We start from the raw sequence: 72,089 nt of genomic DNA, 5'->3' as shown, positions 1-72,089 counted from the left end.
CTTAATGATTAAAAAGGAATGAAAAGTAATACGAAATTTCCCATTTTGTTTTTAAATTTGGGTTGAACATTGTAGAATCACGATTTTCACTGTGTTCATTTTCTTACACACGCATTTCGAAGAATGTCCATTTTCTTTAGCATACAATTTTAGCTGTGTCCATTTTTTTATCATTTTATTATGTATGCTGTGTCAATTTTCGTTAACACTCATTTTAAGTTGCATCGATTTAACGGCTCTTTGCATTTTCTTAAACATTAATTTTCTGTCATGTCTATTTTCTTAAACAAGCATTTCCAGGTGTGTCCATTTTCTCAAACGTGCATTTCCTGCTGCGTCCATTTTCTTAAACGCGCATTTCCTGCTGCGTCCATTTTCTTAAACGCGCATTTCCAGCTGTGTCCATTTCCTTAAACGAGGATCTCGAGCAAATTCACTGACGAAATTATTCTTTCTTCACAATCAAGACGCTAGCAGGTTTTGCCGCTGACGATTATCTCTAATTTCTAAAACCCAACCGAGTTTGATATAACACTTCATTCTTAACAATATCATATATTCAATTTAAAGATTACTAAGCATTTTATTGTTTAAAAATATTATATTGATTAAGTTGTTTCGGATAAAATCTTATAGGTTAGACAGGAATTCCTGATCCGTTACAAGCCTGTCAGGTATCAGGATGGTCAGGCGACGTCCATCTTGGGTTTGAGCTTCCCAGTACGAACAGACCATTTTCAGAGAGACGAGATGAGACTCAAGTGTACAGCTACTCTCTCAAAAGTGATCAACATGAGCAGCGAAGAGACGCTCGTCGGTAGCAGTCAACAGAGTTCAGGACTTCACATTTCTGAAAATACAGGAGCAGGTAAAGATACTTGCAATGCCAGTGAAGCGTGTTCTGTAATAACCGTCTTTAACATATAATTTTAATTCAATTTTAAAAAAATTTCTGAAACCTACAAGTTGGTTTTAGCATTTAAGTTCAAAAAATATTTTAAAAAATCCATTGTTTTATAATCTAAGTCTACTACAATAATGATTTAAAATCTTCGAAATAAGTTTATTTATACAAATGATAACTTAGAGTAGAACTAAGAATCCGGATATTATTGTCAATAATAAATTTTAAGTTTCAAGACCAATGAACATTGAGTCATTATCGCTTCAGGAATAAGGGTGCTCATTTCCAGATGAAGTGACCAAGATTTGGACTCCGAAGTTTGATGGACAATACGTATACCACTTCTGCTCTGACCACTGTGCGGACCCAAAATACCTCGTTAGCCGTTTCGCCGTCAGGATAGTCGCGTGGGAGGTTTTCATGCTTTTCCTCACCTTCTAATGGGTTAATTTCACTAGAGAAATTTTCCATCAAGTGTAAATATGATCCACGAATTTGCTTTTCTTTTGAGAGTATGAAGTAAGACGACGAATGTATACGAAGTATTTATTCGTCGTATAGTGTGAAGTATATTACTTGGGTATTCTTTACTTCATTACAAGGGTATGAAGTTAAACATCTGCAGTCATGAATCTGATAGATATCGACTGTTAAACACCGGTTATGTAATTAAAATAAAATTAAATTAAAACAAATTTCAGTTCTGAGAATTCATAAATATAGATCAAAATTTCGTATTAATATGTACTAATATGACTCATATTAGGAGGCTATGACTCTCAAAAAATGACAGGACGTTGAGAAATAATGAAAAGAAGAAAGTTCTACTTTTTACGGCAATTATGAAAACAATTAAAAAGAAGCCAAAAAGGAGCTTCTTTATTAAGAAAAATGGAAAAATCGTATAATAAAACAAGGAAACTTCGAACCGTTTCTTTACTTCAAAGTACCGCTTCATAAGTACACATACAAAGCTGTTGGAATAAAGTTGGCTCGTTTTTTCATTTGACAAACACAGATATTCCAACCTATATACAAGGTTTAATTTTTTAAAAATAAATAAAAGAATAAATTATATAACTTATGTTTTCCGACAAACTTGACTTACCAACCTCCGAAGATCCTTAACTTTACTTTCGGTTGGACACTCCTGCTCCAGAATGTCAGTACTCTTTCAATATAAAAGGAAAGGAAACAATGTGAGATAGTCAACGCATAGAGATAGAGCACATTTCATTCCTACGCTAGCAACTAAAGCACGAAAACCCACATCTCGACCCCCCTCACTTCAATACTGACACGATTTCAATGAAAAATTAACTTAAGTCTATCGAAAGAACTCCCCTTACCCCATATTGTAGGATTTACTACTATAGAAACAAGAAATCGCACATTTCAAAGAGGTGAGCTCTCTCTCTCCCCTCACCAACTCAAACTGAAACCTTTCTTAAATATTGAATTAACACCCATACATGAAATGGATAAACCTTGTAACCATAATCACATCCATTGCTCCAAGGAGGGTAATGGCGAGAGAAGTTATTATCTCTAATGGTATTTAAAAATTCTCATCGGTTTAATCTTTAATATGTTTTTGTTTTCTTTTTCTTTACTTTTTCAATTATCGTTATTGGTATTTAAAAATACTTATTAGTTTGATCTTCGTGGTCAGATCTTCAATCATCAAATGATCATCTTCGATGATCAAAGATCTTCAGTATGCTTTTATTTTCACTTTCTTTACTTTTTCAATTATCCTTATTGGTATTTAAAAATGCTTATTAGTTTGATCTTCAGTATGCTTTTACTTTCGTTTCCTTTACTTTTTCAATTATCGTTATTGGTATTTAAAAATACTTATTGGTTTGATCTTTGATATGGTTTTGTTTTCTTTTTCTTTACTTTTTCAACTATCGTTATTAGTATTTCAAAATATTTGCTAGTTTGATCTTCATGGGTTTGCTTTCTTTTTCTTCAATATTTTAATTATCAGTATTAGTATTTAAAAATGCTTATTAGTTTGATCTTCAGTATGATTTTACTTTCGTTTCCTTTACTTTTTCAATTATCGTTATTAGTATTTAAAAATTCTTATTGGTTTGATCTTCAATATGGTTTTGTTTTCGTTTTATTTGCTTTTTCAATTATTATTATTAGTTTTTAAATTTGTTTTTATTATTTTGATCTTTAGTATGGTTTTGGTTTCTTTTCCTTTACTTTTTCAATTATCGTTCTTTGTATTTAAAAATACTTATTGGTTTGATCATTAATATGGTTTTTATTTCTCTGCTCTTTTATGGTTTTTAGTTTTGTAAAAATGCTTGTTGGTGTGATCTGTAGTGTGATTTCACTTTTTCAATTATCTTTTATTTTTCTTTGCTTTTAAAATTATCGTTATTTGTGTTTTAAAAAAAAGTTATTGGTTTGATCATTAATATGGTTTTTGTTTCTCTGCTATGTTATGGTTTTTAATCTTGTAAAAATGCTTGTTGGTGTGATCGGTAGCGTGATTTTACTTTTTGAATTATCGTTATTTGTATTTAAAAATACTTATTGCTTTGATCATTAATATGGTTTTTATTTCTCTGCTCTTTTATGGTTTTTAGTTTTGTAAAAATGCTTGTTAGTGTGATCTGTAGTGAGATTTTACTTTCTCAGATATCTTTTTTTTTCTTTACTTTATCAATTATCGTGATTTGTATACAAAAATACTTATTGGTTTGATCGTTAATATGGTTTTTATTTCTTTGCTATTTCATGGTTTTTAGTTTTGTAAAAATGCTTGTTGGTGTGATCTGTAGAGTGATTTTATTCTTCTTTTTTTTCAGTGATCAACAGAGGAAGTACAGTGGGTTGTCTTCTTCAGACTCTTTTCGTGAGCACATTCCTTGCAGCTCTCCTATAGCGATTCATTTGTGCCTCTTGAACTTTACCCTCTCCCTTGCATGGGGCTAAAATACAGAAAGATGATAGCATGTGCACCCATTGTCTCAANAGTTTAAATTAAATATTATCATGTTTTTAGGGCATAAATCTGAATTGAACAACCTGATAATGCTCACTCTGGTTATTGTTTCCGTTTTTTAAAGCGCTATATGTTGAGCCACCTCATGTGACATTTGCCATGTGACATTTTTAGCAGCAATCATTGGTAGATTTTCTAACGTTGCCATTCGGGGAGTTGTAATGAGGCTTTTTTTTGGTGCCGTGTAAGAGAAATATATATATAGATGGTATTTAAAAATTCTCATTAGTTTAATCTTTAATATGTTTTTGTTTTCTTTTTCTTTACTTTCTTAACTATCGTTATTAGTACTTTAAAATACTTATTAGTTTGATCTTCGTGGTCAGATCTTCAATCATCAAATGATCATCTTCGATGATCGAAGATCTTCCGTATGCTTTTACTTTCGTTTTCTTTACTTTTTCAATTATCGTTATTGGAATTTAAAAATTCTTATTGGTTTGATCTTCAATATGGTTCTGCTTTCGTTTAATTTACTTTTTCAATTATTATTATTAGTTTTTAAATTTGTTTTTATTATTTTGATCTTTAGTAGGGTTTTGGTTGCTTTTCATTTACTTTTTCAATTATCTGTATTAGTATTTAAAAATGCTTATTGGTTTGATCTTCAATTTAGTTTTACTTTTTTTTCTCTTTGCTTTTTCAATTTTCGTTATCTGTATTTAAAAATTCTTATTACAATAGTTTGATATGTGTAATATGGTTTTGTTTTCAGTTTTTCTTACTCCTTTCAATTATTATTATTATTAGTTTTTAATTTTTATTTTATTATTTTCAACTTTAATATGGTTTTACTTTCTTTTTCTTTACTTTTTCAACTATTGTTATTGATATTTAAAACTGCTTACTGGTTTGATCTTTAATATGGCTTTGTTTTCTTTTTGGTTACTTTTGCGGTTATCGTTACTAGTATGTAAAAATGCCTATTGATTTAATATTTAATCTGGTTTCGTTTTCTTTTTCTTTACTTTTTCAACTGTCGTTATTGGTATTTAAAAAATAGTTATTGGTTTGATCATTAATATGGTTTTTGTTTCTCTGCTATGTTATGGTTTTTAATCTTGTAAATATGCTTGTTGGTTTGATCTGTAGTGTAATTTTACTTTTTCAATTATCTTTTTTCTTTGCTTTTTCAATTATCGTTATTTGTATTTTAAAAAAAAGTTATTGGTTTGATCATTAATATGGTTTTTGTTTCTCTACTATGTTATGGTTTTTAATCTTGTAAAAATGCTTGTTGGTGTGATCGGTAGTGTGATTTTACTTTTTGAATTATCGTTATTTGTATTTAAAAATACTTATTGCTTTGATCATTAATATGGTTTTTATTTCTCTGCTCTTTTATGGTTTTTAGTTCTGTAAAAATGCTTGTTAGTGTGATCTGTAGCGAGATTTTACTTTTTCAGTTATCTTTTTTTTTTCTTTGCTTTTTCAATTATCGTTATTTGTATTTAAAAAAAAGTTATTGGTTTGATCATTAATATGGTTTTTGTTTTTCTGCTATGTTATGGTTTTTAATCTTGTAAAAATGCTTGTTGGTGTGATCGGTAGCGTGATTTTACTTTTTGAATTATCGCTATTTGTATTTAAAAATACTTATTGCTTTGATCATTAATATGGTTTTTTTTCTCTGCTCTTTTATGGTTTTTAGTTTTGTAAAAATGCTTGTTAGTGTGATCTGTAGTGATATTTTACTTTTTCAGTTATCTTTTTTTTTTCTTTACTTTTTCAATTATCGTGATTTGTATACAAAAATACTTATTGGCTTGATCGTTAATATGGTTTTTATTTCTCTGCTATTTTATGGTTTTTAGTTTTGTAAAAATGCTTGTTGGTGTGATCTGTAGAGTGATTTTTTCTTCTTTTTTTTTCAGTGATCAACAGAGGAAGTACAGTGGGTTGTCTTCTTCAGACTCTTTTCGTGAGCACATTCCTTGCAGCTCTCCTATAGCGATTCATTTGTGCCTCTTGAACTTTACCCTCTCCCTTGCATGGGGCTAAAATACAGAAAGATGATAGCATGTGCACCCATTGTCTCAACCTGGGATGAATTATTAACATTCACAACAATATATACCAAAGTTCATACTCTATCCTGAGTTCAAATGGGTTGCGCAAACTATTTCGTTTCGGACTATGTCATGCTGTGCACGGACAACGTTAGGCGTTGCGCAGAAGCGATGATCAACGTGAGCACCAGAGAAGTCATCGAAGACAAAGAAATTCTTTTCATTTTTCATACGAGAAACGTTTGTATTTGAACATGAAATTACTTCTATGTACTGGGATTTTTAAAACGAAAGAAGGCACGTTGTTTCTGTGTGAAACATTTAAAATGATACCTCTTTTTTAAAAGTATGTTTTTTAGAAAAGTTACAAAGCCTGTAAGCAACTTAAACCATGCCATCATTAAGATTTTTTTTAGTGGAACTGTTTTGAGAATCGTTTATGTGTGATTATATTTTTTCTGTGTGAAACATTTAAAGTAATACCTCGCTTTTAAAAGTAGGTTTGGAGAAAGCATAACAAAGCCTATAAGCAACTGAAACCTGTCCAATATAATATTGTTTTATTACGTAGAATTCCTTTGAAATTATAGACATTGTTTCTATGTGATTACATTCTTTCTGCGATAATTGTAGAAAATAATACCTCTTTTTTAAAAATATGTTTTTAGAACCTTACAATGCCTGTAAGTAAATGAAACTTGTCCATTATTATGATATTGTTCGATTGAGTAGAATCATTTTTAAACAAACTGATTGACCGGCTCTTTACTACAATTATGAATTTTCAATTAAATTATCATTTACATAAAAATGTGGCAGGAAGTCATGCATCTGAAATTGAAGATTTTTATTTTATTATTGTTTTAAGTATTTATTAATGAATATCTATTTTTCGTTTCAGTTTACTGAAGCCAAATTAAAATGTATATAAATAGAAAATATAAGTATTCTAATTATCCAATATATAAGTAATATATAAGTATATAAGTAACTAATTATCTCTCATGGTTTTTTTAGATAAATTATTTCGAAGTTGAAAAACTTATCATGGAGGGAAAAAAACATTAAATGTTTTAACGTTGCCAGAAGTTAAAAAAGAAAAAAATTTAAAAATTTTTACAATTGTTTTTATTTTATAAAAACAATTTTTTGACCATTTAAAATTTAATTAATGCCATTTTTTTCACAGAGAAAAATTCTCAAAAATTTGAGGTTTCTTGTGCCTGGTTCTCTTTCAAACTAACAAAAAATCGTGTTTTTATATTTCGATCATTTGAGTTCCCAAATGCATCACATGTTTGTTTAGTTTCGTTATCTAGAGCAGCGATCGCCAGTCTTTAGATCCTCACGGACCACCCTACAGAAAATATTTTATCTCACGGACCACCACCTAATTTTTTTTAGAGGAGAGAGAAAGTTCCCCAACTGATTAAAGTGGGTAATTAAAAATCTATCTTCTAAAAAAATTAACGCATTTCAGCGATTTTTGGAAATCAAAGTGGTAAGTTTTTTAAATGAAAACAAACAGTATATATTTTCAATGATATTTGCATTTAACGTCGCAATCTAGAATGAGGGAGAAAATTAAATGATGATTGTGACTAATTAAAGTTAACTTAACAACTACAATAAAAGTAATAATATTCAATTAGTATAAAAATGGAAAATTAGATTAATGCTGCAAAACTCGTTCGTTAACAATTCTTTCGCAAACGTAAACAAACCTTTTACGGATTATTGTTTTACGGCTGCTCATCGTAGTGCACTTGTATTTGAAAGAATTACAGAAAAAAACACATCCTGCTATTTTAGTAATGGTTTCTCAGCAATAAGTAATCAGTAATATTTTAGCAATGATTCATGACTTTCACTTGATTTTTACGAACGAAAATATATATAGATAACGAAATATATAAATAAAATATATAAATAAAATATATAAATAACGAAAATATATACTGCTCTCTAATATATATCACCATGTTAATTCTATAAAAACAACATATCTTCTTTTTGATCAAGCCTGCACAGAGAATTCTATATCCAAATTATTCCCGATGAAACAATTGTGCCATCTATAACAAATATTGATTCTTTTTTCTAATACAGTAATAATACAGTAATTCAAAAATAGCCTATACACTTTAACACCACGATTAGTTTTTTATAAATATTTATGGATCAGTAATGTTCAGCTGATAATAAAATATATTAACTAAAAAAAATAATATCGGCATCAAAAATGAAATATTTTTTTAATTGATGTAATTCATGAAGGAACCCAGCTTTTGAGTTATTTTTCTTAGTTGGCTTAAAATTTGCATGACTGACCACAACTGAATTTCTGAATTTATTTTAAAAATGAGAATGTGGAGCTCTCTTAACATAATCTTAAAGTCGAAATCAAAACAGTTTACAAAAAAAGTTTTTAACAAAATATTTCAGATAACAAAAACGTTGTCAAAATATTGCGACTCTTTAGTGAGGAAAAAGGTGTGCAAAAAAACATTTAAACCAGTGTAAATACGGAAGGAAACAAAAAAGAACGATTATTAAAATCTCCTCCAAATTCAATCGGGTAATCAAACTGGTTTTAATGTTTTTCTTCCCACTTTTGCACTGGAGATTCAACTGATTTCAACAGGATTTTTGTTTCTTTCCTGCTTAAATATTAATATGCAACTTATTCAAAGTATAACTTTTTTCTTTGGCCATGATTCTTAAGTTTCAAATTTATAATTTCGGAATTATTGCCAAAAATACAGACAGAAAAAGGTTATGACTTTTTAAGAACGATATAATTATGGTATACCCTGATCACACACAGAATTTTAGCAGTGAGGAGAATTGAGATTTCCTTGGAGAATCGTAAGAAGTTAAATAATATGTCGTTTTTCCGTTGCAAAATTTATTAGTCGAAACATTTCGAATATTTACAAAAATAAACTGTAATGAAAAGTTGAATTTTTTTCTCTCTATTTTTTTAATGGAAATTCAGGTATTTCTGTAATTTAGAATTTGAAAACTAAGGGGGCAAAACGATTTATGTTCATGAAGGCTGATTCTGAGAATAACGAATTTCAAGATTTCAGAAATATGTATTATATTAAGATTATATATAAGATTATATTATATTATATATCATATTGTATATTATATTATATTTTAAATAAGATTTCAGAAATATATAATGTATACAAGATTTAAAGGAGCAAGCATACAATTAAAATCATAAAAATAAAAATATACGCGATGTCACAAGCATTTATTTACATTTCCTTAAAATTTCAAAACAAAAATGGCAGTTTTTGATGTTGAAAAAAATAAAATTTTAAAATTGTGTTGAACAAAAACCGCTTTTTTCACAAAATTTCTCCCAATCTTGTCGCTTATATTCTTGTCGCTTTTTTCACGAAGCTTTTCTTCATTCTTTTGTTGTCTACGAGAAAAAAGAAACCGTTTTCCCCAGCCCGGCTAACCTTCACTGTGTAATAACTCTCCGAAAGAACCGATTTTCCACTTTATAGATTTGTCAAAACTTAGTAATCCACGAAGTGCAACAGGTGGCGACACAATCGTCATTTTTGTGAAAAATGGACATAACCGATCTTCCTACTTTAGTTTTCATTTCTATTTCATAATCAGAAAGGGAAAAAAATGCAGATTCTACCCTAATGAAGTTTACAACCAAATACCATATGCATAAAATTGATTTTATTAAAAAAAAAATTTAAGCCATTTTTTTTTTCTTCTCCAGGTTATTTATCTTCAATCAGAATACAGCATGATTTGCAATTTACAAATTACAAATATCTCCCACATTTTAACGATGTTGTAATTTCCTGCATGACTTTTTTTTTACCAAATAAAAGAAAATTTTCATGACTTTTTTGTTCTTTTTTGGAACTTTCTGTGCTTTGTGAAGTGATATGAAGTGATTGAAAGACTTATGAAATTGAGGAAGTGATTATTATGTAAATTATATGTATATAAATATGTCCTATGAGTACGGTTGCCAATATACCAAAGATTCTTATTTATGTAAAAAATGAAAGATATATATGCATATATATGAAATTCTTTCTAGTCATAGAGTGTTGAAAATAAATCAACAATACGTCGATTGGATAAGAGAATAACATCAGAGTTTGAGAGGAATAACTTCAATTGCATGAATTGAAACTCCTTGGAAGTAATTAAGAAATAAAGTGTTATTTTAGTGTTTATATTTAATTTGAAATAATGGGAAGAAATTTGATTCTTGTCTGCTTTTTATTCAAATCGGAAAAAAATGGCGCACAAAGACGACACAAGGTACAAAAATGTACTTTCTCTGAATTAACATACTTTCTTTTATGGGGAATTAGGTTGGGTAGTTGCTATATCTGAAAGATGCTGTTCCAACAGTTTATTCAGTAGATCAACACAAAATTTAAGCCCTTACAAACTATATTTACTTTTTACATTTTTCTAGAAATAATTTTCTAGATAATTTCTAAAAATAATGGCGTGAATTTAAGCCCTTAAAAGCTATTTTTACTTTTTACACTTTTCCAGAAATAATTTTCTAGATAGTTTCTAGAAATAATAGCGAGAATCCGATAATCGTTGCACCCATTTTTAAAATTCGTTTAAGCAAAGATAATTTAATAATAATTATCTATTAAAGTTTTTGTTTCCTCTTAGACTGGGTAATTTTAAATGAAATATGATTAAATTCATCTCCGTTTTTGGTCAAATCTCTAATACGGACATTAAAAACGATGTACAAATTTTTAATTCACATTTTTTCAATTATTATTGAAATAAGAAATTTAAAAAAAAAACATATACTTAATAAAAGTATAATTACCTTAGTTTAGCTTAAAACATATTAATTACCTTAGTTAAGGAAAATGCATACTCTAATATGGGGCAATGATATCTAATTCCTGTGGTTATAAACAAAATTGGGTGCAATAATCGTATTTAGCACCAGAAATATAGAGAAACGCGTATAAAATAAAAATAATAATAATCGAGTAGTCCCTAGATTAAATTATTGAGACCATTTCTTCTGAATTGCAATTATCTCACATTACTTAATGGTCAAAAAAGTATGATTATTCATTAAAAGTACGTTTTTGTATCTTATTTCGTAAATTAAATTATGGTTTGTTCGAATTGATTAGCGTATCTTAGTTGAGCTCCTCATATCATGAAGTTAAAAATCCAACCCCCAAGTCAAAAGTTATTAGGGGTGTCGCGTTCTTCGTTTTGTGCAGCAGTATCAATGCACCACCCGGCTCTCCTCTATGTAATATTGTTTTTAGAACTTTATTTAAAAATTAACTGCGTACTTTGTCCTGTTCTTATTCTCTTAGCAGAATAGACGTCTCAAGGTTAAGAGATTTCTCCACTCTTTACAGTTTTTCCCTCTTTGTTACCATGGTTACGGAAAATAGCTTTTTTCAGACGACAATATTTTTCATTTCTTACTCTAAGGTACTGCCGTGTTGGAAAAGCGAAATTTAACGAAAGCAAGGTAACTGAAAGACAAAAAGTGTAGAGTAAGGGAAAATCGCGTAACCTTGGGAAGCCTATTCTGTTTTCAAAGAGTATAACAGTTGTACTCGGATACTATTTTGTTTTAAGTTCTTAAAGTATTTATTTTCAATTGTTTGATCATCTAAATCTGTATTAAAGATTGTGCATTGTTTAAACTAATGTTTTCTAAACATTATGAAAGTCCTGTTTATTTCAGAATAAATGTATATAGTTTTTCAAAACGTTTTGACTCTCTTTCATTCGATGTATTGCTGAAATGTCTGAATTCATCCTCATTATTTGTTTTGTATGAAAACTCATTTGAAAAATTATAATTACTTTAGGCGTTTAATTACTTGCTTATGAAAAATTTTTGTATTGATATGATTGCACAAAATGTATCATTATTTAACATTAGATTTTGTCTTAAAACTTTTTATATGTTTCTGATATTTAACTTTTTTGTAAATTTGGTATGTAAACATTTAATTTTGGTGTTTTAGAATATTTTTTCATTACAAATGTTGCAAATATTTTTAATACGTAGAAAAGTTGTTAATTTTCATTCTCTCAATGCAGTTTTCAAAACGCCTCACTCCCAATTCCTACATTGTGTTTGAAAAAATAAAGTATTATTTTGCAAGCAGTAGTCTTCTTTTTCAAATAGAAATGCGGTATCGTCCAAATACATCAGAAATTTCTTTTATCTTCTAGCATTTCATATTCACCGTATTGAAACTAGCCTAAAAATATCAATCACATAGCATTAACTTAATATCAAACTTATCTACATTTTGTAACATATATGATGATTCAATTTACAGAACCTTATCTGGAAGGAAATTACCACCCCATTCTTCATAAATTCTCGACAACATTTCCTTTCTGCCTTGCGATTTTTTTTTTTTTTTTTAAGTTGTAATGAAAGTAAAATATGTATATATATGATGTTATCAGCAATGGTCGAATGTTCAGGAAGGCACGCACAGTTGGAAGGAAAATGATATTTATTTGAGTCATTTTAAAGAGATGACAGAGCTTCTCTTCGACTATTTAAATCATTTTCAAACATTGGCGGAGCTCAAATCGTGCTCTATGTGCTTTAGTTTTTATACTAGGGAAAGAAGCATAAATTTTTCCCTCTATTTTATTAGATCTCAGAGAAAAAGAGAAACATTAATAATTATAATTAGTTTATTAAATAGGTTGAGGGAAAAATAATTCTTTCTCACGGATCATGAAGGGAAACTTATAGAATGTTAATTCAAGCATAACTTAAAAGCTATAGGTAGATTAAAAGACAGGATGTGAATTTTCAAGTGTAATAAAGAGCGTTTCGTTTTGAATAATAAATTAAAACAAAAGATTTACAGAAAAGAAATAAAATAAAAATATTTTAGCTCACAAATTTTTGAAATTAAATAATGTTTTGAAATTTATGAATTTTATGTATAACGTTTTAACAGTTAACTTCTTTTTCATGTCAAATGTCTGATCGTATAGACAAGGTTCCCAGTAGAACACCGAAGTCAAAAATCTCTGGCTGCGGTCAGTAAGTGGATGGGTCCTCGTAAAATTGCTCTCCAGTAAAGTACTCGACTTCGCACACAGGTCGTCGGGTCACTTATATATTCTTTGGTCGAGCTACCGAAGCGGGGAGCCACCCTCTGGGAATCATCCCCAGGGATGATTCCCAGACCGCAGTCAATAGCCTATTGTGCAGCTATAGTGCGATGTAAATAAAACATTATACCTACCTACCTTCTTCATGAAACACCATCCAAGGTTGCGACTTCCTGAAAATGAGAACAAAAATAGGGTGACAATCTTTTGATGACTTGACTATTGAAAAAGTCATTGAGCGTTTGATGATTCGAATAGTATATTCACTATCTTTTCTTTTAGAACAAGAAATATTCATTTTCTAGCTCAATGAATCGTTTAACATTAAATGGTTTCGATTAAAATGTTTCAGTAGTGGAAAAATGTGCATTGAAATAACCAGAACCTAAGATTAATGTTTATATACTATTTCCAGAAAAATATTTAAATCCTTTGTTTAAATTTTTTGTAGACTCTAATTATCTTGACATCTATGAACTGTTTATTGGGTTGTCCTGCTCTGTAAGAATTTCTGAGAATGTGCGAGAGATTTCGGCAGTTTTTTTTCCTCGACTTATTCCGCCCAAGCCCCAGTCTTTTGGATTTATTAGCCATTAATTACAACAACAACAAAAAACTGTGTTTTGTGATTAGCAATCTAAACAGAGAAATACCTAAATGAGAGAAATTTTTCGACTCATAATATTTTTCCTAAAACGACTGGAGTTGATTTTAAAATCAAACGCATCATATGCGCACGGAGCGATGGAGATCACGAGACCTCTCAAAAAATGTCGCTATTCTGCAAATTTAGTCTGGCCATTCGGCGTCTTTAAGAAATTTCATTTTATCCCCTTTTTTTAGAAACAATAAATAAAATTAGTCAATATTATAACTTTATTAAATTTTAAAATAGCGGTTAAAAAAGTTAAGGGGCTTGATTCCCATTTGGTATTTTATTTTATTTTATAACCGTCGTTGAATAGCCCACCCAATTTTTTGGGTTTATGACAGCTAATGTTCAACGCCGTATTGTAATTTTCAAACCAATCCAGAAGACAAAGGAACTCCTGGATCAAGTATTGGGAGAAATTTGCCTTCGTGGAGGACTTTTTGATCAAACTAACCCGCATTTACGTAACGTGGAGAGGAAGACCACAAGAACCTCCCGCGGTAAGCCTGAAGACAAGGGGACTCTAACCTTTGATCCGTCTACCACTAAGGTTATTTTACGTCAACGCTGCGGTCGGTTCAAGCCGGATGCGGAAATCCTATCGACCAGCCATCACTGGGATTCGAACCCGGTTCACTTCATTGGAACGCGAACACTCTATCCCCTGAGCCATCACGGCGCTCTATTAGGTATTTTATTTTTATTTTATCCGTCGTTGAACAGCCGACCCAATTTTGGGTTTACGACTACTGATGTTCAACTCCGTAGCCTTGTAATTTTGAACCAATCCAAAAGACGAGGAAACTCCTGGATCAATACCTACTGAGTAATGATTTGTTATGGGAACATGGATGACTCTGTGACTCGACAGATTTAACTTGCATCAATCACCATTTACTACCCGGAGAGTCGACCGGCGGGGATCGAACCCACGACCTCTTGGACATGGGGCCATTGCCCTACTAACCAGGCTATCCCGGCCTTCTATTTGGTATTTAACGAGATTTGCAAATCAATTTGTTACTTGGTTTGTGAGATAGCAAAAAATTATTCTTCATGTGAAGAATCAATTATTTTTTTAAGTCTATTTCTCAAACAATACATTGTTTTTTTTTTTACAAGAATAATTAAGTATATAATAGATAAATCAGTAATTTATTGCTGGAAAAATTACCATGTTTTGAAGATATAAGCAACAAAGTAATTTTTTTATTGAATCAAATGAATTACTTCCTTTGATATACTTTATTCTGCTAATATTACGGGTTTTCGTTACTATGGTTATAGAAAATTTATTTCCTTAGCTCTTAGTAAGCTTAATTTTGTTATAGATTAGACTTTTAAAATATAATCGCTTGTTGATATTATATTAGACAAATCATACTTATTTCTTTGCTGTCTAAACTAGCACTTTTCTAAGATGTTTTTTTCTAGTGGTAGGGAAATAAAAATTGATGCTATAACATTAAGCAAAAATTAATTAAATTTCATCATTTCATTTTCAAAAACCACATCAAATGATTATTAGATAGTTTATATTCGTTTAAATTAATTAGGTATAATGATGAGGAAGAATATTTCAACTAGGATTAATTAAATGAAATAACAAATTATATGTGCCGAGATAGCCTGATAGCGCTGGGCCCATGCCTGAGAGCTCATTGGTTCGAACCCCGCCGGCCGAACACTCCCCGTGTAGTAAATGGTGACTGATGCACGTTAAATCTGTCGAGTCGCAAAGTCCTCCATGTTCCCATAACAAATCAAAACCTCTAGGGGTACTGGATTGGAGATTGATCGTTCTCTGATTCAGGTCAAAATTACGATCTGTGAATGAATGAATAGATGTATAAATGGGTCCGCCCTATAAAAAGGGCTGTGATGTGTGTGTGGCTGAAGACGAATTCTTGGCCATGGGATGGCGCCACTGAAAAAACAAGAAACGCACACTCTGCCTTAAATTTGCTCGGTGTCACCCAGCAGGCTTGTCCGTGTGGCAATTAGCATTGGAAACAACAACAACAAAGTATAAATCTTGCTACTACTTAATATATAAAAATGAAATCTCCCGGGAAAAGTTGGCAGCTATATCATTTTTAATATAAACTGCTTTTAACGTTTCTTTATTATATATCAGAATATTTGTAAATGCTCATTTATGATTCGGTCAAAATGGGAATTTCATTCGGCAAAAAAGAAATCCTCCCCTTCCAAAAATATAAGTTAGAAGAGCTCTAACCAAATGCCCAAGCTCGAAAACGTAATTTATTTTTACTTGCATGCCACGTAAAAAAATTTTAAACATGGTCTCTATTTCTTTCCTTTTTTTTCTAAACTATTGTTCATAAAAATAGAATTGTTTCTTAAAAGGTCCTAACTTTAGAAATAAATCCATCCTCAAATGTATAGGGGAGAGTGGGGTCAATTGTAACAGGGTACGATTGTATCAGAGCAAAAATTTCGAGTGTCGGGTTCTAGATTTGGTTCCTAGGTGGCGCACAAGGTGTATTTAATAAATCTACATGTACACCCCTGATGGCAACCATTTTTATGTACTTTTGAAAGAGTTACATCACAAAAGATATTTTCACGCCACGCAAGTACTTTTTTTGGTATTAGAATATTATATTGTAACAAAGTAATTTTGTTTAAACAAATAAAAATTAGTAACCGAATATGNGCTCCCCCCTCGCTACGCCACTGCTTTGAACTGCTGTTGTGATGTCCGCTTCTGTAAGAATTTCTGAGAATGTGCGAGAGATTTCGGCAGTTTTTTTCTCGACATATTCCGCCCAAGCCCCAGTTTTTTGGATTTATTAGCCATTAATTACAACAACAACAAAAAACTGTGTTTTGTGATTAGCAATCTAAACAGAGAAATACCTAAATGAGAGAAATTTTTCGACTCATAATATTTTTTCTAAAACGACTGGAGTTGATTTTAAAATCAAACGCATCATTTGCGCACGGAGCGAAGGAGATCACGGGAGATCGCTGTGACCTCTCAAAAAATTTCGCTACTCGGAAAATTTAGTCTGGCCATTCGGCGTCTTTAAGAAAATTCATTTTATCGCCTTTTTTTTTACAAACAATTAATAAAATTAGTCAATATTATACCTTTATTAAATTTTAAAATAGCGATGAAAAAAGTTAAGAGGCTTGATTTCCATTCGATTCCGATTTGGTATTTTATTTTATTTTATAACCGTCGTTGAATAGCCCACCCAATTGTTTGGGTTTACGACAGCTAATGTTACACGCCGTAGGCTTGTAATTTTCAACCCAATCCAGAAGACAAAGGAACTCCTGGGTCAAGTATTGGGAGAAATTTGCCTTCGTGGAGGACTTTTTGATCAAACTAACTTGCAATTGCGTTACATGCAGAGGAAGACCACGAGAACCTCCCACGGTTAGCCTGATGGGAAGGGGCTCTAACCCTTGATTCGTCTACCACTGAGGATATTTTACGTCAACGTTGTGGTCGGTTCAAGCCGGATGCGGAATTCCTATCGACCAGCCATCACTGGGATTCGAACCCGGTTCACCTCATTGGAAGGTGAACGCTCTATCCCCTGAGCCATCACAGCGCTCTATTAGGTAGTTTATCCGTCGTTAAACAGCCGACCCAATTTTGAGTTTACGACTACTGATGTAGCCTCCGTAGCCTTCTAATTTTGAACCAATCCAAAAGACAAGGAAACTCCTGGATCAGTACCCCCTGAGTTATGATTTGTTATGGGAACATGGATGACTTGATGACTCGACAGATTTAACGTGCATCAGTCACCATTTACTACACGGAGAGTCTTCGGCCGGCGGGGATCGAATCCACGATCTCTTGGACATGGGCCTATTGCCCTACCAACTAGGCTATTCCGGCTCTCTCTTTTATTTTATTTTATAACCGTCGTTGAACAGCCGACCCGATTTCATGGGTTTATGACTACTAATGTTCAACTCCGTAGCCTTGTAATTTGGAACCAATCCAGAAGACAAAGAAACTCCTGGATCAGTACCCAAGAGGTATTGATTTGTTATGGAAACATGGAGGACTTTGAGACTCGACAGGTTTAACTTGCATCAGTCACCATTTACTACACGGGGAGTCTTCGGTCGGCGAGGATCGAACCCACGACCTCTTGGACATGAGCGCAACGCCCTACCGACCAGGCTATCCCGGCCTAACCGGCCCTCTATTTAACGAGATTTGCAAATCAATTTGTTATTTGGTTTGTGACATAGCAAAAAATTATTCTTCATATGAAGAATCAAATATTTTTTTATGTCTATTTTATCAAAAGGTACATTAATTGTTTTTTTTTTTTTTTTTTTTTTTTTTTTTTTTTTTTTTTTTTTTTTTTTNAAATCAGTAATTTATTGCTGGAAAAATTACCATGTTTTGAAGATATAAGCAACAAAATAATTTTTTTATTGAATCAAATGAATTACTTCCTTTGATATACTTTATTCTGCTAAGATTACTGGTTTTCGTTACTATGGTTATAGAAAATTTATTTCCTTAGCTCTTAGTAGACTTAATTTTGTTTTAGATTAGACTTTTAAAATATAATCGCTTGTTGATATTGTATTAGACAAATCATACTTATTTCTTTGGTGTCAAAACTTGCACTTTTCTAAGATGTTTTTTTCTAGTGGAAGGGAAATAAAAATTGAAGCTATAACATTAAGCAAAAATTAATTAAATTTCATCATTTCATTTTCTAAAATCACATCAATGATAATTAGATAATTTATATTCATTTAAATTAATTAGGTATAATGAGGAGGAAGAACATTTTAACAAGGATTTATTAAATAAAATAACAAAGTTTAAATCTTGCTACTTAAAATATAAAATTGAAATCTGCCGGGAAAAGTTAGCACCTATGTCATTTATAAAATAAACTGCTCTTAACGTTTCTTTATTATATATCAGAATATTTGTAAATGCTCATTTACAATTCGGTCGAAACAGGAATTTCATTCGGCAAAAACGAAATTTCCCCCCTCCCAAAAATATAAGATCGCAGTTCTCTAACCAAATGGCCAAGCTCGAAAACGCAATTAATTTTTACATGAAAATTTTACGTAAAAAAAATTTGAACATGATCACTATTTCTTTTTTCTTCTATAAACTATTGTTCATAAAAAATAGAATTGTTTCGGAAAAGGTCCAAGCTTTAAAAATAAATACATCCTCAAATTTATACACTTCTTTGTAAAATCAAAAATCTATTACCAAAACTGATTGTTTGACATTTGACAACCAGGAAATAGTACCCGTACATAACATACAAGGAAAGAGTTTCATTTCGCCTCAAGGTTAGAAAAAAGATAAAGGTGAATTCCCGTTAACAATCCTAATTAAGAAATTACCTGATTCAATAAGGTTTACGTAAGGGGGTAGAGAGGGACAGCTTCATAAATAACTCAAAAATTGGATAATTACTTTGGAGAAGTATACAGTACTAGTCAAGTTATTATTATAATTTGTTTGTTTGTTTTTTTCCAATAACACCCAGCCTTACCCTGTGATGAAAAGTACCCTCCTAAAAGTTACGAGACCTTGCATGCCCGGTTTTGGCGGGGGGGGGGAGCTATCTATTCTAGAAGCAATTCAAAATTATTTTCAGCTACGGAACCCTAAATAATCAACCCTCTTTCGGCAGAACCCCGAATTTATAAATATAGTTCATTAAATTAATTGTGAACGTTAGAAGCTATAGAAGACTATTTTTTAAATTATTTCAATAAATAAATGAAGATTTTTCATTTTTTCATCATTAATAACCTTTAATTAGGTTTTATGTCCGACAGTTAAATTTGCAGCCCTTGTGCTATATCTAGTCTAGTTAAAAATTTGTTTTTGGTGTGGTGTAATAAAAAAATTCGGTCAATATTAATAATAACCGCTTCTTTTGGTACAAGTGAGAAATAAATAGGGGAGATTTCCGGATCATAACTCTTGGCAACTTCCGGGCAGCGCCCCACTTCACACAGAAAGGGACCAACTCGAAGGGACTAACTCTAAGCCACCTCCGGGCAAACATCTACATTTTTTTTAAAATTTCCAGTTTAAAATAAATTTAGCGCCTTGGCGATTGTAGTTGGCGTGGTTGGTATCCCCAATAAAAACGCGAAAGAATGACAATAACCAAACTTCATTGGTTAACAACCGGTTAATGAGGTAAATTCGTTTAGATTATTCACTTTGACCGGCTTATTTAACTATAATTAATAATAACCGACTATTCACATTGACCGTAACATATACATAAATTGAAAATGGTTAAAATAAACCGAATTATGGTTTTTACTTCGAAATGAAAACTTGAAAGAACTGTTATAAGGTATGAAAATGGTTAGTATTTAGTTATTTTACTATGATTTGAAAAACTCGATCAAAATTCTAGTGCAATATTTTATAAATCCTTGATCTTTTCATAATTTATTCAATTTATTGTTATTAAAAATATTATATTTTCCTTTAAAAAATGTCATTTCTATTTCATTTGTATTTTACTTGAAATAATTGCGTAAAGGCAACCGAAAGGTTAAATAAATTGGGAATAGTAGGTTGGATCAAAATATAATTGGAGGTTTCGAAACTGTACATGATTATTAAAAGTAATGCAACTCGCGAAACTCCTTCAAAAGTTTCAGCGGTACTCCCTAGAGTACCGCTGACATAGACAAAAAAAATTTAATTTGTCTCTTATTAACTTATTTGTGCTTAAATCGAATAAGACCAAACGACAGATGATCAGACAAACAGTTTACAAGCTGTAAGAGTTTTATTTCAAAAAATACAATTTTGTACTTACTACCCATTTACGCCTTTAACATTTCTATGTAGATAAATGAGGCATTGAATCTTGTATATTTTTTCAAGGTGAATCGAATGATGCCAAAAACGACTAACAGTTCAGAGAAACTGCAACTTTTCCATTTTTTTTTTTTAATTTGTTCAAAAAAGGTTTTGTTTGTTTGTTTTTGTTCATTTACGTCGCACTAGAGCTGCACAATGGGCTATTGGCGACGGTCTGGGAAACATCCCTGAGGATGATCCGAAGACATGCCATCACAATTTTGATCCTCCGCAGAGGGGATGGCACCCCCGCTTCGATAGCCCGACGACCTGCACGCGAAGTCGAGCACTTTACGGTAGAACAGTTTAACGAGGACCAATACCGCTCACCCTCGGTCCCTACGCAGACTGATCCAAGTGGTCACCCACCCGCACACTGACCGCAGTCAGTGATGCTTGACTTCGGTGATCTGCTGGGAACCATGTCTTAACGATCAGTCCACTGCGGGACTCAAAAAAGGTACTGTTTTTAATTATATTTATTCACACTTATGGCATTCCTATCTTGAGGCTATCTAAAGAATTAAGGTCCATTTTCCTATGTATTTTGATATACTGAATTGAAGGACACCAAACTTAAAACGAGAGGATTAATAGTTTAGAAGTTATAAGGATTTTATGAACAAATAGTACTATTTGTTATTTGTCCCAACTACCAATATATCCACCTAACAATATCTAGACAAACAAAAAAGTACCACTTGTAAGATTAAAACTCTAATAACTTCTAAACTATTCATTTGATCGACTTGGATTTTGCCTCACTTAATTTAGCGTTGAAGTATACCTGAGAAAAGAAACCTTGCTTGAATAAAGCTAAACAACGTGGAAAAAAAGCAAATATTACATACACAAACAAGCATGTTTGCTTATTGTTTGTACTTTTTTGTAACGTTGTACAGATGTAAAATTAACTCTTTTCTCACCTAGATAATTCTTTTCTCACCTTTGTTTAGTCTAGAGGATTTTGTTAACTCTTTCTGTGTAAGATTCCCATTTAATTATAAAAAAGGAACAAATTATAAAAAATCATAGCAAACATTTAAAACATGCATATTTTGCATTACAATAATTATTGATTCAATAACTGATTACTCAATTCAGTTCTCTAAAAAATATTTCCAATTAAAAATAATAATAATAATTTAACATTGATTTTCAATATTTTTTTCCCTGCATCTCACTTCCGAGAGCCAAATTGTACAGTGAATTTGGCGAGAATACGATGGTTGGCGATAGTAGAGGCAACTGAAGATTACAACCCTTTTAAAGGGAAAAGAAACAAACAAACCGGCATCCCACTCCGCGCGATTGACAAAAGGATAAAAATAAGCATAGCGTCATCCAAAGGTAGCGTTTGTTCTCTATAAATATTAAAAGTAAATGGTTATTCTTATTAGAAACTATGTTTTCTTTTGATTTAAACATAGATTTTGGCGTTCCCGATGCTGAGAGAAAGAGGATAAAAATTAACATAGCGTCATCCAAAGGTAGCGTTTGTTCTCAACAAATATCAAAGGTAAATGGTTATTCTTATTAGAAACTATGTTTTCGTTTGATTCAAGCATAAATTTTGATAATCCGGATGCTGAGAGGAAGTGTTTTCTTGAGTTTGACAGTAACAACAAAGGGTATTTAGACGAAAATGATTTTTTTAATTTACTCCAGGCGCTCGTATGCAAGGAAACGAAACCAACCATAGCAGATTCTGCGGAACTTTTCTGCTCGTTTGATAAAAATAAAGATGGTAAGATTGATTCGGTTGAATATATGAATGTATGGCATAACTGGATCAAAAAATTGGTAAGTCCGATAACTGCTTTACTTGTGATAGACGTTCAAAATGATTTTATAGATGGATCATTAGCTCTGAGGTGTTGTCCTGCAAAACAAGATGCCAAAGAAGTAATACCTGTTATAAATAATATTTTACAGACTCAGAAATTCGACGTCATCGTTTATTCTTTAGATTATCATCCAGAAAATCATATATCTTTCATTGATAATGTTAATCTATATGAACTAAGTGGAAACTATGAGAAGGATTCTGCGAAAATTAAATTATTTGATCGTGTTAAATTTTCTAAACCAATAGCAATGGAGCAGGTGCTATGGCCAAAACATTGCATCCAAAAAACATGGGGATCTGAATTTCATCCTGATTTAAAAGTGATTAAAGACTCAATTATGATATACAAAGGAACAAATTCAGATATTGATAGTTATTCTGCGTTTTATGATAACCTAAAATTGTCTGAAACATCTTTACATTCTGAACTACAAAAAAGACATGTAACGCATGTTTTTGTTTGTGGTATTGCATATGATTATTGTGTATCATTTACCGCTATAGATGCCTTAGAACTAGGCTATGCTACTGTTGTTATTCGAGATGCCACTAAAGGGACTGATGAAACAAGCATAAATGTTATGACTGAAAAATTAAAGAATAGTAATTGTGTCATAGAAAATTCTTCTGACTTAGAGAAATTTCTTACAGCAAAAAGTATAAATTTAGAATTCGCTAAAGTTATGGGAAAACACATTAATTAAGTTTTTTAGTTTTTCCTCTTTAGTAAAACAATTTGTTAAATTGTTTTCTTATCAACAAATTGCTTAATAATAAATTTTTCTTTCATTATATTGTATTAGAAACTTATAATTTTTTTTAAATGCATTGTAACTATTAAAATAAGTATTTAAAAGTAAATATTTTGCTGACATGAGACTAAATTAAATAAATACTGTAAGAGCAGGGTGTGGTACTATTTTTATGAATATTTTTAAGGATTGAGTTTGTACAATCCACATAGCAAATTTTTTATGAAAATTATCTATTCATTTCAATAAACATTTCGGCGTTAGATATAAATATTGAAAAATTATAAATCTGTTTTATGAATGACAAAAACTTTCTCTTAAGAATTATTACATTTAGTAAATTATTGAAAAATTGTATCTGTTATCTCTACCATAATATTAAAAAAATTATATTTCTTAAAAATGACTTATTATTTTAATATACAACTATGTCTTATTTAAATTTATTGCTATCATGCTGTGATAATTATCTGTGAAAGTACTGATGTTATTTCACTGTTAAATTTAAAATTATTTTATCGAATTTTTGTAAAATGTATTGTTGACAGTTTTTTTTTTAATTCTATTTTCATTTTGCATAAATCATGTTTTTTAAATTATACTCATGAATTCCAAAATTGTAAACATGTAACCTGAAATTTTTGTTATTATTCATTTTAAAAGGTCTATCTAAATCAATCACTATATATATAAAAAAAAAGAGTATTTCTATCAAACATTGTTTTATTTATTTATTTTTCCAAGTCCTATTTACCTTGACAGTTATGTTCAAGAATATTTATTATGTTTAAGGAAATAAATAAATAAAAATTCATTTTTATTTGAGTTATTTTCTCAATTTTTTAACTTTTGTGTCCTAATATTTATAATTAAAATATTTGTTTTCATTATTTAATGGTAGGTTTTGCTTAAAATAAATATTCACAAGGAATACAGAAAAATACTATTTGATTAGCCAGGCACAAACAGTCGCTAAAAAAAATTTAGACCTCCGCCAACTATTTTTTTAATTTAATTTTTAAACACATAAAAATTATTGAAATAAAAATAAGTTGGATTTTCTTCTTGCTCCAAGCTAATCAAATATTATCAAAAAAATATGCCAAAACATTTTGTATTTATATATATTTTTTTAAGAATATATAAAGTATTAAGTAGAATATCATCACTGTCCTTTGTCCTTCCCCAACTGAACTTTTCCATTTCTGAACTTTTTAAATAATTTATTTTATGAAAATGTTACGGAGATAAATGCATACCTATTCTATACTCTCTACTTGAATATGTATTCTTAGAATAATTTATTATATATTTTATATATTTTGTTTTACACATCATTTTGTATGTGTACCTACTTTTGGGTAATTACTGATCCAAGTTTTTTTTGTTATATAATGATGCATAAAAGTCGAAATCTTAATGCACTTTTTATAAACTAGAGTAAACATGGTTTGATATGAAATGTATAACATGATAGAATCTTTTACACTTTTTCTCTTTATGTTAGTATAAGGCCAATCTTTATTATATTTATTACAATAAACAGATTGTTGCAGAGCTTCTGATTCTGTTTAAATTTAATTTAAGTTCAATTTAGATCTGTTATTGCAACTTCATCCCCAAACTTGTTTTTTAAATACAGTAGGGAACCGATTATCCGGAACGATCGGGACCATCGCTATTCCGGCTAACTGATTTTTCCGGTTTTCTGAATCGCTACAAAAAGCCGTTTTTTTTATTGTTAAACCCAACTAAAAAAAAATAAATTTGGAAATAATCTTAAAAAGAAGAAAAAACGATGAAGTAATACACTAATGATTATTTCCAAAATGATGGTAAGGTAAACATCTTTCAAAAAAAGAAAGAAAAATCCTAAAATCTTATTAGGAAAAAACATTTTTTTTTAAAAAATGGCGGGAAAATTTATCGAATTTCGCTCCGGTTTTTTGGGGTTCTGTACTGTATTTGTATTTAATTTTTGATTAAAACAAAGTCTCATTAATTTTTTTTTTTTTGCCAAAGAGCTTATTTAATGATAATACAAAAAATTAAATCTAGTATTGTTTAAGAATTTTAAATAATTACTTTGTATTCATTATTTTGATCGCACATGTTGATTCAAAACATTTTCACATAAGATTTATTTCTAAGTAAATTTAATTTATTATATTTATAATAAAATAAGAATTATTTACCATTTAACAGCTGTAAAAGGATAACTACATATCTTTATCACAAATATTGATAAACAAGGTAGCACTTTAATTTTTAAATGATATTAATGACAGAGAATTAGAATAGCTGATAAATAAAAAATTACTGCTAAATATTGTTATATAACAGTATTTGTTGATTCAACAAAATTTCACTCTAAGTAAATATAACTTATTATAAAAGAAATTATAAATTATTTACCATTAAACAGTTGTAAAACATTAACTACTTATCTTTATCACAAAATATTCTTAAATAAGGTAACAGTGAAGAATTACTACCAAGTTTTATTGAAAGCCTTAAATATTAATGACAGAGAATTAGAATGGATGATAAATAAAAATTACTGGCCAATATTGTTAAATCAGGGATAAAAAATAAAAAAAAAAGATGCAGACAGGTAAATACCATTCTAGGTTTTATTAATGTTCAGTTGACTAGAGCATTGGTTTCCAAATAATTTTTGTTAATTAAGGCTGCAATTAGATGGTTTTAGACCATTATTTTTTTATATTTAATACAGAAATATATTAGTTTTAAGTGTTTTTCAAGTACATAAAAACTGTGCAATGAAATAAGTACTTTTTCTGACCAAGCTATTTTCTTATAAAGAATTTATCTAGAAAATTGATCAAAAGATATTTTATTAAAATTTTAACTTAATTTTTTCAACATACTATTATTTATTATTATTTGCTATTGCTTTAATTCATGATACAAAAAATTTACATTTTCTACATTAGGGGAGCACAACCTAAAGGGGCCGCACGCGTATTTAGACATGTTAACGACAAAAAAATTTTTTTTCTATAAACATAAGCACTAATTTTTTTTTTTTCAGTAAACTTAGAATTTATCAGTAATACTTTCAGAAAATTACTTTTAACTTTTAAAAAATACTTTTAATTATTAAAAATCATTCAAAAAGTAAAAGACCTGATCCTTTTTTTTTTTTTTTTTTTAAATTTACCTTTTTAAAAATTTATATGTTCAAAGAAATATAAAAAATGGATAAAAGAAATGTGCTTTTTTTTTGTTGTCATATCACTTAGTACATATTTTTTCTTTTTTTTCAAAAACGTTCACTTTACAGAATGAAAGTATAAAAGATAATTTAATAAATTTATATTTTGATGATTAATACAAATAAAATATATTTCAATTGAATAAAATTTATAGGAAAAATCACTTGGANACTTAGTACATATTTTTTTTTTCTTTTTTTCAAAAATGTTCACTTTACAGAATGAAAGTATAAAAGATAATTTAATAAATTTATATTTTGATGATTAATACAAATAAAATATATTTCAATTGAATAAAATTTATAGGAAAAATCACTTGGATTTGAGATGAAATCGGCAAGAATAATGCCAGACAAAAAGTGATTACTCAAATTCGAAATTAACATATCTTAACATGGTATTAAAAGTATTCAATTTTTAAAAACCATGCAAAATTCTCACGCAATTACGATGGAGTAAGAGAAACACAGATTTATTTACTATAGAATATATGTAAATTGAGCTTGTCAAAAAGTGATGTCTCAAATGTTTGATTCAAAATTTTTCGAAAAAAAATTCTATTGTGTACAGAAGATTTTGTGGGCCGCACATCAATAGTCGGTGGGCCGCATTCGGCCCACGACTAATAAAGATTTAAAAGAGAGATTAATTTTAAGCTAAATTATTTATTTAATTCAATTTCACTAGCTAAATAAGAAATGAGAAAATATACTAATACAAAATTTAAATTTTGATCATATAATTCCCACTACTATATAGTTTCAAACTATGAAAATTAACGTAGTAATTGTTAAATTAGAATTTAAAAATACAAATTCACATATATACAATCCATCTTTTATTTAACTCTTATACATCATCATAATGAACCCCAAATCAATTAATACTTGCATATTTTGCAGTATTTCTAAATTTTTCTTATAACAAAGTTCATCTTCAATAACAGTTTTTGAGGAATGTAATTCGTCCTACATGTTCTCCAATAATGGGCTTTAATATTTCCAGATCCAAGATTGTTTTTAAGACACCAAACAAACATTCATATAAATAATTCAATACAGAACTTATGTGCTGCTTTAAAATGCACAAGTACACATTTAGTAATTGCATCTGAATTCTGTCTGTGAAAAAAAAGTATGTGCAAGAGCTTGAAAAACTATGTAAAAGAAAGGAAACAACTTGTTGATAATGACATGTTGAAAACATTAAAGTTAGTGAGATAAAAATGTTTTAAGGTTGACTTATGTATAAAACATCAACTTCATTTGCTTAAGACTTTAAACAATGAATTTTTCTTTAAAAGATGTATTGTTATGATATTTCTGTACAATCTAAAGCATTTTTTTAACATGTTCTTCCACAAATTTTTTTTAATTGTAATTAGTTTCATCAAAAAAATAACATACTTCATAAAAGATAATGAGGTTTAGCTACCAACAAAGACATTATTGCAATTAAATTAAAATATGAATTTCACTAATCAATTGTACAGAAATTGTGAAAGGTTATATTTTTTAATGTTTAATGAATACAACTATTTTCATTTTAGTTAAATTACTACTGAAAAAAAAAATCTAATTGATCTTAATACATAGAAAAAAAATTAAGGTGATTTAGAAAGTAAGTTTTAATATTTCATCTTACATATATTTATGACATAGTAACTTAGCAAGTAGTCAAATAAATTTGCAAGTAACAATTAAACACATGAAGTGAGTCACAAGATTATAAAAATCTGTGTTTTAGTTTTAATTATAAAAAAGGTAATAAAACAATAAAATATCACTAAAACAATTAAAAAGTTCATAAATAAAATCTATCAATGTCAAATATATCCTTTAACGAATAATGTAAGTAATTAATAGTTTAATGTGAAATGATTGACAAATATTAAATGGTAACAAAGCACTATATGCCAATTATAAATTTTAAAGTATAAACTAATTTTAAGAAAATGTAAGATGTAGATATACAATGTTAAGAGATCTTAAAAATAAAAAAGGGGCAGGGTGCTCTTTTTCAAAAACAAGGATGCCTTAGGCATTAATCTTGCTAAATACATTAATTATATCTAGTTAGTTTAGTGCCCGTCAGAACAGAATTAAAAGTACTCAAATAAATATGGAAAATAATAGTAGTTCCTGAATTCTGCTACTGCTGTTTTCTTAAAATAAAAATAGAACTTTTTTTTAAAAAAAAAGGGGGGGGGGCAGACAACATTTTTACAAAAGGCTACATTTACCTCTGTTTAAGGAAAGGTGGGGTGGGCAACCCTTTTGAAAAAGCTTAGGGAGAACAGCAATAATTAAATGAATAGTTACATTAGGATCTGAAAAAAGAGTCTTGCCCAGAGATTGATATATGCTAAGGCATGCAGAATTATTAAAAAAATCTATAGAAATATAAGAGAAAATGGCGTGTGGAGGGAAAGATGCAATCAGAAAATTGAAACCTTAATTAAAAAGAAAGACATGAGATTCATAGAAGCAAAAAGGATACAATGGCTAGAGCATGTAGAAATAAATAAAGAAACAAATATGCTCATTAATATCACGAGAGAGAAACTTTCTAACAAGAAAAGTAGACCAAATTTAAGATGGCCGGACCAATTTAGTGGTTTGGATATAAAAATCAAAAACAGGAGAGAAAGTGCAGTGCAACCATGTGGTATAGAAATTTAAGACCTGGAGAGGGAAAAAAAAGAAAGTGTTTCCTCAAATTTTTTGTAATTTTAATTTTTCATGAATATTTTCAGCACCTGTCTTTCTGGAAAAATATTCAATTTCAAATAATATTGTTATTTTAACTATAATAGTAATGAAAAAAAGATTAGAATTAAGAAAAATGTTTTGCTATTCGACCAAAATCAAAATTAAATTTTTAAAATGAAAAGCTATCTATCAACAGCATTTTGAATTTCAATACAAATTATTAATTTATAATAAAACTACGTTTTAACATTTAATAAAAAAAAATTATTTTTCTAAATGATCATTTTTCTTTCTTAAACAAGCTTTCTTAACCTATTAAAGCCTAAGATAGAATTTTTCAATAATATTTTTAATATTGATAAGATAAAGAAATCAACAGAAAATTACTACAAAGAATTCTATCTGAAACTTTTGTTTTAATTTAATAAAATAAAAACTTAAAATCTAAAATTATGTGAAATTTAAAAAAAAAAACAGTTTAATAAATACCTAAATAAACACTTTTCTTATGGGCATTGCCAAAAAAAAAGACCATTTTCAAGAACAGACTTGAAAACAAAGGCTGCAGAATAAACCAAATGCATGATATAAGCTAATAAAATTTAAAAGAAAAGAACATTTAAAAATAATTATTAGCAAGAAAATATTCCTGTGACCTTAAATGAAATGTTATGTTAAAAAAAAAAAGACAATAGAACAGTCTAATTTCAAGCAGTTTTTAAAAGCTACAGATTTTCAAACAGGAAAGGGAAGTTTAAGAAACTAGTTTTAAATGTAAAGAAATGTTGGTATTATATACACATATAAAGTTAAAAATTTAATACATATAAATGTTAATCCATAACCGTGGCAGAATGAAGAGATGTTCTTATTAAAAAGCTACATGTATTAATTTTGTATTACGATATATAAGAATAAATTAATGAAAAAATTAATCAAGTTCTGAATACATAGATAAGATACCAATAAATGCATTTGTGAAACTAAAGAAAATATTACAAATGTTAATATTTGCATCTAAAACTTTACTGAGTTTGCTATCTACTTTACTCACAACTTTACAGTGATGGATAATTTTTTTCAAATTATCAATAAATTATCTGGAAAAATTACATCAGCAATTCATTTTGTATGCCTAAGACATAATAATTAAAGATGTTTATCATTTCAAATAACCAAGTAGAAGTTAAATTTCTTTATCAGTTAAAACTATTCTTGAACCAATTGTATATTCAAATAAAAAAGAGAAAGTGAGCTTATCTTTTCAAAATATGTAAGAGTTTCTTTAAAAAAATTTATTCAATATATGATTTTAAAAAAAATCAATAAATATATAGTATTTTTTATCAATGAAATTATCTTTAGAAACATTTTTTTAATTGTTGTTTTAAAATTAGTAAGATAGGAAAAATAAATAAGAAAAATTTAACAAAATATTTTGTGATCATTCTTTGACCCTCAGACCAAATCGACGAACTATAATAAATCGAGACCTGGGGGTACTGATTCAGGTGTTTCCTCGTCTTCTGGATTAGTTCAAAACTACAAGGCTACGGTTGAATATTAGTAGTAATAAACCCAAAATTGTGTCGGCTGTTCAACGACGAATATAAAAATTTATTATTAAAAAAAATTCAAACAAATCGGGAAAAATTGAAAATACAAAATAAATAACATATAGACAGTGACAAATGTGACTGATGCTATAAATACAAACTATATTAAAATTTTAATAAACTTTCTTATTATTATTACAAAATATTTAAAAACTATAATTTCTGATTTTATATCTGAATTAGATAAATAAAAAACTGAGAAATTTGTTTTGTGTAGCAGAGAGATGCTATTAAATGTTAATTTATTTATATTTGTAGTGTTGTCCTGTGTCATGAAATTGTCCATAATATGAACTGTTAGAAAAACTAATAAATTTGAGAATCTTTAAAAAAAAAAAATTCACTGATTTATTAATATATTTACTTATTTACCAAACATTATTTTGCATAATGACAAAATATAACATTTTTGATCATCCACATTTTTGCTTCTTACAAATTAAAAGTTAGCAGACTTTAATTTACAGAATAAATTCAAAATAAGTGCAATATAAATTCACTTCGCAATTCTGTTTATTTATCCGTGCTCAGAGTGATAAAATAGTACTTATAAATAAAGAACAAAATGGTGTAAGCTCACACTAATACACTCTTTCTGATAATGAGTTTTTCTTCTTGACTTCAGTCAACTATTACACAAATATGAAAAATAAATACTTCTTTGTACACTATATACTATTTTAAAGAGTGCATAAATCTCATATCTTTGAATTGAACTTTAAAAAATATATAACTTGGTTCATATAATCATATTCAAAAATCATATTGTAATCAAAATTGTTTTGAAACAACTTCTTAGGAAAATAATAATTTGCTGTAAAATTACAATTTGAAGAATTATTTAATTTTTTAAAATAACTTCATGATTTGGTCCTAAATATTTGGCTTTAAAACTTAAAATATTTTAACATCTGATATTTAAAAAAAATTATTAAAAAAAAAACAAACTAAAAATAAGTCAGAATAATTATTTTAAAACAGAAAAATCATTAAGAAATATGTTATACATACATATAAACCAGTTAAAATTTGCAGTAAAGGGAGAATATGAAGAAAAAAAACATGTTTTAGTTCTACATATCCAGTTTATTCTAACCATTTCTTTATCATATATGATTATACCTGAAAAAGCTTATTTCAATTATGTTATCAGATAAATGTATAACACTAGTAGAACTATTAAGTGCATACTATTTTTCTAATTAGGCATTCGTACAAATTGTTGTTCAGAGAAGATGACAATTGTTCAGCGGTGTACAATGGAAAAAAAATGACACCTTTAAAATCCATATCAAAGCACATGTATAAAATTTATACACAAAAAAAACATAGTAAAAGACAGTCAACAAGTAAATATCAATTAAAAGTTTTGTTTTTATTGTTGAGGAACGATAGGTGGTGCAAAGTATGAACACACACGTATTATTGTGAGACAAAAATTTCTAATTGAAACATTACGACCTGGCTTGCTGGCAAAATTCTGCAGGAGAATTTTCATTTCATGAAAAACATTTCTGAAAAGGAACATTTAATCATCAATAGATTTAATTATTTTTCAACATGATTGCACATTCAATATAAATTATAACATGCTCTCAGCATCAAGCAATTCAAAAAGAAAATGAGCAGCACTGACATGACAATGATTTTGTAATTCTTTTTGTCCTTCAACATTCGAAAATAAAATATTTCTTTCATCATTGATAATTTTAAAAAAACACTTATCGCAGAATTTTACTGATACATTGAAACCTCTTGAGAACGACCACTCTCCATTCCAAATTAAAATGGTCGTAGATGGAGGTTGGTCGTTTTTAGAGGTTAGCTCCATTGACTTCAAAATTGTTATCAAGGGTTCATGATTTTTGCAAAGGATTTTAATTTTAGTCATTGTCATTTTCTTGGTGCTGAATTGCCACTTTTGTTAGCGTCATGAAAAAGACAGATCTATGAATAAAATTTAGCATCTATAAAAATGATCCCAACTGATATAATTATGTGTAAAAACAAATTTACCAAGTATTTTTTTTGTTTTAAGTTTGCATTTAATTTTATATCATAAACATTAGTTAGCTTTAAAAGAAGAGAAGAGGGGTTTTTTTTTTTGAGATGCTTGTTTTTTTCTAAAATAACTTTTTAACTTCCAACACTAAAAGTAAATCATTGATAGCATCGTCTTTAGTGCAAGACTGCAACATCAGGTTGTATCGTCAAAAAAAGCTTTCTAAATAAGAGCCTCACACACACAGTTTTGTATACATTTTAATCTACTTATTTATTTTGTCAATAATTTTTGTTTTGATATTTTGTGTTTCCTTATTTGAACTTTTGCACATTTGGTACAGNTTAAGATTATGATACTGAAATGTACAGAATGTAAAACAGCAAAGAGAAAGATTGGTAATAAGGATACTAATCAAAAGTTAAGGCTTCAAATCAAAATATATTTTGCATTTTTAAATAAACCTAAAATGATTAATCTACTTATTTATTTTGTCAATAATTTTTGTTTTGATATTTTGTGTTTCCTTATTTAAACTTTTGCACATTTGGTACAGATGTTTGCATGGTCGCTGAGAAAGGTTTTAATGGTCTCTCCTAAAGGTTTTCTTCAACACAAAGTCTATGGGAAAAATTCTGTGTCTCCCTAAAGGGGTCATAAATAGAAGTAGTCGCTACATAGGGGTGATCTTTCCTGGAGGTTTCAATGTACTTTTGAAATACAGTCGAAAATTGCTTAAAACAGGAATGAAGTACCAATCTGGTCAAAATTAAAGTCAGTTGAAATCAAAAAAATAAAAGCTACACTAAAAAAATGCTTTAAATAGTAATGCCTTAAATTGATTTTATTTACACTAAAGGGGAAAGTATATGAACTAGTAAGTATAATTTATGACTTTCTGTTTTGTTTGACTCACTTATGGCACTAAACGCATTTTCAAATGTCAAGAAGCAATTTTACCATCTTTAAAACCATTCTAAATCAAAATTTTCTCAATTTTGCAAAAATGTGAACAATTATGTAGAGTTTACATAATTATTACAAAATTCGAATTTTAAAACAACATATAACTTGCTGAAAAATGATCCAATATTTTACAATCTTGAAGCTCTAACTTTTCCACCCTTGCTTTCATACGCATTAATTTACCAGAAAAGAGTCACATGACACCCTTCTTTCTCCACTGAACGAGAGAAATCACATGTCAGGAGGGACTCCGATGTTTGGGACAAAAGAGATAAAAAAATGTAACAGCACATTACACTATCTACTATTTCAGCTTTATGCTTCAAACAGAAAAGTAGCATATGATTATACATATGATATGAGAAAAAAATTTTATCATTGACATAACATAAGAAACCTAAACTTTTTATAGCTGATATTAAAAGGAGAGCTGTGTATTCCGTAGTTGAAGAATTTGGCTCAAAACTTTCTTGAGAGATCACTCCAATTTATACAAAATTAAAATTTTCCTCAAATTTAAAAAAGTATTCATATTATTAAGAATTTGGTAGTTTCAAATCATATATTTTTATTTCTGATGTACAATTAAAATAAAAGATACTTTATTTAAATATTATATAATAGCATATTTATCATTAATCATATTTTGTATTATTATAACCTAACAGATGAAGAAATAATTTTTAAAAAAAATATATTTGTACAAAACAGTAAAAAAAAAAAACATTATACAAAAAGAACTGCAAATCAATACCTCACAACAACACTGACATACATAAACATCTTATGAAAAACAAATTTTGTTTTTTTTCTGTTTTTCATAAGATGTTTGCAAGAATAAGATACAACAAACAAACAAAAATTATCAGAAACAGTGAATTATATTTAAATCAATGACAAGACAATACAATAATAATCTAAATATTAACATAAAAATTTGAGAGCTACCACCAATGAATTAATGAAAAGAAAAACAGTACAAAAAATTTTTTCTACTTTTCTAGAAAGCCATCATTTGAAAAAAAGCATAAAATAAAATATGAAACAAGTAACAATATCAACAAAACAACCATCAAATAAAGTTAGAATAATAATAAACTTGCCTGCAATATGGATTTCTTCGTGAAGCATATCGGAATGTCAAAAAGCGATAATAAGCAAATGGGGTAAATAGACTTCCTTTGCCACTAATAAAAAATAAAAAAACATTAACTAGTTTATTACATTTCATAAAGGGCCAAGACACAACATTAATAACAATTGGTAAACAGGAAGTTGACAATTACCTAAAGAGCCAAAGTATAGTAAGTGGCATCAAAGTAACTTCAGTAAATGCAACTAATCGAAGAATGTTGCGTTGATGGTTTTCTGCAATTGAAGTCAATGAAGTAGTAGCCCAGGTATTGTAATGGCCAAGTTTCTGTTGAAATAAAAATTTAAGATTGTTTTAATTTTTTTAAAGATGCAAATAATGAAGAATTAGGCACATTAATCAGATAAAATAATTAATATTTGATATTGGATTTCAACCAAGACAGAATATTAGTTTTTTTTCCAGTGAAGACACTCCACTCCCTTAACCCTTTCTTGATGGGAGTTTAAAATGTATGTTTATTTGTTTTGCAAGCGCCTGTCCAGAGACAAGGTTTTTTACTGTTATGAAAAATATATGAGCTGTTCTATAATAATGTACTGTTAAGTAGATAAAAGATATGTACTGTAAATGTTTTTTATTTAAGTACTGTATTTACCTATTTCCTTGCTTAAATAAATTTTTCAAAATTTTTGCTATTTCGAAAAATTGTGTAATTCAATTGAACATTTTAGATTCTTTGACATTACAGTGTTATTAACAGAAAAATTTGACACCTAAAGATCTAACTAGCAATTGAAAACTGGACTGTTAATCTGAATGCACAACCCTCTATTGAAAATTAAACTCTCCCATTTACTATAAACAAAGAACAAAAAAAATTTAAGCACCCTAGAATTACTGAACCAGAGCAGTGATGGAACACACATACAGCTTCGAAAAATTATTAAAATTCTGTATAGCAGTTCTTAAAATTAAACTAATTTAAAAATAATGGTCAAAAACATACAAAATGGTACTATTTAATCATAAATAATGTAAAATACCGACTTACTGATACAATTCACTACAAAATTATGAAGAAAAATTTTTAATTTTTCCGTGCATTTACAAAAGAACTACTTTAAATACTTATAATTTTAAGCGCACTTTTTTCAAATTTTAAAACAGAATTTTTGCATTTAATTTTAAATTGCTCCAAAAATTTTGTTTAACGTAGCTGAATATTTTTAAAGTTATATCAAAAAAATGTTAGACAAAATTTTGTTTATTAAATAAATGTCTATATCCCTATAAATATTTAAGCTTGAGTTGAATTTCATGCAATTGCTGCAAATAGCAATTAAAGTAATCGATACAAGTTACAAGCTTATTGCTGGATTTTCTGGCATAAGAAGTTTAAAAATACTAGCTATTTTTGTAATTCATTGTCGGCTCCTCAAACCTCTGAAAGCTTTAAACTTTATTGCAAAGTACGAAAAATTGCATGAACTAAACAACTCTAAAGTTACAAAATAATCCTCTAAGTATTTCTTGAGAAATTTTAAAAAAAGTCAAAAAGTGAAGGTGTCTCTTCCATTATTATAGGATAGTGTATTTATGAATTTATTTTTAAAACCATAAATTCAGTAAAATATGGCAAAATTATCCTTATTATGATTAACTTAAAATATTATAATGAGGCATTATACTCACATTTAAGATTATGATACTGAAATGTACAGAATGTAAAACAGCAAAGAGAAAGATTGGTAATAAGGATACTAATCAAAAGTTAAGGCTTCAAATCAAAATATATTTTGCATTTTTAAATAAACCTAAAATGATTTAAATAAAAAAAAACATTAAACATATCTAACAAAATTAAAAGCAGTAAGATGTAAAAATCAATTTTAAAAAATAATTTAAAGATAAAAAGTTACATTTTTTAAAATTTAACATCAATATACTTTTTTAATCATTAAAATTTAAAAAATACATACACAATACACAAAATATTTTTAGTACACACATTAATTAACAAAATTATAATTCATTTAGAGAACTAAACTAACCAAACGTATAAAACAATAATTAAAAATAATAAAATTCATAATTCCAAAAATATATAACTTAAAAATTTATTACATTTGGAAATGGACTTTTAATTGTGAGATAGATAATGTGACTTATACAATTGATTATAAAAATGAGGTTAAAAGTACTATTTAGTATGACTATTTAATGCATGGAATATGTATGCAAAATATGTTTTTTTAGCTAATAAATACAAAAAAAATTTCCTTTCAGAATATGCAGTATAAGATTTTCAAGTAAATTTGTGAATATAAGAAACAAGAAGAGTCTTTATATGCATTTAATTAGATAAAAGTATCAAATATATAATTAAAAAAATCTTTTACAAATTAAGTAGGTCTTTATACTATTAACTCTAATCAACGCATCAGATTGATAGTTTGAAAATTGATTACAATTTAAAAAGCTCTTTCTAAAATAATTAAAAAACGTGTACTGAGAAAACTCCAAATTAGTCAATATATTTATAATATAAACTTTTAAATCAATAAATTGTCTGATAGATATTGTTAATTTTCGAAAACTATACAGTGATATTAGATTATTTTTCACCTCTTCCTCCTCAGAGGGAATATAAGGACAAATTTGAAATTTTAACACTCACTAACATAAATTAACTCCAGGAGCTCAGGTTAATGGCAGAATTCAATCAGGAAGTTATTTTTCAGCTAAAACTTTTGTTGAACTTCCAGATTTCCTAGTAGAATTTTACTCTAACAATAAATACTTTAAACAACGAAAATGGATATCTCTGCATCTGTGTTTGAAGAACTTGAAACCATAGAACATCAAAACGAATGTCTCAAATATTAAAAATAATAATCTAGTACCATTAATCAATCTATTTTATAATATACTTACATACTGTATCTCTATAATAACTCATAATTCAAAAGAATTGCAATATATTAAAAAATAAAAAAATGAAGTTCATCCAAGTGTAGCAATTTCTATTGTTGCACTTCAAAATTGAAAAATAACTCAATTCATCCAAAATTGTTATGAATAAACTTTGTAGTTTTCTAATGAAAAATATTTGAAACTTTAGCATCTTTGCAATAAATGATTGATCATAGACTTTATAGTTAGACTAACAAAAGTTGAATGTGGCTATGGTCCTGTAAATTCAAAGTAAATAACTTAATATAAAAGATTTTCAAAGTAATAAAATTGAATAATGCTATAATTTAAGCTTAAAACAGAAAAAAAAAATGTTCAAATAAACAAAGAAAAAATATTGAGTTTTTAAGGGTAATTTGAAGATAAGTCACCTGCAAGGCTTTGCACTAAGTGAGCAGCTTAATCTGAAATAGTGAGAATCCTAAAAAATGACAGCTCCTATAAAAGTTACACAAAGAAATTCTTGTAAAATAATTTCTAATGATGTCAATAAAAATTATATTTGAACTTCAGAAAGCCAGTAATATTCCCTATTATCCCTTTAACCAATTCAATATTACATACTCTCACAGAGGATGTAAAAAGATTTATTTACTGTCTCCATGAGAATCTGATTTATTAATAGGAATTAAAATAAAAGTAGAAGGAAATTTTTTGATTGTGTCCCTCCATTCAAACGCATAATTTACACTTAAAACAGATTTTTTTTTTTAAAAAAAACAAAGAAAAATATTAATAAGCTGACTCTTCTAATTGAGGGTTAATTTAGGGTTTATTATTTTAAAGTAACTAATTCAATTATTTTTAACCCTTCAACAGATCAACCATTTGGCACAACTCAACATGCATTAAAGAGTTTTTTTCTTTATTTATTTTATTAATAAATGAACTAAAACTTGGGGAGATCATATCTTGACCCAGGATCAGTAGCTGCAGCATATTTTACCAATGCCAATGTTAATGACTATGCTTTTTCATTTAAGCTCAGTTCCATTAGAATAGGAATTTTTGAAAATCCGCAGTTCTCCTTTGATTGCGTTATGAAGAACTACTACTTATAAAATAATAACTAAATAAATTTACTCTAACCGTTCAAACATTTTAAAATAAGTAATGAGCCTTTTATCAAAGATACTGACCTAATAAACTGAATCTATCTAAACTTACATAACTATATAATTATTTATGTCATAACACAAATTTGCTTAAAATAGCTTTCAAAACAAAACATTTTATTAATGTATAAATTATAATCGTGCACCAAATTATTTTTAAGCATTAAAAAGAACTTAATACTTAAAAATACACGGATTAAAACTAAATGTAAAACAAAAATAAAATAATAAAGAAAAGATTATATGCTCCAGATGCTAGATCAATAAGTATTTTTACTAATTCTGCAAAAACTGGTGCACGATGGATTAAAAAAATTAATATCCCACATAATAGAAATCCAAATTTTTCAATTTTTCCAAAATCAATCCATAACAAAGTTATGACATTGCTCCAAATTTCATCAGAACTGACCATTATTATTTCTAGTTACACTCCAGTTTCCATTATCAATCTTTAAACAAACAATTTAAATTCAAATAATTTTTTGATCAAAAAAGTAAAAAGAATTAAATCTATTTTAATGACCCAGAAATCTACTGTATTTATACAGTTACTTTAATCATTATAAAATCATGTAAAATATAAAAAGGATACATGTAATGGGATAGGAAATGATAAACAAAATAGAATAGAGTAAGTAATGGCATGAATCTTCCATAAGCAGTGTAGCTCCAAATTCTCTTGTGAGCTGCACTCGGGGTAGCCTTTGATGAAGACGAAGCGCACTTGTTGCAGCATTACTCATCAAGGCTCTTTGATAAGAAGTATAAGGATTAACTCTGAAAATAAAAAAAAAATTTAGTCATGAGTACACAAAAAGATAAACTTACACTAACCCACTGAATTATATCATGTTTCCAAAACAGAAAAGTAGATACATAACCGTTTTCAAAGTTATTGTGATTTTCTTTTTTTTTTACCTTAGAAGTTGGACTAGCATTTATTTTATAACTAATAAATTATTTTGTTTTACACTTTAAAATTTAAAAAATTACTGTCAAGCCAATTTCAAAGTAACTGAGGAAAAAAATATTTGAATAAAAGAAATTCACTTGTTTTAATTTTTGTGAATATTTAATTTACATAATCTGCCTACTAAGTTTGATGAAATCTTATCTTCTGTTTCTTTTCAATGTTTTTGAAGCCTTTAATTATATTTAAATCCAATCAATAATCTATTATTAACTTTAAATTTTGGTTGCCTTTACAAAATTATTTAAAATGAAATGAAAATGCAAAAGAAATTAAATTTTTTTTTTTCAGAAATATATATTTATAAAAAACTGCCTTAGTATTTCATATTGTATTTTTGAAAAGAAAATAATATAACTAAATGCATTAATAAAAAAAATGTCTTCCTAATAGCCATTTTTAATGTTAATAGCATTTTTTTTTTTTCATTTCAACAAAAACCATAATTCAGCTTATTACACTCATTTTTAACTTTTGTATTTACACCAACAAATTCAAATCGCTTGACTAGACTCAGCTCCAGGGCAAAAAATTAAACTGTCAAACATAAAATGTAATTTAAGATTATTGATAATCTTAATAAAATCATTAATAATCTTAAATTACATAAAATGTAATTTAAGATTATTAATGGCAAAACAATGAAAAAAATGCTTTTCTCTTATTAAATATTTTCAAAACAAAGTTTTTTATTGGTTAATATGTTTACAATTATATTTTTTATGCTTTATTTATTATGCCAGGATTCCACCGATAAAAGGCTGATTATTTAGGGCTCCATAGAAAAAAAATTCTGATCTTAGATATTTTAAGATTTTGAATTTTATAAAAGAGAAACAATTTAATTGACAAAACATTTAAATGAATTAGTTAATTAGCTGAACTGATACATACCCAAATATTGGTATCATAGACAATATGGTAAATACCATAGTTCCAATTCGAGTCAACCACAACAAAGCATCAACTTTTCTCAGCATCATGTAATCCTATGAAAAATGCAAACATGTGTGAAATTTATTGAGTTGCATAAAAAGTGCAGACATAAGAGTACAAGGCTGGACAGAATTACAATTTGACTGTGATAAACATTTTCGTTTATATTATATATTTTTATATTTTCTTTTATATTTCATTTTACATTTTTTACAATTATTTCTTTTCTTTTATATTTTTATGAGAACATGATATTTCAAGCTAGTTGTTTCTACTTTCAAGATATGATAAAGCTACCTAATAAGATTTACTCATTTTTTAATTTTTTTTTATATTCAAGCAACATACAGTTTACCATGGTACTTGCTTCATCATTACCTTAGGGATAATGCACACTCGGTGTGAATATTTTAAATTATCAAGTAAGCATTATGAAGTTAGTCACATATGCGAATATAAGAATGTACAGTTGCAAATAAGAATGCAGTGTCTCTCATTATCTTTTGGAAAGGTAACCTAATTTTGACCTTTTAAACAAAATAGATTTCAAAATTTTGGCTTTAATTATTTGATTTTATAACTGAATTTTCATCTGAATTGATTATTAATCCTATTTTTCCCCTATTCAAAGAATATTTACTATTTTAAGTACATCTTCATGGTAGATATTTCTTTTAAATAAGGACTTGCTTTATGCAAAAAAAAGGTAGGGTCAGGTTGGATAAACTGAGCACATGGAATAAATTGGGTATATGTTAAAAAACATCAATTTTCTCCTTTTAAATTGAGTCAATTTTTATAATATTTTAAGAGATTTAATATTGTTAAAAACCAGGGGTAAAGTTTCATTTTTTATATTTGAGACATTTTATTAGATACTAAATCATGCTCAATACTTAAATTATATACTATTATAATTATAATTTATATTTATATCACATAAAAAAAAGTTTGCCAAAATTATTTAAACTATTAATTGATTTTTGCAATGGTAATCTTAATACTATAAGACCCATATCATTACTATTTGATATAAATTACAAGTAATAACTATGAGTTGTTAATTATTATCAATCAAAATATTGATTTTGATTCTTTTATTTTACAATTTAGGCAGATTTTTTAGATTAAGTAAAATTTAAAGGTTCCCCAATAATTGTCTAATTTCAAGGTATAATTTTTTTTTTTTATTGATTTTCAATATTTGTTATTAATTATACTCAGGGGAGCAGAATATATCTGACAACATGAATAAGATTTTGGAGAAAATTCAACCAGCCATGAAAAAAATTTTGGTCTAAAAAAATTCCTACAAAAAATTTTCGTTAAAAAAGTGTCGCTTTGCAAAACACTTATTTGTTTAAAAAATAAAAAATAAAAAAAAAGAATATGCTAATTTGTATATTTGTTAGTTTGAATTCCTTAAGTAAAAAAAGTGGGACCTTAAATTTAATTTAATAAATTATTACTATTTCAATATATTTTGATTTCCATTATTTTATAACATATATGCTCTTTTATTCAAGAATTGCGTAAAATCAAATTAGTTATTTTTTTCTTTTATAAACTTTATTTTCTAAAAATATTTTTAAAAAGTTACTGTTCTGAAGAAAAAAAAAGCTTACATTTTTGGGGAAATTTTAATCCAAAAAGAAACTTTGTTCATTGAAAATATTGGGCTCAAAATTTTTTTTTTACTCCTGTTTATAAGTACATGAATATTTCCAATATTGTCCTAATATTAGTTATATTAATGTATAATTTGTTCACTGATTAGTGAACTAATTATAATTTATAATAAATATAAATTTCTGTTTAAACAAGTTAATAATTTTTTCAATCCATCTATTCAAGGGCTTAATTAAATTACTATTAATATTTAGTACAGTTATTGGAAATAAATTTTATATTTAAAGGTTATTTTATTGTGATATAATAGCTCTAGTATGACTACTTTCTAGACTATGCAGCTCAGCATCAAGCAAAAGAATAGTTTCAAATTTTCAGTCTTATTCATACAAAACTGAAAAAAGAGCTTGGAGTACAAAACTCCTCAATTTTTTTCTTCGTTTTTTTCTTTTGTAATTGCAAGCTTTAGGAAAAGAAGGAGTTAAAATGGAAGTAAATGAAAATTGATTACACATTACTGAATATGATTCTGGAGCATTTTTTTTTTTTTAACTAAACTGATTGTTTTTGTATTTTTATTTTCAATAATTTAATAAAATCAATGGATTGGATAAATTTAAATTTCACACATTTTTATTTATAATTATTTAATAATTACTACATCAAAATTTGTATTTTTAAAAGTAATTGACAAAACAAAAAGAGAGTTTAATATTAAATTAATTCAAGAACTTAATTGATTGACCACTTGAAATTTTATAAGTATGTTTATTTATAAATATTTCATATTTATAATAGCTAATAATTAACCTTACACTAAACCTATGTCAAAAAGGGGTTTTGCACATCATGGATAAAACTATGGTTAAAATCATGAAATGTCCGACTGCCAACCCTGACTTATACAATAGGTTAGTTTAAGCTGATGAACTCTCTTCTAATATAATTAAAAACTGGCAAAAACTATTAATTTTAGTCCAAACTGGTAGAAGGACAGCTAAAACACAGATATACATAGAAATTTAAGAATAAATTTGAAAATTCTATCTATTATGAATAGTTTTCTGAGGTGGGGTAAAGTGGGTTTTTGGTTAAACTTAGCTAAGTGTAGTATAATATGGATTTTGTTTTCTTTTTTTTTTTTTGCTTCTGTGATAGCTTTATTAAGTATCTAATGCTCTATATTTTATAATGAAATAGCTACAAAATAATATACTCATTTGATTATAGCTTTACATAGTAATTTTAACATAGAAAGCAAAATTTATTTTAAATTTTATTTTTTAAAAAAAGAGATAGGGGGAACTAATAATATAACAGACATATTATAAAATTAAAAAAATTACCAAAATAGCATAATGGTATAACTTAGTGAGCATATTTAAATATAAAAGTTTTCACACAAGTTTCTGCCTTCATATGACAGTTTTTTTCATGAAAAACAAAACATTTTCATAAATAACTTAATATATGAAAATACATGCCTGTTATAAATAATAAAAACACTTTAAACACCAATATAGGCATTAATTTTTACACAGTCATTTATATTTCAAATACTATTATTAACGGCTAACTAAAAACTATTACTTTTCCTGCTTTTTGATGAAATTGTGTAGAGTTAAGCAAAATATATAGCATTCAAAGGTGAAACCTAATTTTGATAATCATGAACAAAAACTCTTTAATTAAAAATAAGAAGAAAAAACATTCTTTAGTATTTATTTATTTTTAAATATTTAGATATAAATAAAAAGATATAAACTTATATGAGGTCTTGTTTCAAGCTTTTTATTCTTTTAACTTGTCCCAAACACAAATTTTACAATAAAACTGAAGATATAAGCTTAAAAAATACTAAAGTATTAAAAAGAGTTTCTTTGTCAAAATCTTTGTATATTATTAAAATTTAGAAAAATTTTTAAGAATTTTGTAAGAGCTTTGAAAAACTGTATAAAACAAAATTTAAAATAAAGTGAAAATCACTCAAACTTACCATAGCTGCTTGAAAGCCATGAGATTGGGATTCTGGGGGTGCCTGAGTTCGTTCTTCACCATTAGTACTCATTGCACTAGTCAAAAAATGTAATTATATCTGAAAGCAGGGATAAGATTGTTATATAGACAATATCATAATACTTTTAAATAAAACCATTTTTCTAGTGCTCTCCTTAAGCGGTTTTATAAGAGCTACCCATGCTATCTGGCCTTTGATCCCTATAAATGCACCCTCTTTGCCCTTTTTGTGGAAATGAGCGGCCATCTCTTGAAAAACACTGTCTTTTTACTCATATTCCATTTTAAAAAAATAAATAACTCACTTTTAAATAATAATTACACACTGGTAAAATTATGAGTATTATAGGTTTAATCCTGACTACAATTACAAATATTTACTTTGTTTGGATTGTTCTCAACTGGTTAAGATGGGGACTGGTTAAGATTCTCAACTGGTTAAGATTGTTCTCAACTGGTTAATGGCTAGAAATTGCCAAGACTCGGTGATTATTCTGCCATGGATCACCATAGGAAACTTACCCGTTGACATGAACGATCACGATACGAAAATATTCCCTCTTCTTCAACTGAGAAATATTTTTAAAAAAACAGTTAAATTTACTGTTTTTTTCATTGGCGACTTCATCACCTGCGCTGGTGAAATGGATAGGTAACTCGAGTTTTAATATTCATTTGTTTAACTCTTAAAAAAATATCAATACATGCGTTGTATAAAATTGCAAGTTGCTTGATCAAGATAGGAAAGTAGAATAAATACGTAGTTTAGTTATTTCAATAAATGTGAATGAAAAAATAATAGGGACAACATAGAGTAAAATACTTTAAGATCGATAAAATCAAAAATGTAACAAAGCATCCGTTATTGAATCAGAATAGCTACATTAATCAGAATTATTCATAATAGAATCAGTAATAAGAACACATATACCACAAAAACCTAATTAATCATCTGAAATAAAATAAAGTGAAATAATAATATACAACATTCAGGGAATTACATAATTACTAAACGTACAATAAAACAAATCTTTCGTGAAAAAGATTTATGAAACTAGCTTTTATTACGAGAACAAAATTGTGGTGAAAAATTGTGCTGTAGTAATAAATAAATAAAGAGAGATAAAAAAAATAAGTAAATACCGATGAGAAACTGCTTCGTATATCAACTCGTATAAAGGTATCCTACGCAAGGAGTTTTTTCAGTTTATACTAATGCCTTGCTTTGTACAATTTTTTGCTAATTTTTCGAACTACCATGGTTTTAATCGATTTAAAAGTCTTTTATTTTTGAACGAAAGGTTATCAACCGGTGATGAAAATTATTTTCTAATTTTTGATCGACATCGACTTTTATTACCATCCTCAAATTTTTTTTGAAGCATATGATAATTTTACTCAAGTGTATAAACTTTGTCTCAGTTTCTTATCTTATTTTATTTAAAAGTTTTTCATATTTAATATAAATCACAGTTTTGATTCTAGACTTATTAAAAAAAGTAGAATTATTAATCTAAGATTATTAACTTAAATAAAACAACGAAACAATTACAAAGAGTATAATAAAAAAATTTAAAAAAAATTAATTAGTAATCGTTATCGTTCAAAAATAAGCACATGTACATTGTCTGCTTCTTTGTTTATCAATACAAAGTAATTAGTTCTGCTATCGGCGAACGATGTTTTTTACTAATGTAAGTCATTTCCCAAAAATTAATGATGAGGAAAAAATTCCTTTAGTTCCATTTCTCGAAGCATCAAAAGGAATTGTACAATTTGTTGGTAAATAAAGCTTTTTCTTTGTTTAATAATCTTGTAAATCCAGAGGGGAAAAAAACATTATTTTTCAATTTAATATATTTGTGTTGTCTTTTAACTAGTGATTTCCTGTAACTTGAACTATAAGTTTAGGTATAATAGAGTTGTTAATAATAGAGTTGTTAAAAGAATCATATTGATTCTTAAATAAAAAACCTTTACTGATGTTTTATCATAAGAGAAGAAACAGTGAAAATTAAAATATGTGTATAAAATTGTATGTATTTTGCTTTCCTTGCTCTGACGGCTAAACAAAATTCGAAATCTGATTATTATATTATTTATTTATATACCGTAAGAATTATATCCAAATGGAGAACAAAAAATTACTTTTATGAAAAAGAGAATTGGTCTAGCAAAGCCTCATTATTTTACAGGGAGGTGTGGAAACAAAAGGGCAAGAAAAGAATTAAAAGAAATTTCAACTGAACTAGAATTAAAGAGGATTAGATAAGGATCCCAATATTTTGGATTCCCATCTAACATTACTAAAGATTTTGTTCATTGTGTTGATAGCAGGAGTGTTGTGATAAATTTGTTATACAGAGATCACTGAATTCAAGATATATATTATGTACCTCTTAAAATATATATTGAAGTAGATGCAGCAAAAAGAAAATTAGTTTTGTTTAACCTTTCAAAATGAGTCTAACGTTGAATTTATTACATCATAGTCATCTGATTATCAAAATAAATTTTTGTGATGAAATAACATTTAGAGCTGTTTACCATCAAATATAAGCTGGATCTATATCATGCTTTGCATAATTGCTATCTTAGTTATGTATTAGTTTTTGAAGTCAAATAATTCTTATCTGAACAAAAAAATTTTATTTAGTAATCTCTTATTAATCCTCCCAACATTCTTAAATTGTAATTAATGTTAAAAACAGTGTATATTGCATAGTTACTTTTTAGATAATGTTATAACAGACCATATTTTATATATTCAAATATGGATCCCATTTTATTTCATATGATCACAATAAACTGAGTTCAATATATATAAATTTTAAAATATTTATAGAAGGAAATGCAACAATAGAAAATTAGTCTCTTTTGACCTTTTAAATAAGAATTTATTAATAATATCTGATTATCAAAATAAACTGTAGTGATTAAATAACATTTAGTGCTGTTCACTTTCAGATATGGGCTTGATCTATGCCATTTATTGCATTATTGTTATCTAAATCATGTATTAGTATCTGAAGTCTTACAATTCTTTACTGAACAAAAAAAAATATCTAGATTCAGTAGTTTCTCGTTAGTGAGGCTCCATTTTGTCTAGATCTCTGGTTCATGAGGACGATTTTATGCCTCCCTACATTTTTTTAGTTGTAATTAATATAAAGAACAATATCTATTGCATAGTTACTCATCGGGTAATGTTAATAAGATTACCTTGTATTTTCAAATATTTCTTCCAGGAAAGAAAAAAATTATTTTTTTGTTAAGTTTCCTTAATCAATTTGTGACACACAACTGTTCTGTTTTGATTTTTACCTGGAATAGTAATATGAATACATGTAAAAAAGTTAAGCAAAAATCAATTAATTTACTAAACTAAACTCAGTGGCGCGGCAGCCAATAGAGGGCCAAGGCCTACTGATAATTTACTAATAGTTCATTATTTAAATTTTATAACAAACTAGTAATAGTGTAAGTCAAATTCAAATGTTATTAGCTTTTCTAAACAAAGTGAATGTTCAGAAAAAACTGAGAGCACATTTGCTTTTAATCTACTTCTGGGACCCAATTCTATCATAGGAGCCCCTTAAACTGTTGAAGTTATAAAACAATTTAAGATGCAAACAAAATAAATAATGGACCTCATTCATGAATTTACTAAAAAAATTCTATCATGAAATTTTTTTCATGAATTCTTCCTCTAAATATGAAGAGAGTGCAGACTGTACAGATGCTGGTTCAATAGTAAAATGATAGTCATTGATTTAAAATTTACTCCTATGGAAAAATACAAGTATCATACAACTATAAGGCTAATTTTGTGGTGTAATTTTGTTTTCTTTTAAAAAACAACAACAACAAATTATTCTTTTGAAAGGATTATTTGTCTAAAATTTTTATTTCTACCCGATTAAAATATGTATTATGTAATGTTGCAATTGAATATCATTTTATATTAAATAATTTAAATTAAATTGTGATTATTTTTTATTTTAAATTTTAGAAATTTTAGGAACTGTATTCACACCAGTTAAGCAGGATATTAATGGAAACATAGAGGTAATAATTGCACATAAATTTTATTAGTTTTATTATTTTTTTCATTTCTGTATAGTCCATTAACTTTTCATTTTTTTTTAATTATTTTTTGTAGAAATTGTATAAGATTCATCAATCTGATAAAACAAAATTTGAAACCATAAATGATGTTATTGCATATGAACTTGAAGAAACTAACAAAGTTGGTATTGATGCTTTGTTATGGCTGAAAAGGTATATTTTTAAATTAAGCAAGTAATTTTTTTTTCATTATTAAAATTTTGTTAGGAATAAAATGAAGTGAGTGCCAACTCATCAAAACTTAGGTTAACAAACTGTTTAGAAAAAAATATCTTTTTTTAATATAAATATACAGTACAGAACCCGTTATCCGGAAATCAGAAAACCGGAAAGTGTGAGGAAAACCGTTTTTTTCCTCACAAGATTTTTTGATTTTTCTTTCTTTTTTTAAAGATGTTTACCTTACCATCATTTTGGAAATAATCATTAGTGTATTACTTCATTGTTTTTTTCTTATTTTTAAGATTATTTCCAAGTTTTTTTTTTTAGTTCTGTTTAACAATAAAAAAAACGGCTTTTTGTAGCGATTCAGAAAACCGGAAAAATCAGTTATCCGGAATAGCGATGGTCCCGACCGTTCCGGATAATCGGTTCCCTACTGTAGCTGTAGGCAAACTTTTTTTTTTTTTTATATATATATAATTCTCTGCAGAAAGCTTTAAGATAATATTCTCGTAAACTAATGAGCTATAATCAAATATAAAAAATTGGCATTACAAAAACAAATCTTTTATTTTCTTCTAATTAAACGATTGATGGTGTTTCCTATTGAGTGACTTAGTGTTCTTCTTTTTAGCCAAGTTTAGCAATATAGTATTATGCAATTATTTTGTGTGGCTTGTCCTTATTTAATCTCATACATAAACCAACAAATTTTTTTATGAAAATAAAGGGGGGAATATTTATTTTGAAAATAAAAAAATAAATTAGTACAAATCATGTTCATGTTTGACCTATATTCATTAAAGTCAAATATTTAAAAAGAGATTGCTTTACTATTTTGCAATATATGTTTGCTAAAGACACTCTTTATGAGAAGCTACAATATATATGTGTGTGCGTGTAAAAAATATAGAGAAAACATGGGAAATAATATAATAATAAATAATGATAGGTGAAGAATAAATATTTTTTACTTAAAAGACAAAGAAAAAAAATTTAGGTTTTTTTTTCCTTTCAAATACAAATAAAAAAGTTTTTTTAATATTTTTAAAAATGTTTTATTTCAATAATTTTTCTTTTTCTCTTTTAATAATCTTCCTTATATTATTTTCTATGTTTTATATTTTTAACTTATTTTATGAGTTCTATATACCTGCAGCTTATGCACAGTAAATAAAACTTATTATTTTTCTTAATTTTCTTCGTTTCTAGAGCTTTAGAATATGTTCAAATTCTCATTACCTGCCTTATTGACGATACCAAAGATGGATCCTGTGCAGAAGATCTTACGCCTTTTTTTAATAAAGCATATGAAGAAAAATTGAAGCCTTATCATGGATGGTTCGTTCAAAAACTATTTGGGGTTAGTTTACAGTTTTAAAATTAAAAATTTTGAACCACAACAATAAAATTTAAAAAATTATTCTCTCTAACTGAAAAAAAAAATTTAAATATATAAGTAGAACATGTTTTTTTTAATTATTTTTACTAATTGTTTTCAATATCTTTTTGATCAAAGAACCATATTTCCAACTTGTTCAAAGTTTTTCTTTTTTACTGATGGCTTTAGATATGTTTTGCATTCGTCAATTTCACATGTGGGGGAAAAACAAACATTAAAATTTGTTAGATAGCTTTAGATTTTCATGGATATTAATCAGACTATTATTATATTTTTACAATTGGAAAAGATATATGTCAGGCATAGAGAAGTCATTAAAAATTTTTCATTTGATTTAAATATTGATCATTTGGATGTTTCATCACATATGGAAATTCAAAATGGAATTAATCCATTTTCTCTGTACATTATTTGCAAAATATTTTGTTAGGTCTTTTGTACTAAAGAGTTAACTTAGAACAATGAAACCAAAAACAAGTTGATCGAATAATTTAGAAGTTATGAAAGTTTTTGTGTTAAAGTGTACAAATTTTGACTTCACTTATTTATGTGTTGATTATTGCTGCATAGATGTGTTGTTTCCTTAGCTCTTTTTACACTGAATCGAACGAGACCTCGCCGAAGTCGATAGAATTAAAAAATAGTTAAGTTGTGATAAGAGTTTTATGTATTAAAATTACCATTTTTGACTTTAACTTGTACACATGAATCTTTTATAACTTAGAAACTATTCATTTTATCATCTTTATAATTATAAATATATAAAAGAAACAGTGCATCACTTAATATAGCACTGTCAGGTAACAAAATACACACAAATCCTTACAAAAAATTTTAATTCTAAGATATTTATTTGATTAACTTTGTTTTAAACACATTCTATTTACCACAAAAAATACTCAAGATCCATTACATTCTCCTTATTGCAATGTTAAATATGTAAATAAGTATAAGTACAAAATTGTTCTCTTTATAAAGACTTTTGTACTATAAATTCTATCAACTTTGAAGCCTCATTTAATTTAGCATAAAAAAATACACAGAAAACAATAACTCCCTTGCCTAAGTAGCAATGTCAGATGCATAAATAGGTTTAGGTCAAAAATTTTCATGTTTTAATAAAAAACCTTAACTTCTAAATTATTAGTCATATTTACTATTAATTTATCCCATTAAATTAAAACCATATCGTCTCAACTATCCTCTCTCCAGCCACGCGTTCTGATGCCCATAGCTTTTTTTTTATTATTCTTCGAAGCATATGAAAAAGAATGAAACCACTTACAGCACTTAATCACGAAATTGTAAAGCTTAAGTTGATTAAATTTCTTCTTATTAGCTTATGTTATCTCATTAAAATTTTACTTTGCAATAAATTAAGTTTTTTCTTTCTTTATAATAGCTCATAGTTTATGCCGCCCCTGGAAGAAAGTCATTATTACTTCTGCTGAACGACAATAAAGAAATTTCTGATGAAGAAATAATGAAAGAAGCTGAAAGTTATGTCAATCAACTGAGTCATAATATTGAAATAATCAACAGGCTTTATACAACTCACAATCTACATTCAAATGAAAAAGTTTGATTCTCAAATCACTATTGTTGTTAATTATAGTAATTTGTACATATATGTTTCTAAATATTAAGAGACATTTAATTTGTATTATTTTTCATACTCTTCGTATATATAATATGAAGTTAACTTTGCTCACTGCACAATCGCTTTTATGATTGAATGATAAGAAATAAATCAATTTTATTTATTAGAGCTTTTAAACTCTTGTTCTTAATAAAAATAAAATGAAGAAGTTTGAAATAAAAGGTGTTGAAATTGGATAATTTAGATTTTAATTTTATAGATTGAGCCTTTGATAAGATTATTGTGACAGATTTGACAAGATTTCTTTGGTTTCACTTAGGTATTAAATAAAATACAGATAGAAATATGAAAATTTCTGAAAATATTGCTTGATCTGACTCATATATATGGGTTTTCTGCAGATAGTAATTTTAAAGGGTCTTCTTTAAAAAATTTAAAGATTAATTTATGTTATTTTTAACAGTATGAGTATTGCAAGAAAATGGTCAAAGAAATTAAACTGACATTACTTACAAGATCAAAAGTTAGTTTTAAAGTAACAAAAAGAAGTAGTCACTTGATAGAGAGAGATCCATAATTGGTGATTTATCAAAAATGAGCTTTGCTATTAAGTCAAACCATGCTAATAATACTGATCATATATTTTAGTAAATTTGGGTGAAAGAAGAAAACTCCATAAGAAATTAAATTATAGCAAACATATAATGGAATAAATTATGTTTAAGTGCAAGCCGTTTGAGGAAAAGATTCTAAAAGTAGAATGTGACTTGTACCTCTAGTGTACAAGCTCACCTACATAGAAAAATAAGTTAGCTATATTTATGGAGTGAAGAACTGAGAATTTAATGTGAATATAAAATTAAGAAATAATGAAATTAAAAATCTAGGAATATATCAGCCTTATTATGTTATTTCTCGTTTTTAATTTAAGGGATATTTCTTTTATTAAGACTTAAAGAAATACTGTATTTTTTGTGCCATCAAATTTTTCAAATCCCCACAAACGAAAAACTTAACTTTTACACTAATAAAAAAAAACTGATCATGAAATATTCTTCCATTGTAAGTAACATGGTGGATCTTAATACTGTCTAATCTATATCTTCCCTCAAAAATGTTTTATGCAACAATTTTTGTCAATTCTCTATTCTATGCAATTTCTTGCATAAAAATGCTTTGTTTTATACACTATTATTCTCAAAAAAAAAAAAAAAAAACGGAATTAAACCTTTGATATTAGATTTAATTTGATGTTATTGATAGAGTATGCAATTCAGAACTAGTGACAATGCCTCTAGAAAAGATAAACTGTTAATAATGACATTTCATTTTTACCATTTTTTCTGTGAATATTTTTATTCTCGATTTTAATATGTATATTTGCTCACATTTATTTGAATTAAGTGGCCTATTTAAGACCAAATGCAAATTTTTATTCGCAGATTTTTTTTGATTACAAGTAGAAATTTTCACTACCAGTTTATTTATTTTTTCTGGAAAGTAGAAGACTTGTATTTATTATTCCTTATATTTGGTATAATATAAAATCAATCCTGAGTAACGCATTCCTGTATCTTGTGAAGAAACCACATTTATCTGTCTATACTCCACTCATTTAATTCTTTCTTCCCTACACACTACTTTTTTTCTGGAGATCCAGCTCTCCAGATTCCCATTAATTCATTACTCATAGTCAGTATATTACTCAGTACAAAGTGATTATAAAATAACATTGCCAACATCTGACCCTCTGTAGAGCATAACTTTTGAGTGAACAGAATAAAATTTTAATCTAAGTGCTAAAAAATGTCAAAAAGCAACTTCTTAGTTTTCACAATTACAGTTACGGTGATAAAATTTTCAAATGGAAACACCCATTTTATGGATCGTAATGTAATCCTTGCAGTAAAAAACCCAAATATAGTGTTAAAACATACAACAAGAAATTGTGGCTCTAGAGTTTTGCCAAAGGTCAAAATTTTTCATGACTACTAATGTGAACAGAGAAAAATAAAAATTGAGAAAAAATTAAAAAGAAAGCATTTTTTGTTCTAAAAACTATTTGACATATCCATCATTTTTTCTCTGTTCTCAAAGACTTTCATCAGACTGTCTTCTTTTAATTAGTGGTCACGAAAAATGGTGACACTTGGCAAAAGCCTTATCTCAAAATTTCTTGTGCTAAAAATATTGCAATGATTAAGTTTCAATAAAAAAAAAAACTGTGTTGCCATTTTAAAATTTTCTCACTGTAACCACCACAATGAGAGCTACACAATCATTTTTGACATCATTCTTGAACATTTAGATCTTGATACCTACATACAAAATTTTATTCCATTCACTCAAACGGTATGTCAGCTAAGCCGTTTTTAGACATGTGATTGCTGGAAGAAAGAATGGAAAGCATGGTGATGAGCATTTTATTATAAGTTACTGAATCAATAAGTTATTCTTTAAACCTAGTTTGAGTGTGTAAAGACTTGCCTAGAGCTCTATCTTTATTACACATTACCATGTCATTTAATGTTTTAAGTACAAAAACAAAAAATAATGAGTATCAACCTTTGGGACTTGTGAACATGTACACAGAAAGAAAAAAAAGATTTTTTTTTCAACAGTTACTTTTCTTGGAGTAAAACATCTTCAAAGATATGTAAGACTAAATCAAGGATACAGACAAAAACTTTCATAGCCAATTTAATGTAGCAAAAATAGAGATTCAAAAATACATAGCAAAATATTCTCAACAAGCCGCTTACTTGAAATCATAGTAAATCATATTTTTTTTCCTCTTGAACTTAAAATGTATACATGGCATAACAGAAGTTCATAACAGGAAAGATCACTAAGGTTTATGGAAAAAAGTTCTTTTTAGTTAAAAAAATGATATGGGAAGATTAAAATTTTGATTTCATCAAATCTTCCAATTTAATAGCATCAGCAGCAAATTTCCTGATTCCGTCAGACAACTTGTCATTGGCCATTGGGTCATCATTGAGTTCCCATCGAAACTTGGCTTCATCATAAGATACTTTTTCAATATCTAAATTTTTTGCTGAAATTAGATATATCAAAATTAGTTTTTACAGCTATAGTTTGGGCAGAATTAAATTTTAAAAACAAAATAGCCAAGAAAACAAATTATTAAAAATTTTGAAAAAGTAACCTTTAAAATTGTTTTTTTTTTTTTTTGAAAATTAGATAGTTTAATATTGCAAGTAAAATATTAAAACTTATTCATTTTTTAACATTTTTTTAATTATCTTGAATAATTGCTTTATATTTTAATTAGACAAAAAATTTTTAAAAAAACCTTAGTATATACTAAAGTGAAACAAATTTTGCTATAGTTTTCCCCCCCTTTTTTACACAGGTTGTCATCCCAGAGGATCGTGTGAAGTATTAAGTATCTGCCACCTGACAAAATGGTGCAAAAATCTTAATTTTTTGATTAATTCAGTTTTTCTATTCGATGGATAGATTCTTTAAAAATTCTTTAAAGAACAAAAATATTTTTTGTAAATTAAAATGTATCAAAATTTTTGTTTTAAAAATTATAACAGGATCATTTTAATTTTGTATTAAAATTATTAAGAACACTAAAATAATCTGTGAAAGATATCCAAATCTGATTAGGTGATGACCTAGCATTTAAAGTGATAAAAATAATCTCAAGCATTTACCATTCTTTCAATCAATCCATACCCGTAAAAAAGATATTTAGGAAAGCAAATATTTTGGATGAATTTATAAACAAAAGTTGCGAAGTAAGTAATAAGTTGAAACTCAAGATTTAATTAAATCCATTATAAAAATTTAATTTTTGGTCAAATGATTTATAATATTCTTTTAAAATACCTAATACAGTTAACATGACTGGTCAGATGATAAGATAAAAACAAAATATATAAAAATAAACAAAAAGACTAACAGAAAACACAATTTAGCTTTAAAAACCAATTAAAATCATGTATTAAGAATTACCCTTCGTTAAATATTACTATTTTAATTAAAATAAAATAAATGTTAATCAATTGGAAGTAATTCCACATAAACTATTATGTAAAATTACTTTCCTATTACATTTTATACTTACCATTTTCAGGATTTAAATATCGCTGAACCTCATTGTTAGAACTTGCTAATTCTTTCAAAAGCTTTGGACTAAAATTGAAAGGTAAAAAATATTTCTAAATAAAGAACTTACTAATATTACAGACAAAATACTGAATTGCAAGTAACATAACTATCTTAAAATTTTAATACATGTATTTTAATAATAACAAACAATACAAAAACAATAATTGAAGCATATATAGGAAGCATGCAATCTAAAAAACTCATTCATTACAAAAGCAGCTGTCATAAGTTATCTCTCAATTCATTGTTGAAACAATGCCCATGAATTTTTTTCATTCACAGAGAAAAATAAATAGTACAATTTGACCAGTTGAAAAGGAAGAGCTTCATCAAAGAACACAGCAGTCAACTAAGACCAAATCTTTACAACAAAATTGTAAAAACTGGCCATGATTGCATAGCAATTAAAGTAGTTTGGATGTTTTGAAGCATAAGGGTGTAAAATGAAAATTCTAATATGCATAAAACATTTTTTATTATAAAAACAACGTTAACATTTTTATCGATAGCTAAAAAAGAACAAATAAAACAATTTTTGTTTCACAAATATAAGGTGAATTTCATATTTTAATCTTAAACTATTTGTTTTCAACTAATGCTAATGTGTTTGGTTTCATATTATATTATGCATAGATTACTCCTTTACTTTTAAAACCATAAAATATTAATCATACAAAAGTTAGAAGGCAGTCTCTGCAATTGATGTAAAACTATAATTACTTAAAAATTTATGTTATTAAAATCTTTTACCAAAATTGAAAAATTTGAACGCCAGAAAGTTGTCCAATTAGAAAGAACATGCATTCAAATGTTACAATTATATAAGTAAGATTGGTTTGTAATCATTGATTGGTTTATTACAAAGCAAAATATCTATTTTAAAAAGGAAAAAGTATGTTGTAACATTTTTATTCTCACCTTATTGTGAGCAAGTCACAGCCAGCCAATGCCATGATTTCACCAGTGTTTCTGAATGAGGCACCCATCACAACCGTTTTGTACCCATGTTTCTTGTAGTAATTGTAAATCTTTGTGACACTCTTAACACCAGGATCTTCTCTAGGTTCAAAAGACTTTTGATCTGTGTTGGCAACATACCAGTCTAATATTCGACCCACAAAGGGAGAGATTAGTGTGACGCCTGCCTCAGCACAAGCTACGGCCTAGAAATGATCAGATTTATAATATAATTAGCAATGTTAAAATATCTAGATAAATCTACAAAATCTGGAAAACTTAAACATTTTTAAAAAGATTTCATTATGACAGTAGTAATTCAGTACAGATTAGATTTCCAGTGAAACCGTAATAATTTAAACCATGATTTCCAGAAAATAAAATTTTTATGCCAGTTAAGTTTTTATTATTTTTTTTAAATTTACTTATTATTATTATTTTTAATTACTGGAGAATAAAAACCTTCCTCTTAAGGGTTAGAAAACAAATTTAAAAACATTTTTAGAAGATTGAATGCGACATTCTTAAATATTATACATTTTAAAATTTAAAACATATCTCAATTGGACATGAAATTAAATTTTTAAGAAAATTCGACAGTTATATTAAAAAAAATGCTTTGGATAATGAAAAGTAATATGTACTTTAATAAACAGAAATCCAAAAAATTTTAATTTTCGTATGAAAATACAATCTGAAACTATATATTTTTTTTCCCATTTAAGTCAGTTGTATGAAAGAAGAAAAAGCCGGAGCATTCCTTTAAAAGAAAAACAACTAGATTTAATTGAAAATAATCATTGAAATAAATGATTAAGTGCAAACCTAATTAGCAAGTAAAACAATAATTATGAACTCCAATTACACGTGAGCACTAACTTGAAAGGAGAATATGATAACGCAAACGACTTTTTTTAAAACAATAAAATGGCATTAACTAATTAACAACAATTAAAATAATATTTAAGTTAGAACAATAAAAGCTATCAACTAATACATTTCTTATTTTAAGCAAAGCTTTTTCTAGAGTTAGAAATAGCACAATCAGTAATTTTAAAAAACTTAATAAAGTTGGTAAAAATTCCTTTAAATAAGTACACCCTAAAAATGACTTATGATTTAATTCTTTGCTTACAGTTGGTATAAATGGTGAATCAAAATCGCAGGCGTTACCAAGCTAAGCCATGTAAGCAAAACGTAAAATTAATTTTTTAAGTTTTAATTATAAACTATCAAATTGTCCTGATAAAAAATATAATATAAAGACAGTATATGTTAAGTTTTTCATAGTATTAGTATTCATATGAGTATTTCATTCATGTTGAGTATTTCATACCAATCTATTAAAATAAATAACTTTACTTCTAACTATAACTTTACAGATATTAGAAATTAATTTATAGTAGTATGTTATCTAACACTATATTCAATGTCACTTGAATTTATAATGCTTAAGAGATTTCAGTAATACAGTTTATGGAGTGGCCACAAACAGTCAGACAAAAAATTTCCGACTTTTCTAGACTGATTTTAATGAATTTCCCTCATTTTTGTAATTGGTACATAAATTTTAAAATCAGTTTTTTGCTTGTTTTATTTCTATACATAATATACATAACAAAGAACTTATTGTTTCCTTAATGGTTAAAAAAAAAAATTTTAAATTATTGCAAGACCAATTTNATTTTGAAAAAAGAGTTTTATGAAATCTGAAACCACAAAAAGTAATTTCACTAAAACTTACCTGTGCAAAGTTAAACAGAAGAGTCATATTGCAATGAATTTGATATTGCTCTTCTAAAACTCTAAAACAACATAAAATATTTAAATACCATTAAATAAAATCTATAGACATGAAACAGTATTTAGTATGTAGGCATAATTCCAGTATTTTAAAAATATAATTCTAACTTTTGGTAAGAAATATTCTGATAATTATTATATCTAATCTTATTCATATTTAATTTCCAAACAAAAATTTGCAATGCAAGCATACAAACTTTAGTTGGTTTACAATATTGTTAACTTATTTACTTAATTTCTAAAAAAAATAAAATAAAAAAATATGTCAAATTTCTAGATTTTTTTTTCTAGATATCTCTTTATCAAGAGCTAAGTATAAATTTTAACAAATTAAAAAATCCCTTGTGATATTTCTAAACAAATTCTTTAAGCTGTTAAAGTGAAAAGTTAAAATAACTACTAAGCATAAAGTCATTAAATTTTCAAGCTAAATACTTATCTTTTGTTTGTATTTTTTAAAACTTTAGTTTAAAATAAATAATCAATTGAATGTTTTACAAAAAAAAAATTCATGAATTTTTATACTAGCAAGTATACTGTAAATTCCTTAAATATGTAATCACATCAACACTTTAATTGTTAAATATTTTTCATAAAACTTTCATTTAATTTTCAAAAGAAAAATATTTTATAAAGTCTGCTTTTATATTATGTTTAAACTTACTTTGCTGCTTGAATGCCCTCCCATGTAGAAGCTAACTTAATAAGAATTCTGTCTTTGTGAATTCCTTCTTCTTCATACAGTTGAATCAGCTTGCGAGCTTTTTCAATGGAGCCTTCCTTGTCAAAAGACAGCCTAACAATAAACAAAATCACATTTGAAAACACAATTATGTTAAAAATAAGAAGAAAAAAACTTAATAATTGTTGAATGTGATACAAAAGAAAAAGTATCGTTAATAAGGCATAACATACAATGTTCAATCAGAAATGCTATAAAATTAAACTATAATAATATAAAGTAAAAAACAACTTTTAATAAAAAACAATGTTCTATAGTTTTGTGAAATTTTTTTAACCATTTTGGTGGAGAGTATTTTTTTTTTAGTTAAATTTAATATGTCAATGGGAATTTTTTAGGTTTAATTTCAATTTTTTGCTGGGGTGGGTGGGAATAGCCTTATAACTTTTTTAATGATTAGTATTCTTTCCAGTCAAGTTCATGCCATACTTTTTCGCAGGTAGAAGAGAAAAGGACTAGAAAATCAGACTGGGGCGGAAAAAGCAAAGCAAAATAAAGCGCTGAAAAACAATAGGAAAAAAACATTGTGACAATATTGAATTTGAATAGATTAGATTAAATATTATTCTAAAATTAACATAAAAGGATTAGTTTGAAGAAAGGAACTTTTCACATTTTATGCTCTTAAATATTTTTAATTCATATTCTAGTATGAGCTTTAACTGTTAATATGCAGTTAAATTGTTGTTAATATGCAGTTAACTGAGCTTTAACTGTTGTATATGCAGTTAAAAAAGATACTTGTGATGTGATTTATTATTGTTATAGGATCGACTTACAATCCATCAGTGTTTTCAAGGAGATCTAGAACTAAGCCAAACATGTATTAAAATCAATTCAGAGATATATATTTTAGGAGCTGATAATAGGAAATATGATATTATTGTGAGGAAAAGTATAATGTAAGTTTAGTGAGTAATCTACATTACACTTTTTCAGAACTGCAGAATTTTCAAAAAAATAATAAATTTTTTTTTTTTTTTTAAATAGAGAAAAATATTTTTAAAAAAACAATGAAGAGAACACAAATAATGAAGCATAAACATACATATGATCATTTTTGTACAATAATACAGGTTAAAAACATGTCGATATGATATTTGTGTCATTATGTCCATGTAACAAGTGTGTTATGTTATATGTGGCATTTGTGCTTGTTATTTTAGCTTTATTCACATGCAGTACAGAGTGAATCATTTCTCTATTTGGACAAGTAGTTTGTCTTAAATTTATTTTAAATGAAGTAACTAATAGTTAAAGTATAAATCAAAGGGTTTCTACATATTTTTTTCTTCAGAAAAATAAGGTTTTAGTGCAATAATTTAAAAATTTTGCTTAATGGGGATTAGTACAATAGGTTCAAAGAAATAACTTGAACATTACAATGGAAAATAATCTAATCACAGAATTATTAGGTATATTAGAATTAAAAGTTGAGATGTCTATCTAATTTTATATGGGGGTGTCTATTGAAACTATGTATATGGGTTATATTCTATATTTGTAAAACTTTTGAGTTTTTAGCAATTTCTCATTAAAATATTTATTTCCATTATAAAATGATATGTTTTGTTTTAAATACTAACAAAGAGTAAAATATAAGGATCAGATGCATTTTGTATTTAAATTATGTTTTCAAAAAAATAAAATATAGGTAAATTATCACCACTGTGCCTTGTCTCACCCCTCCTCAACACATATTTCTGAACTTTTTAAATAATTCACTATACCTATTATAAAAGTGTTACAGAGATAAATGCATACATATTCTTAAATAGTATATAACTGTCTACATGAATATGTATAATCAGTATTTTTAGAATAATTTGTATAGTTAGTTCTACACAATTTGAATATGTTCTCAACTTTTGTTAATTACTGCCCCAAGTATGAAAAGTGCCAAAAACACTAGAAATGGTTCTGAATAAAATATAACTTCCAGGTTACAAAGAACATCCTTCTCTACAGAACAGTAAAATTTAATTGCAGTACTATTTCTTTTAAAGTCAATCAATGTAATTTCACCTTAAAAAATCTGACTTATTAAACATAATTACTGTGTTTGAAATTATGCAAAATAAAATGTAATTACTGTATTAGTAATGAGGCAAAAATAAAAAACATAAATCATCATTTCCTAATAATTAGGACAAGGGTACACTTAAACTACACTTCTCGCTTCAAACATCAAAGGTAGAGTATAAAATAAATTTTAAATAAATGATTGAAAAATTATGTTTGTGATAAGCAAAAATTTTCAAAATAATTTACCAAAACCTCAATCAAAACAATTGAATTTCGAAAAGCAAAAAATTAAATAGCCACAACTTTCTAGTACTAAAACTCTTTAAGTAGATTGGCAAGCTAAGTATTTATACTATAAAATCGGTCCTTTTACACAATAAACAGGTGCATTAATAGCTGTGCTGATAACAAGCAATAAATGAAGAGTTAAATTTACATATGAATGTTTTCAATATAAAACAGAATAAAATTATAAATGTTACTTAATTAGTTTACTTAATATGTAACAAACATTTTGTCTGTAAATTATAACTAATCTTCAGTCTGTTTATCAAGAGAACTCCTCTTGCCATAGAATCATACTATTGCAGGATAAATTTGTAATATCAAGTTATCTTAACATAATTTGTTTGCATTTTAGATATATTGAAAAAACTACTTCCACATTCTAAACTTCATGATTTACTTTAAGTTGAATTAAATTTACTTTTTCAATATTTTAAATTATTTAGGTAGGTAAAAAAGAATTTGCCATAAAAGATTTCCCCGGCAATATAGCTTCCTCTTGACTCTCAAAATTCTGGTATAAAAGTATGTTTTAATGAATAGAAATAGCTATCTTAATTCTAAAAATTTTAGACATATACACTGCAAAACAAAAAATTACAAAACACTCATACAAACAAAATTTAAAATTACATGAATAAAATATACAAATGCATTTTAATAGCAACTAACTTACCTAGCATCTACTTCTGTAGAAACACGACCTGGAATTATTCTAAGTATTTCGCACCCAAACAAGACAAATAATTTATCCATGGCAGATGAGAGCTGTTCATTTTCAGTTCTGTACAAAGAAATTGTATAAGTAAATAATTATATAAGCTGAAAACAGTGTTAGGGGATGTATAAAACACAAGTATAAAGTTTCTTTGCTAATACTACATTAATTAGATACAAGATTGTAAAATAGAAAAAAAAAAGATAAAAAGTAAATAAAAATTCTAAAATAACAACTGCAAAGAATTAGATTTTAAAAAAATATAACACAATATAGTCTTCAGTTTTCAAATAATTGATAACAATAGGGAGCAAATGCTTTGTAGCATTTATAACAATATTTGATCTTGCCTAATTCGGGTGTGGGCATTTCAAATCTGAAATTAGTTTTTCTCCAAAAGCTACAGATTTTTTAATAATAAAATTTGTAACATATTTTTTGCTGAAATTTAAGAGTTTAAAAATGTTATATATAGCAGTGGCTAACGTAAATGTTCCGATAAACTTCAAAAGGAGTTAGTTAAAGCTGTTTCATCAGGATAGAAACTGCACAAAAATCCATGTTTGAAAATGTCGTTGTACATGGCTACTGGCAATTCCCTATATTACAAACTATTCATACAAAGAAACAGTTCATAATAGGGAAGCGACCCTAATGACGAATGATGACACATCGGGCAGAAATTCCTATGCAATTTTAATCTCGACTATGCACCCTAACTTTCCTAACAGTTTGTTGTAACATTTACGTGATCCCATGAAATATATAACATCTTTAAACTTGAACATTTAAACAAATAGTAGACTGAAAGTGTTACTTAATAAATCAAAAAATTATAGCTAGAAAAGATAAACTGATTGCAGATTTGAAATCAGGGATACAGAAGTATCGTAACATCTGTTAAAAAATCTCTTGCAACAGAAAAGAAATTGCTTCCTGTGTAATTAATGGTCAAGGTTAAGTTTTTTTACATAAAAAAAAACTATTTTATAACAATACATTGCTTTAAATGAGCTCAATAAATTAAAATTATAAAAATTCATACTTTCCATGTGCTTTTCCATATTCAACAGCTTTTTTAATCAAACTCTGATATTGTTCTAATTTAGCAGCAGCTAAAATCAATGATGGATTTGTAGTGGCATCTGTTGGTTTATATTCTTTCATAGCTGAAAAAAACTTCATACATGTAAAATTCCTGACAAAAAACTTTTGCAACATTAGAATTTTAAAAACTAAAAAAAAAAAATTAGAAATTTTTTCTACAATTCTAATATATTATCTAAGAATGTGCTATCATAGAAAAAAGTAAATGTAAAGTATAGGTAATTTTTCAAAATAGAAAGGCATTTAAATTTTCAGAAATAAAAATAAATATATAAATTACTAATTATTTCAAGTTCTATTTAATTTTTATAGAGAGCTGTAAAATAATTTATATATGAGCATCAAATTTTTTACAAACAATTTAAATAGGTAGTTTAATTAAAGCTACTAAACCAGTAATTTTTAACAACATTTAAACATTAAAAAAAGTTATAAAAAATCATGCTTAAATTAAACACTTTTAAATCAAATATGTTATGAGTACAATAGCACATATGAGAAAAAAGTGGGTTTGAATCTATATAATTCCTCATTTTATTAATTTACCATTATTTTTCGTTTCATATTGTATCTTCCAATTAACAAATAATTATTTTTAGTAGAATTTAATTTAAAAATGCACCGTTTACAAGCAGTATTTGTAAACATTAAATAATAATAATTTTAATAACAGTAAAAAGCAAATTAAAAATTTTAATTTATTGGCTTGACAGGGATGCTCTTGACTTATCTTGCAGGAGCCAAGGTAAGCGTTTCTTATTTTTGTGACAAAATTCTATAGTAAGATAAGAATTTCATTTTTATAGGATAAATTGCAACTTTAAGACAATATATATCCATTATTATATTAAGATTTGATATCCATTAACATTGAAGATAAACAGATATGATGACAATGAAAACATTTAATTTGTTAAATGTTATTGGGTATTCAGCAATCAGTTTGGAACAGGGATTCAAGAGTATGTCACATTTTGCGGGATCATTCTTTTTTGATTTGACAAAAAAGGATCTGTTAAAATGTAGGAAAATATAAACATCAAAAATCAAAGCATATGTATTTAATACAAAATAACAAACTGGGATTTTAAGAATTCTACAACATTGATTTTACCATCGAATTCACCGGTATCAGCAACAACAATGGTCATTTTTTTCAATTGATCCAACGAATTCATCTTTTTGGAGATATGTATAAGGAACGAAATAAAATTCTTTCAAACTTGCAGAATTTCACTTTGATCAGTAGCGATGCAAATAAAAAATGAAAGAACGATATCGAATTCACTTTCCTCGTGCGAGACTCAAATTGCGTCACTCAACTCAATATCACGGATAGGCTCATTGATTAGCTCGAATGTGCTTTCCAATATACAGTGCTAACAGTAAAGTTGAAAAAGTTCGTTCGTAAAATTATAAAAAGTTTAATCGTTCGAAAGAAAAGATCAAACTGAAAAGTTTAAAAGGTTTTGGTAATGTTCTTAAAAACTTTTTTTAAATACTCACTAACGCCATCTATGATATAAATTCTCATTTTTGATCCCTCAAGAAAAATGTGGCATTTTTTTTCCACTGATAGAATTTGAAAATGAATTCATGTCATGTTTCTTATAAATAAAATGAATTATTTTTACATTTTCTTTTAAAAAGTGAGTACATAACTAATGTCACAAGATTTTGAGATTTTATACCATCATAATGTAATTATTAATTTATTAGTTTAACAAAATTATTAATTTATTATTTCTTTATATTTAAATGATAACATTTTTTATACGACAAGACATCATCCCACCTCTAAATTTTTCCACATTTCAAAAATTTTGTCCACGTGTCTCAAGGGAAGTCTAAAGGTGCATTTGCACCCCACCCAATCAATTAAAACTTAAATTTTGCTTTTAACTGATATTATCTTTTTATTTTACTTTAAGTAATAACACAAAATGCTGGTTATTTACGCATTATATTTAATAGACAGATAGGATGATTTATAAATTGGGCTCCCTCAAGTATAAATGATTGTATGGTAGTGAGTTTTTCTTATAAAAGCTTTAACTTTTTAAAGAATTTAATATAAATAAATTTTTTTTATGGCGATATTTGTTAAATTACGGGTTTGTGATTGTATGATGCAGCAACGCTACTCCAGCCGCCATGGCTTACAAGGGAAACTAGGGAAGTGTGACTCGCCAATTTTGAAATAAACTAGTGGGATGTATGTCTTATGAGGAATAATTTTCGAGGGCAACATTCGTTTCGGCCCATAGAAGGTCCTGTGAGAGATAAAAAATAATTCAATATATAGAAAAANAGCCATAGGTGCTCACTGGGTGTAAATTTGTAAGACTATAATTATTGGATATTAATATTATTAAAAAAAATTAAATAAGTAATTTTTCTTTTATCTTAAAACAAAAATATTTCCATTACCTTAAATAAAATGAAATTTTTTAAAAAATGGAAAAAAAGAGCCAATGTTAAATGAAAAAAGCTATCTTATTTTGAAAGACCAAACTTATGGACGAATACATTCCAGAAAATGGGTGCATTACCGAAGTCTTAATTAGTAATCAACGACCCCTTTTACCCTTTTGAAAAATAGACCACCTTCTATTCACTTCACCTGCTTTTTCAACCAGCTGCAATTTAACAGCCCCCAGGAGTTAGTACATGGAACAAAAATAGCTTCTTAAAGCAGACGATTATTAAGTCAATAATTTAAAATCTCTTTCTCTTTTTAAAAGTGACCTTTTATTTTTGATGAGCACATTAGAATGCGCCAAACTAAGTAAAAAATAAAAATAATAATAACCGGAAAAGATATAAATAAAAAAAAATTACAATAGTGGATGTAATAATCTTAATTTTTATTCAACTACTAAAAAAAAAAAAATTTAATTATGCAATCAGCTGTGAAAAATTGACATTTCGGCAAAATATTTGGGAGACATGCGCCCTCTTCCCAACGATACGCCTATAATGATTAGGAAAATTTATATTTACATGAGGCAGTTTGATATTCTAAAATTTCTAAACCAACCAATTCTTATGAATTTGTTCTTTTAACCTTCCACTTTTTATGCCTTTCTCAACAGCAAATACTTAATATAAAAAATACCGATAAATTTTCAATTGTTTGTAATTTTGTTAAAAAATTTTTTTTGCTTTATTATTTTTTTCTAAGAAATAAAGTAAAACGAGAATTACTGAGAAAATATGTTTCGTTATATTGATCATCAAGAAAAATCATTAAAATCATTTAAATATCATCAAGGTATCCTGAGTGTATACATGCTCATTCGATAGTGTGGTGCAAGTGATAAATAATTATTATTTGGAATGGCTTGTTTAAATATTAGCAATACATAATTCTTAGTTCCGCAGTGGACTGATAGAAAAGACGCGGCGAATCTCAGTAGAACACCGAGCATCAATGGCTGTGGCCAGTAAGTGGGTGGGTGACCACTTTGATTTCCCTGAGTAGGGACCGAGGGTGTACAGTATCGGTCCTCATTAAACTGTTCTACCACAAAGTGCTCGACTTCGCGCCAGGTCGTCGGGCTACCAAAGCGGGGCAACCATTCCCTCTGCAGAGGATCAAAATTGTGATGGCGTGTCTTCGAAACATTCTCATATATGTTTCCCAGACCGTCACCAATAGCCCAATGTGCAATTCCAGAACGACGTAAATGAAGTACCTATATTAGGGGCATTCTAATTATGTTCATTAACAGACCGGTAAAGATTTGCACCAATCATATTAGAAAAATTGTTTGCTTTTGAACCTTGTTTCTTTACTAAACTGACATAAAAAATTGTTGCCAGAAATCGCTACAATAAACTACTGTTGCCTTTTTCTTTCTTTCTTTCTTTTTTTCTTCTTTTTGTAACGCACTATTTACTACACTATTTCTTTTTTTTTTAAAAAAAGTTGCACTCTACACTACGAACTACGAAAAAAAATAGCAACAGCAGTAGTTCCATTACTAGTAGAGCACTGCTTCCAACCATTGCGTAAATTTTCATAACTAAATCTTTAAATAAAGCAAAATAGCGAGAATAAAGTCCAAATAAAGGTACAGAAGCGGAACATGTACTTTATTTGTGCTATATTCCCGTTCTATTGCTTTATTCATAAGTAGCTATTCTATCCTCATTTGAGTTAATATTTAAACTATCACTTATATCTAAAAATATCTAAGTTGGTTCTCTACGTAATTTTTTTTTTTTACCAAAAATTGCACGTTCGCTATTTGAGTCAAGTATCACTGACATAAATTATTTTTTTATTTACACTTTGTTAAGGCAAATATATATAAAAAGGACTAGGGAATTTTTTTTTCTTCATTTATTTTCCTTGCAATTCACTTTTTTTTTTCTAGCCAGCTTATCACTTGTTGTGAAGTGATTAAAAGATCAAATATTGAATTGTTTCGATCAGAGTCATTAGAAAAGGGGGGAGTCATTGTTCGTGACTCGAACGTCACGAAGAGATAAGTCACGGCCACAATCGAAGTAAACGCATCAGATAAGTTTAAATTTAGTGAGAAGGATATCGTGAATTTAAATAGTCCCTGTGACCTTTATGCAGAAATATGACACAAAAACCTGCTCAAAGTGTATTTGAAAGTCTATTCCGTTTTTAAAATGAACCAACTTTAACTTAAATTTTCATATCTACTGTTTACATTTTAACAATATTCCACGAGCCAAGAACCATAATGATTATGAAATTTCAGATTGACTAATGTACATTATGTCAAATGTACATTATGTCAAATGTACATTAGGTGTCGCTAATTAATATTTAAGCGAGGAATAAGCAGGAAAGCTAGCGAAAACTGTCGAATCACTATTCAAGAAGGCGGGTTATAAAACATTGATATTCGGAATATCAATAGAATGTTGCCCATCAAATAGATTTTGATGTTTTTCGTCTCACCTTCCTTAGTAGTAGTTTGTCAGATTTCAATAGCGTTATTTTTTTCATTGAGATATTTCACTTCATTTTTGACGAGGGTTTTAAAAAATATATATTGAGAGCAGGCAATACGAAACATCCTGTAAGGAAAGGCAATTTTTGACCCTTTAAAACACTTTAAATGTTCGAGTTTCCTTTAGCCTCGTGCTTTTTTGCATAACAATGCAACAAGAAGCACAACGAATATTTTATAAACTATAATAAAGGGTATAAAAAGCCCACTGATGTATGTATGCTTCTAAAAATAATTATTCTTTATCAGGAAGAAAAATAAATAATTAAAAGGAAAAGTTACAACCCAATTCTACCTGATTTAGACAAGAACTTTCTTGTTGAAATTACAATAATCAAAATTTTTATTTAAGAAATATAGGTGTGTGAATAAAAAAAATGCATCAGCTTTAGAACTTTTAAGTTTTTATTACATAAAGATACGGCTTTTCTTCACGTAGTGTAAAAAATTAAATAATAAATGAAAATAGGATTTTATGAAAAAGATAAATAGATATGACGATCTAAAAGGAAACCAAAAGAAATCGTCTATTTCGACGTCCTGTCTTTTACCTTGAAGTGTGTTTTCATAAACTTCCTTCTCAGTCTGCCATCGCCATGCAAATACAAGCAAACGAATTGTACACTGTAATAAAATGCGGTAATAACTTTACTTTTTGGGAGATGGGCGCAGTTAAATATCTCCGCCTCCTCCCTCATACTTTGTTAATATGAGTATACAGTGTTAATATGAATATAACATACAGTGTTTATATGAAAATAAGCTTGTTTCAAATTTCTTTTGACATGCTAACAATACACAAAAGGGCGGGTGCCATTTTGGTAAGGGCCAGTGGCAAGAGGTATCCAATGACTACGTACACTAAAACTTTAAATCTATTTTTTTTTCTATTTTATGATGAAATTTAACTTTTTCTCAAGTAAATATGTGCATAAAAAAGGAATTTAAAGTATGGATTTAGACTTTTCTAAATACATTATACTGCATTTATAAAATTATTTCACCCTTACTTATTATTCTCTATTCTCACCAACCCCACTGATCATTGTTTTTTTTTTTTTTTTTTTTTTTTTTTTTTTTTTTTTTTTTTTTTTTTTTTTTTTTTTNTTTTTTTTTTTTTTTTTTTTTTTTTTTTTTTTTTTTTTGAATCAATATTTTTCAAAAATAAATAAAATAAAAATCAATTTGTTCATAAAATATATAATTACTGGTATCCATTGGCGATCAGATTGGTCACTTGGTCTCATTATTTATTAAGAGTTCTTTTTTAAAGTTAATTTCCTTATTAATTTCATTTTTATTCATTTTCTCTTTAAGGTCGCACTGATGTTTTGGAAAGCAGTGAAGAGTTGGTCTTAATTATTAAAAATAGCAAATCCATCAATTTTTAAAAATATGATTTATTTTAAAGTTCATTTTATCTGCAAAATTATTTTTTAACCCTTTGCGATTTTTGATTACTCGAAAAAAAATTTTGCTTGTTGAACGAACAATACCGTATAATTTAAAAGAAAAGTATACTTTAAGAAAAAGAAAAGAAAAGCGTCATCACGCTTAAATGCAATTTATAATATATTATTTTATATGTTCTAATCGAACTCTAAAGACTATCGATTGATTAATATTATTTTATACCATGAGATCAGAATGATATTTCACCGTGATGTTTGAAATCAGACATACTACTAGTACAGCAAAAGATCAAAACAAAACAAAAAAATCTATTCAGGGCTGAGAGAAGACGCACGTTCACAAAGGGTTAATTATAAATGACGCCACTGGAAAACAAGAACAATCGCACCCCCTCTGCCTAAACAGGTATACGCCACAACAACAAGAAGACAAAAATATAAATAGTAAAAATGCAAATATGATTTTTTTTTCTAAAAAAAGACAGTTTAAAGAAATAAATACATAGTTCATCGAAATGTTTTGAGACGTCAAAATGTGCTAAAAAAACTTTTAAAGGGGACTCTTAAAGAGGAAATTTCTTAATTTCTCCTTTTTTCAATTCTCAAATACTCTGAAAGTACTTTGTCTGTCTCATTTAGTTAAATTATATTTTAGTAGGATACTGTTCTCAATGTTCAAGCGTGTATATTGACAAGCTGTGTAAAACGATTTTTTAAAAAGAAAGTTAGAAAAAAAAAACGATGTTTTTAAATTTCTTAGTGGTATTTCTTCTTAATAAGTTAATCATTCTGAGTTAATCAGCCTTAGATGACTGAGTATTTTATCTACTCAACAGAAAGATAAATTATTACAAATCTCTCAAATCGCATCGGCTGGTTTCTTGTGAAACACGCTCTAGTAGTAACGGGGTGGCGAACCGGTTACACTCTAATTAGAAGAAAAAACCTTCACCTTATTGAAGTCTGACTCACAGAACAGAATTGCTGACACATAAAGAAAAAAAAAGATAATAAAAAAATTCTATAAAGGAAAAACCCAAAAGACCCAAACGTTGATTTTTTATTTCTTTAACACCTTATTATTAACCAACTAATGCCTCTGTTGAAATTCTTCAACATTATTTTGCGTTTTAATATCAATTAAATGCCATGAAAATAACAGAAAAATTACGAATAAGAATCCGTTCGGCTTAACTTTGTGTTTCAATAGGGGAAAAAAATTCTAACATTTTTAAATTTAGAATTGCGAGATAGAATATATTGAGACGAAAATTCTTCTCTGATTTCATCGCTCCGAAACTGTGATAGGTATATCACCAACCGGTAGACTGGGCTCACACCAAAAAATTGAAACAATCGTTTACTAAAAAAGTTTTCAAGCTCGGGCGATCTAGTTCGGACTCATGGAATTTTCATAAACTGTTTAATTGGGTATACTATAGCATACGTCACAGGTTGTGTTATTCCTACTAAATTTAACCCATGAACGGCATTTTCTGCGAGCCTAACTTCAAGCCACAAATAAACAAACGAAGTGTTTGATCGTTTAAATAGCTGCTCGCCAGATTTTATTGCATTATAAAGAAAAGTAATTGATATTCGATTTTTGATTAATAATTGATTTATGTGGATAGTGGCATAGAATTTAGCATTGCGTCATGGTAAATGTTATTCCCACTAAGTGGAAGTAGTTGTGTTTTTTTTATATTATACCCAATGTTTTTAAGCAAACGTTTGGTACAGTTATTAAGTATAAAACATGTACAATTAATTAATTAATAGTTTTAATGGCTAATTTCCTTGTTTACGCAGCAAAGGCCTAACAGCAAGACCGAAAATTTTGGCCTTAATCCGACGTATATCTCAAGCAGAATCTGGCTATAAGTATTCCTATGTATCTCGGCCATCGAGTGGACCACGAAAAGTGAGCCCTTATTCATCTTCCTCACGTGCTTGGGCTCTTCTCCAGAAAGATTTCTTGGACATGGACTCCTGCTTTTTTATATTTAACGTTTTTATACATTTCCTAACCATTTTAAAACTTTATAAATATGTATATAAAAATCTGCTAGGTTTAATTATTAAATACATAATAAAATTATTAATATACATTAAAAATATTATGTAGTAT

The 72,089-nt window shown here is 27.4% G+C and overlaps 5 protein-coding genes across 8 annotated transcripts in view; 3 read left to right on the top strand and 2 right to left on the bottom strand.

Moving 5' to 3' along the window:
- Window positions 1-3,898, top strand: part of LOC107440209 (uncharacterized) — a 285,398-nt gene extending 281,500 nt beyond the window's left edge. The window contains exons 7-8 of the mRNA XM_043040441.2: window positions 637-868; window positions 3,733-3,898. Coding sequence (XP_042896375.1) covers window positions 637-868; window positions 3,733-3,809 — 309 coding nt within the window. The 3' untranslated portion in view covers window positions 3,810-3,898. The remainder of the gene's footprint in view (window positions 1-636; window positions 869-3,732) is intronic.
- Window positions 3,899-21,826: 17,928 nt separating this feature from the next.
- On the top strand, window positions 21,827-24,033 carry LOC107440206 (nicotinamidase). The gene is made up of 2 exons (XM_071179742.1): window positions 21,827-21,957; window positions 22,038-24,033. Exon 2 carries the CDS (start codon window positions 22,153-22,155, stop codon window positions 23,158-23,160), a length of 1,008 nt encoding a protein of 335 aa, XP_071035843.1. The 5' UTR covers window positions 21,827-21,957; window positions 22,038-22,152; the 3' UTR covers window positions 23,161-24,033.
- A 7,236-nt stretch (window positions 24,034-31,269) lies between these two features.
- On the bottom strand, window positions 31,270-45,981 carry LOC107440207 (Krueppel homolog 2). 4 transcript variants are annotated; one of them, XM_043040443.2, is made up of 8 exons: window positions 45,624-45,981; window positions 44,461-44,559; window positions 40,794-40,888; window positions 39,522-39,706; window positions 36,531-36,598; window positions 35,029-35,162; window positions 34,846-34,929; window positions 31,270-32,288 (listed from the first exon to the last, which is right to left on the bottom strand). In XM_043040443.2, exons 2-8 carry the CDS (start codon window positions 44,530-44,532, stop codon window positions 32,150-32,152), a joined length of 777 nt encoding a protein of 258 aa, XP_042896377.1. In that variant the 5' UTR covers window positions 44,533-44,559; window positions 45,624-45,981; the 3' UTR covers window positions 31,270-32,149. The 4 variants fall into 4 exon arrangements, with proteins under 4 accessions (XP_042896377.1, XP_042896378.1, XP_042896376.1 ...); XM_043040444.2 differs by having other exon boundaries at window positions 45,499-45,635; XM_043040442.2 differs by lacking the exon at window positions 45,624-45,981 and adding an exon at window positions 45,490-45,604.
- On the top strand, window positions 45,819-51,940 carry LOC107440208 (glycolipid transfer protein). Its single transcript, XM_016053067.4, has 5 exons — window positions 45,819-46,262; window positions 48,493-48,548; window positions 48,643-48,761; window positions 49,983-50,133; window positions 51,575-51,940. The coding sequence occupies exons 1-5, from the start codon at window positions 46,160-46,162 to the stop codon at window positions 51,755-51,757; spliced, it is 612 nt and encodes a 203-aa protein (XP_015908553.2). The 5' UTR covers window positions 45,819-46,159; the 3' UTR covers window positions 51,758-51,940.
- A 2,516-nt stretch (window positions 51,941-54,456) lies between these two features.
- LOC107440205 (transaldolase) lies at window positions 54,457-65,178 on the bottom strand. Its single transcript, XM_016053064.3, has 8 exons — window positions 64,667-65,178; window positions 63,491-63,614; window positions 62,404-62,511; window positions 59,340-59,471; window positions 58,617-58,677; window positions 56,834-57,078; window positions 55,872-55,939; window positions 54,457-54,830 (listed from the first exon to the last, which is right to left on the bottom strand). The coding sequence occupies exons 1-8, from the start codon at window positions 64,728-64,730 to the stop codon at window positions 54,673-54,675; spliced, it is 960 nt and encodes a 319-aa protein (XP_015908550.1). The 5' UTR covers window positions 64,731-65,178; the 3' UTR covers window positions 54,457-54,672.
- Window positions 65,179-72,089: the final 6,911 nt, after the last annotated feature.

The sequence above is a fragment of the Parasteatoda tepidariorum genome, chromosome 4 (assembly GCF_043381705.1).
Source record: "Parasteatoda tepidariorum isolate YZ-2023 chromosome 4, CAS_Ptep_4.0, whole genome shotgun sequence".
In the NCBI taxonomy this organism is placed as follows: domain Eukaryota; kingdom Metazoa; phylum Arthropoda; class Arachnida; order Araneae; family Theridiidae; genus Parasteatoda; species Parasteatoda tepidariorum.
This window is presented reverse-complemented; position numbering and strand designations above follow the sequence as displayed.

Coding starts and splice junctions, on each gene's coding strand:
- LOC107440207 (XM_043040443.2), bottom strand. CDS start 44,532: ATGAGTACTAATGGTGAAGAACGAACTCAGGCACCCCCAGAATCCCAA. Junction 40,889..44,460: donor ATGGCTTTCAAGCAGCTATG/GTAAGTTTGAGT, acceptor CATTTTTCATAG/GATTACATGATGCTGAGAAA. Junction 32,289..34,845: donor CGAAGAAATCCATATTGCAG/GCAAGTTTATTA, acceptor GTTCCTTTTCAG/AAATGTTTTTCATGAAATGA.
- LOC107440205 (XM_016053064.3), bottom strand. CDS start 64,730: ATGAATTCGTTGGATCAATTGAAAAAAATGACCATTGTTGTTGCTGAT. Junction 62,512..63,490: donor TATGGAAAAGCACATGGAAA/GTATGAATTTTT, acceptor TTCTTTGTACAG/AACTGAAAATGAACAGCTCT. Junction 59,472..62,403: donor TCTACAGAAGTAGATGCTAG/GTAAGTTAGTTG, acceptor GTTTATTGTTAG/GCTGTCTTTTGACAAGGAAG.
- LOC107440206 (XM_071179742.1), top strand. CDS start 22,153: ATGTTTTCGTTTGATTCAAGCATAAATTTTGATAATCCGGATGCTGAG.
- LOC107440208 (XM_016053067.4), top strand. CDS start 46,160: ATGTTTTTTACTAATGTAAGTCATTTCCCAAAAATTAATGATGAGGAA. Junction 48,549..48,642: donor ATATTAATGGAAACATAGAG/GTAATAATTGCA, acceptor TATTTTTTGTAG/AAATTGTATAAGATTCATCA. Junction 48,762..49,982: donor GCTTTGTTATGGCTGAAAAG/GTATATTTTTAA, acceptor CTTCGTTTCTAG/AGCTTTAGAATATGTTCAAA.